Source organism: Dermacentor variabilis, chromosome 9 (genome assembly GCF_050947875.1).
Source record: "Dermacentor variabilis isolate Ectoservices chromosome 9, ASM5094787v1, whole genome shotgun sequence".
NCBI lineage: Eukaryota > Metazoa > Arthropoda > Arachnida > Ixodida > Ixodidae > Dermacentor > Dermacentor variabilis.
The window spans coordinates 48110106-48182194 of NC_134576.1; the positions used below are offsets into that span (position 1 = coordinate 48110106).

The window sequence follows — 72089 nt, forward strand, 5'->3', positions numbered from 1 at the left end:
GCTAGTAGCATAAAATTATAATTTTTGAAGCTATTGTCACTCTTACATCACTCCTGCCGTCACTCCATCGCTGCCGCCAGGCAGCGACGGTGCAGCACGCACTGCCTCACATATTTTTCTCTGAATGTACAGTTATCTCGGCCAGCTTCCTATCAACCTTCGCACAACACGTGGAAATCAAGCACTCAGTCCCGTGAACGACAGCTTCCTGCAAGCCCAGCAGGTGCCATCAGCTTCGTTGAGCACCGCTCATAACAAGTAGGACCATCACCGAGGCTTCGCTGGTGGCAGCGACGGTGCAACAAGCACTGCCTCACATATTTTTCTCTGAATGTGCAGGTTAGTTTTGTTAAATCTTGCCTAATTTTTGCGTGTGACCTGTTCGCTGTTGCTGCTGCCACAGTTACTTTTTTTTCCCTTTGTGCTCGTGTGTGAAGCTGTTTGGTTAATGCTTTGTTGCGAACCGAAAATGCCGACAAATTCAGAGCTTGCCAAGAGAATTGAAGCAATTGAGACTAAACTGGAAACTGAATGCAGCCAATTTGCTGACGACATTCTCGGTAAATTTCTGTTAAAGTTGCAGTCCACTGGGCTTGATGCTGTTGAACTAAAAAAAGCAGGTTGAAAGCCTGGAAGCAAGTATCGGTGTCTGAAATAACATTGTTGAAAAAATGCGGGAAGAAAAACTGAAGCTTACAGCTGACAACAAAAAGCTCATCTCAGAAAACAAAGCACTGTCCGAAAGGGTAGCTGAGATGGAACAATACTCTAGAATTAACAATGTTGAGGTCAGGGGCGTCCCCTGCACCCAACCGGAGGACTGCATCGCAGTCATGCAAACCACTGGCACTAAAATTGGGTGCCCGGTAACAGCTGCTGACATCGATGTTGCTCATCGGATCCCTACAAAAGTGCAAGAGAAGAAAAACATCGTGGCTAGATTCTGCTCCCGCACAAAGAAGGATGAATTTGTCAGCAAGGCACATAAGGCAAAGCTTCACCCAAGTGACATCGGGGTGAAATCTTTTGTTGACAGTGCGGTCTACGTCAATGAGCACTTGACGCCACGAAATAAAGCGCTCTTTTCAAAGGCGCTGGCTTTGAAAAAACAACACAAATGGCAATTTCTCTGGATCAGCAACTGCCAAATCAAGGCTAGAAAAGCCGAGAAAACCAGAGTGTACCGCATAGCTGATGATTAAGACCTAGTGGTCATTAACTAATCGGCATCAAGTTTGTGCCTCCCTTAACCCCTTTCTTCCATCATGGCGTCGTATTACACAACGAGCGAGTTAAATGACTTCCTTCAGAATAGTAATCGCTCTCTTATTCATTTCAATGCGTGCAGCCTCTGTAAACATCTCGATGACTTCCACAATCTGCTTTCAACACTTTCTTTCATGTTTGCAGTCTCAGAGACCTGGCTTAGCGAAGATGATAAAAACTGTTTCCCTTCTTATAAATCAGAGTATACACACAGACAGTCCAGCAACTACGGTGGTGCAGCTGTCTATATCTCGTCCGGAATCCCGTACAAAAGGAAGACTCGACCTCACGTTAAATATTCAAAACTGTGAATCAGTATGGTTGGAATTCAATCCTAACTTTCTTAACACCGATGATAGAAACTTCATCTTTGGTTGCATTTACCGTTCACCTTCCTCTTCAATTCCAGACTTTTGTATTTCTCTCGAAAAAATCATGGTAAAGTTACCCGCCGAGACAAAAAATGTTATAATTATGGGTGATATGAACATAAATTTAATGGAATCATCCCCGAGCTCCGTTGATTATTTGCCTTGTTTCCAGAGTTTTGGTTAGGAATGTCTTATTAATATCCCTACTCGTTCAGTTCTTGGGGGTTCTAATCGATCATACATTGTCTAATCTTTTGAATCCACCTGATGCAGGAGTACTTAAAAGTGACATTACTGACCATTTTCCCCTTTTTCTACGCACTACATCTGCACAGTGTTCCTATTCCAATTCTTACACCAAACTTGTTTTGGATAAAAATTGTTCTCAGCAGCTGTATCACACACTGACTGGTCTTTCGCTCTTGACACAAATGATCCACAGGTAGCCTTCTCGCAATTTATAACAAAGTTGATATCATACTATCATACCTACTCTCAGATAAGTAAATGCAGAAAGAAAGTGGCTTCACCTCAAAATTCCTGGGTCACCAATAGTTTGCTAAAGGCCATGTGCACACGAGAAAACCTGTATAAAAAAACTAAAAGACAAACATTCAATATGAACCTACATGCGTGGTACAAGAAATTTTGCAATGCACTTTCTTCACGGCTTAAAAAAGCTAAAACCAAATATTACGAAGAAAAAATACTTAGATGTGGTTCTGATGTAAAAAAAAAATGGCAAATAGTGAACTCCGTTTTGACTAGGAAACAAGGAGTGGATAGCATAACTAAAATATCCCACGATGGTAATATTTATTTCGAACCTCTTAAAATTGCAGATGCTTTCAGTAATTTCTTTTTTTGCTCATAACTCCACTCAAACTCAACACAACTTATACACATCAAAGCACCTTTCACATTCATTTTATATGTTTCCAACCACTCCTGATGAGATGGTATCAGTAATCAACAATTTAAAAATAACTAGTGCTGACTGGACAACACTTATCCTGGTCATGTTAAAATAATTTTTAAACCAATACTATTTGCACTGTCTGAAATTATTAACCTCATGTTTAAAACAGGCACTTTTCCTCGCGAGCTGAAACGTGGTAGGGTTATTCCAGTTTTTAAGAAAGGCGATCGCTCATTACTATCTAACTACAGGCCAATCTGTGTTTTACCCTTTTTTTAGCAAGGTCATTGAGAAAATAATCGAAAAACGATTGATCAAATATTTAACCAAATTTAATATTCTTTCAGCTGACCAATTTGGATTTAGATCCGGTTACTCTATTGACCAAGCACTTGCATCTTTTACTGATCAATTAAAGAAAGCCATTGATAACAGTAAATTCGCAGCATCCTTACTTGTAGACTTTTCAAAGGTATTCGACAGCACTGACCACGACATTCTTTATCTTAAACTAGGTTCAACCGGTATCACAGGTCCTCCTTTACTACTATTACGCAGCTACCAGGTTGTTAGTGTTTCTGATGCTCATTCTAAACCTAAAATGACTAATTTAGGTGTACCACAAGGATCCATATTGGGCCCGTTACTCTTTTTACTTTATATTAATGATCTACCCAACTGCCTCACATCTTCTAAATATATACTATATGCCAATGATACAACAATTACTAATTCTGATGAATGTCTGTCAACAGTAATAACCAAGCTTAATAGTGATCTTTATAACTTTTTAGAATGGTGCAAAATGAATAGACTTACCATTAATCCTACTAAAGCTAAGTTTATTTTATTCTCATCCCAAAGTAAATCATCACTGTGTATTCCGCCCATTTCCATTGGTGACCATTTATTACCAGCAAATGAAGAATGCATGTACTAAGGTGTTATTATTGACTGTAACCTAAAATTTCATCGCCATATAATGCATATTAAAAAGAAGTTATCAGATGGAATACGCATTCTCATCAGGGTGCGTCCATTTTTTTCCCGACCTGTGTTGCTCTCACTCTATTTCGCGTTTGTACACTCTCACATTAACTACTGCATAACCTCCTGGGGTAACACGTACGCTACTCACTTAAAGCCGATACAAACCATCCAAAACCAGGCAATTAGAATAATCACGTCGAATCCACACACCGCAAATGCTTAACAGTTACTACAAGCAAATAACATTCTAGACGTTACAGCCCTTGTCAAGCACAACCTTGCCACTTTTCTTTTCAAACTAATGAATGACAAAATATCATTATCGCTAATTCGTATATCATCTCTAACAAATACCAACTCAACTTGTTTTGTGCTGCATAATAACTTCATTCTGCCCAAAGTGCGCACTAATTATGGGAAACAGACAGTTCACTTTGCAGCCCTATCATCATGGAATACATTACCATTTGTCATAAAACTCCTGAAACCCCATCGATTTTGTGATGAACTGAAAAATTTTCTGTTATGCGATATGTAAGTGACACTGTGCACTGTATAATCCGATTCTGGTTTTAGACTTGCCATTCTTATGTACTCCAACATGTAACTATTTATTTTTTTCTTTAATTTCTTTCTCTTTCTTCCTCTTTTACTTTAGTTTCATCTAGATTCAAAATATTGCTTACTGCCGTTATAGTGTCTATTAATTACTTCATCTACTTAGATTTGTATCTCATTATTTATCATTACTGCAATTGTACCTATTCAGCTGTTGTTGCTTGCCAAATGAACTTTTCTGTTAACCATGAACAGGAGGTCCCAATTCAGTTTTAACTATGGGACCTCCTTCTGTATACCTCTATCTGTATATTATTTTATGTAATGATAAAAAATTGATTGATTCATTGACTCACTTTTACTATGAGATTGCACTCTTTTGTCTGCATCACTCAGTAAAATTTTTGTATTTTTGCTTGCCTTGGTTTAAAAAAAAAATCACTGACACCCGTGCACCATTGCTATCATAGAAACAAGTTCCTGCAAGGGCATGAAGTGGCTTTGCAGCCTGTCGTTAACTAGAAATCCTTGCAAACAAGGCAAATAACAATGCCCAAGTGTTTTATGCTTGCAACCAAAAAATGTGGTCTTGTGATTTATGAATGAAAGCAAAGAAGCAGCAGCAAATCAAAATCTTCTTTAAAATACGCCACAAAAAAAGAAAAGAATGAGTCACTGTACAGTACAGTGCTGCAACCCAGATAAAGTGCACAAATAGTTTTCATAGCCAGCAATGAGAGACACTGGCATTCAATATGTAGTATTACTAGCATTGGCTAACTTTGATAACTTGATGATGCTCACAAATGGTCAATGTAGCCAATCATGGTTATCTAAATAATGCAAGATCCCCTTTTCATGCTTCATGGCTGCTGCTATGTCATGCACTTTGTAAAATACATTATCAGGTCAGCACTTCAAGTATGCACTCACACGAATTAGCAAAATACTGCAAGAATACTGTTCCTTGTAGATACACACAAAACACATTCAGGACAGTTTAGTGCAAGTTTTCCTCTCTGCAACACAGTTTATATTTGTTGAGCAACAAATGTAATAACTAGAGACAAGGTTACGGACAAACACCTAGTTCATCCCAACTGTCACAGCCACACTCCTTTGGAGCATGAGCACAAATTATAGTTCAAGAAGTGGTTTAGCACTGTTTTTATAGAGCCTATACCTATTTATGTCCGTTGTGTCTGCATGCGCCTATTTTTACTTTAAGCACCTGAAAATGCTTTTTGTTTTGCAAGCACAATCTGCTTTCCACAAACCTTGCACCATTGGCAGGAGCTTGCTAAGGCTGCACTTGCAGTGGTGGAACAGCCATTTAATCTTTTGGCGCAGATTTCAGCACGGGTAAAATGCTAATCTGAACTAGCAATAAACACTTTTGGCATAGTGTTGAACGCACATCTAATCCCCCTATAGTTTCAATGTTGGTAAGAAATAGTCCACAAATCTAGTGAAACTGGCTTACGTACACCAATGCAGCATTCGGGATGAAATTACTAAACTAGTTTTCATTATTTCTGACAGTGTGGCTTTCTTTTTGCATATACTGCGGTACAATGTTGCCTCTATCGTTTAAATTTGCAAGAGTTGCTTGCACACTTGGCATGCTTCATGTGAGCAAGAAAAAAAGAATATTGCATACTAAGGACATGTAAAGAAAACTATGCCCTATAGGCCTCGTGCACTAGCATGCGAGTGTTGCCAATCTTTGCCACTGTTGCTTCGCTCTGGAGGGGCAAAAAATGAACGTCCGACCAGTAAATGACCAGTACATAGTGGAGAGGGCTCTTAGCATCCATATACATATAGGTTAGGGATCTTGAATTGATAACTGCTTCTACCTCCAGCAGCACAGCCTCTGTTCGCTGTTGAACTTGCTCTTTCCCAGCACATTGCGTAAAGATGACTTGACTGATCGGATAAGTCTCTCCCAACCAAGGCGCACTAGGCATAATAAACTTCTCTATGTGGTGTGTCAAGACCAAAGATGTAAACAGACAGCTCTTCATGGTGTTCCAAATGTCCCATAGGTCTCGCGATGCTCTCTGAAATGCAAGAGTGTTATTGGAATACAGTGTTACAGGCATGCCTCTACAAGCCAGAAACCTACGGAACACTAGCAAGAAGCAGCTTGTGGAGATTCAACTCATAATTTCAAGGTGTACCGCTTTCATGGTCGCACAGGTGAACAGCAGAATATAAGCCTTGGATGTAACCTCATCTGGCTCATGTTGCTTTCCATATAGTGGGCCTGCGAAGTCTAGTCCCACCACTTCAAACGGCCATGACGTGAAAGGCCTGTCTTCAGGAATTGGTGCACATTGCACATTGACAGGTTTCGCACCATATCTTTTGCACAGAAAGCGAGCATTAATGATTAGTTTAACTTCTTGTCGAGCATGTATAACTGAGTAACTCTGCCGAATATGCATCATAATGCTTGTCACACCACCATGTAAAGCTTGCAGTGTGCCTCTGTAACAACCAAGGTTGTGAACAGATGCCTTTGCGATAGAATAACAGGATGCTTTTCGTCATTTGTAGCGCCCATTCTTTCAAATCAGCCACCCACTTCGATCTAGGTAAGGATGGAGATCACATAGTACGGAGTGTTTCTTGACAGTGTCTCTAAGCCGAAGGTGTTCAATGTTATTCACAAATACTTCGAGCTGAACATGACCAATCTAGAACATTTCAGCCTTGTTTAGCTACTCTTTCGAAATAGTTTTACCGAGCGACGTTTGTGTACGAGGGCATTAATCTACCAATCGAAATACCCAGGTGGTGACATGCAGGAGCTTATGCAGGTTGCTAAACTTCCTTAAGTCAATCAGGGTGTTCACTTTTCTCGGTGTTTGAACTAGTATGTGTTGCGTGGCACAGTCTGGCTCTTCATTGATCTCTGTGCTCACATCTAATTTTGCAGGCTAAGTTGATCTTGGCTGGGAGGACCATTCAGGTCTGCTCCACCAGCTGCGACATGTACGTAGAGTCTTTACCGACTCAATGAATCAATGAATCTGGCTGGTTGTCTTATCATTGGCAGCAGTGCCACAGCAGTGGATCAGCAACTCCTGCGATTTCAGTCACTCTATGCTTTACAAACAGACCCAGCTTGTCATGGTCACTCCAGATCCAGCTCAGTGTGATCTTTGAGTCTGTCCACATGACGCAGAGAAAATGGGTCGAATCCCACGACTAGCGGATGTATTTTTATAATCTGGCTCCTACTACCGCGGTGTTGTGCCATACTACGAGTGCCACGTGGCGACCACGAGGCGACGGGAGCTGCTGTACTACATGCACCATGTGGTTACCATGAGGAAACAGGAGCTCCACTTCTCCGCTACGAATCAAGAATTTGACACCGAAGGAGACTTCAAGAAGCGCCCAGCCATATATGCGGCGCCCAGCCATCTCTACGATGAATCAAGAATTCGACACTGGAGGCGACTTCAAGAAGCACCCAGCCATCTCTGCGATGAATCAACAATTCGATGCGGGCGACGTCATTACCCTGCCCCGCCTGGTTCCTGCTGACGAGAACTCGCCGAAACTGGTTCATGCCAACGAGGGGTCACCGAAGGTATTTAAGGGAGAACCGGCCCATTGTGAGAAGAGAGTCGCTTCCAGCTGCCCAGTTGGTCTGATACGCTCTTACTGCTACCTGTACGCTATCATCCACTATCTGTAAACATTGTATAAAGTGTTTCGTTTCTTCTTTGTCTGCAGAAAGAGTTCGTCTTTCGTCCTCCACCCCGAAGTCACAACAGCGGCCACAATCAATCAATCAATCAATCAATCAATCAATCAATCAATCAATCAATCAATCAATCAATCAATCAATCAATCAATCAATCAATCAATCAATCAATCAATCAATCAATCAATCAATCAATCTTTATTTTTGACGAAATTAAATACAAGATGGGTATGAGTACACATTCGGAGGTACCGAAGTAACAACTGTCGGGGGGACCTCCTAACAAGACATGAAAAGGGGACAGTAGGATCGTGGCAAACAGTGAGTCATGTCACATATTATACAATTTCTACATCATCATTGGAAATAAACAGTAAGAAAGAAAAAAATCTATTAAAAATATCACAAGTATATTCGCAGTTAAAAAGAAGACAAATAATTGAAATCTTCAAAATAACATGTAAAAATTCAAACGAGGATAAATGGCACGTAAAGCTAACAACGAGGAGAAGTATCAATTATAGACAAAATTCAGTAACTCGGTAATTGAACAGTACATTGCGTAATGGTAAAGCAAACACAATCTAATTAATTCTAGGTTCGTTAAATTATACTACCTGTCAGATAGAGTGTTCATGAAATGCTCCTTCATTCTATGCTTCAATGATAATAATGTGGATGTCTTCATATCGGATGGTATTGAATTCTACACAGAAATGCCTTTAAAGGCGATGGTAAATTTCCCATAATTAGTTCTTGCTTTTGGAAGGAGAAGATTGAGTTGTGCTGAAAATCTTGTGTTGTTATAATTGAAGAGGCTAGAGCGAGTAAAACCTGGAATATTGAACTCAGTATTTATAAGACGAAACATAAGTAGTGACAGCTTGTGATTGAATAACATGCATAAAGGTAAAACATTTAGGGAACGGAATATGGGAGCAGATGCAGATGTATGCGATTGGAATGCAATTAATCGTAATGCCTGCTTTTGCAAAACTTCTAGCTGATGAAGATGTGTGGCATATGTATTACCCCAAGATGACAGGCAGTATGAGAGATGACTGTGTATATACGCGTAATATAAAGACATGAGAATGGTTTGCTGAAAAAAAGAGCGAGTTTTTATGATGATGTGAATACCAAATGAGATTTTTTGAATAAATGATTGAATATGGCACTGGAACTTTAGGTTCTCCTCTAGGACTACACCAAGAAATTTAGCAGACGCGGATCTTGCAAATACATTATTATTTAGAGGCACTACAATAGTTAATGTGCAAAGTTTTTGAAGAATGGAATACCATAAATGTTGTCTTAGATGGGTTAATGGTTAGCTTGTTTTTTACACACCATGAATGAACATTTGCTAGGTCAGCATTAAGTTTATCTTGCAATGCGATTAAATTTTTATCTGATGCAAAAATAGTGGTGTCATCAGTATAAAGAAGGCAGTGCGCATGTGTTAATATTTCTGGCAAGTCATTAATGAATATGAGAAATAGAAGTGGCCCAAGTATTGATCCCTGAGGGACGCCTGTATTTACAGTTTTTGATGAAGAGAAGACACCATTAACTTCGACTATATATTGTCGGTCAATTAGGTAGTTGCGAATTACTTGTAAAGGCGGCCCAGAAATGCCATACAATTCAAGTTTACTTAAAAGAATACAATGGTTAATTGTATCAAACGCCTTAGTGAAATCAACAAAGAGAGCACCGACTAAGAGGCCTTGATCGATAGCTAATTTAACCCTCTCAGTAAAAGTAATAAGCGGTAATTCAGTTGAAAACTTGTCACGAAAACCAAATTGATCAGGAGTTAAAAGATTAAATTTGGATAAGTATTTAATTAAGTGATTATGTATTAGTTTTTCGATGACCGTACTAAAGAAAGACAAAATGCAGATAATACGATAATTACTCATGCACTTATGGTCACCTTTTTTAAATACTGGTATTATTTTACTTGTCTTGGGGCAATTAGGAAAGATGCCATCTATAAATAATCTGTATCCTATATGGGCTAACGCAGGTGAGATTTCGTTAGACACAAGCTTAATGCTAGAGGGGCGTATCAAGTTGAGGCCCGGACCGGTTGTTTTAAGAGAATTGATAATGTTACATACTTCTAGCGATGTTGTGGGGAACAGGAAATATGAATGTGAACAACGCAGAAAACTAAGCAACGTTGAATCAGGCTGACTACCGTCTGCAATACTAAAATGGTCACTGAAAACGTTAGCTATATCTTGAGGGTCAGTAATACTAGCACAATCGTGGTTCACACACAATATGTGATTTTTAGTTGTACTGATGTTTAAGAATTCTTTAATAACCTGCCAGTTTCGTCTGGTATCACTTACATTTTTTAAAATTTTATTTTCGTAGTAATTACGCTTGACATTTTTTCAAGCTAGAGCTCAAGCTCAAGCTAAAGCTTGAGCTTCGGCAATGTTAAAGTCTGTGTAGGTGCTACTAGAGATTTCGCTACTATTAGTACTGTAGCTGAATTTCTGCCATCATCACCTCCTCTCAAATAAGCACATGCTCCGTAAGCCTTCAGGCTGCCGTTAACGAATATATGCAGTTGTGCCTTCTCGGCTGCTCCATATAGCCCATCTCTTAGGCAGTGCGGGGTATTGATGAAACCAAGCTGGATTATGTCTGCGCACCATGCTGTCCATGATGTTGTGATCTCCTCTGGGAACTCGTCATCCCAGGAATGGCCTAAAACCCACAAGCATTGAAACAAAAGCTTTGCAGTGACGGTGAAACATGACAGAATACCAAGAGGGTCAAAAATTCACGAAGCAGCCTTTAGTAGTGTACATTTTTTGTCGGGCTGAGCTGAGGCTAAATACTGGGCCACAGATTTGGAAGACAATTCGAAGTAATCAGCTTCTGTATCCTATTGCATTCCCAAAACAGTAGCTGATTCCCTTGATGCACCTTCCACTTGCTCCTCCTGGTTGTCGAAAATGTTCTGTAGTTGCTGATTATTGGTCTTCCATTTTCTGAGCTTCACTCTTACATCTCTCAACATTGCCTTCGATCGCTCATAGACACTCAGACCTTCTTTGAATGTCTCCATACCCACCAGTAAATCGTCTGCACAAAAGGCCTTCTTCAGAAGTGAGTGCTTTATCCTCACAAGCATTGTCCAAGTGGCGATGAATGGTTGCCATGAGCAAGAAAGGGCCTGATGTTGATCCAAATGGTACCCGGGTCATGCGCCATTCAACAATATTACCGTTTTAGCTGACCGGAATGGCATCAAACTAGAGAAACCAGAATGCATCTAGGTCGATCTCCTGCATCTCGATTTGTAAGAATGTCTTCTCTATATCAGAGTTGATGGTGATCGGGAACCATCAAAAGCGAAGTAGTACTTATGGAAACTCTAGATTTAGGTTGAACCCTTTATCCAGGCAGTCGTTGAGAAATGGGAAGCCTTGAGCGTGTGATGATGCATCAAACACAACCCGGAGCTGAGTGGTCAGCAATTCCTTTCTTATAACTTCTTGATGTGGCATATAATAGGTGGCCCGATCAATAGGAACATTTTTAGGTACCACTTCAGCACGACCTAGCTCAAGGTATTGCCAGATGACAGTGTTGTATCACTCCAATAATTCTTCATTCATTGATAGCCTCCTAGCCAGTTTTTGTTGACATGTGAACACAGTATCATGGTTGCTTCCAAGTAGCTGTTTCTAATCTTCCTTCCAAGGCAGAGCCACGGTGTATTGGCCATTTTTCTTGCGAATCCTCCCTTGGAAATGTGCAACGGACTCATGTGAGGGACATTCACTAGAATCTGCAATACCCATTGCTTCCAGTTGCCAGAAAGATGACTGGAGAATCTGTGAGGTTGTTTCATCCTCACAAATCGTTTCCACTCACAGAATGCAGACCGTAAGGTTAGTGTTGCAGTCAAAAAAAGCTTTGTGGAGACGGGGCCTTTGCAGTGTCCATGCAAACACCTTGTTGATTGTGACCAATCCTGGAATTTGTATGCTCCTTACAATTTCTCCCGTCATAATTTTCCAAAGATGGTCTGCTCCAATCAACAAGTTGGGGCCGTTTTCTGTTTCCGCTTCAAGAAATTTCTTTTCATCACCAAGAAATTTTCCTTCAAATCTCAACTTCTGAATGAAGTTATCAGCTTTTGGCGGGGCAATGTCGTGATAGACAACTGGAACCACTATTTCTTGAACGATATGGATGCCAGAACAGTGTTGGCTTTGCACTGGTACTTCAACAACGTTTCATACTTCAGCAGCACTTGGGGATGCATTCCCAAACGTGAATGCAATTCGGGTTCCTCCCAGTACATTCAGTCGCAGTTTTAGAGTGAGGTCTTCTGTGATGATCTCTGACTGCCTCCATCCAGAATCCCTCTGATGTATCTTGACCTGTTATTTTTAATGACAAAGGCTCGAAAAGTCTGCAGGTGCACATCTCTGCCCATCTTTGCGCAAACATTTATAGAATCTCTGTCGCATAGCACTACTGATTTCGACGAAACTATCCCTGCTGTGCTACCTGTAGCCTCTGCTAGCCGCGAAGTTTTTTGATTTAGTGTCTTTCTTTCTGTAGTTAGGGTCGCACTACTTGGACGTGTCTTTCATCACAAGCTGAGCACGCGAGTTTGACGTGGCAAGACCATGCCTGGTGGCTTTGTGATGTACATCTATAACAGCGGTTGTCCTTGGCTAGTTTCTCTATTTTAGAAACAAAAGAGAGGCTGAAATCACAGGCGCATGCGCCATGTTTCTTTGATTGACAGGAAAAATACTCGCACCAGCTGTATGACACACTGTGCAGTACAGAAGCAATGCTGCTACCTCGTTAGCACAGTCATCAACAAGTCATTGTGACGATTGGCTGCACTGTTCTCAAGTTTCTAACTCAATATGTATGAACAGGAGCAGTGTTATTAAATCTGCTTCTGATATTGCAGCTGCCAGTGCTGGCTCCGAGAGGTTTGTATCAGACCCATGTTCTCTTATACTGAATTCCAATGGCGGAGTCGGAGCAAGTTTTTGTGCTCGTTTCGGAGCAAGTTTGTTCCAATGACAGAGTGAGGGCGGCAGTGGTGTTCCAATGAGAGAGTCGGAGTGGATTCAGAGCGGGAGTCACTCTGTGGAGCAGAAAAAGATGCTCCGCCAAAATCGGCAGAGTGGACCGGAACTCAGTGTGACGTATTTCCTTTACCACGTTTGTCTGCTGGGAGGCGCCACCGGTCACGACTCGCGAGGAAGCAAAAGCTGCTGCACGTTTGGTGAGATATCCATTCCGCACTTTTAAAAAAACAATAGGTGAACGGCGCTGGAGAAACAAGTGACCGGTGCGGTGGTGCTGGGAGCAAACAGCGGAAGGAAATGACAACATGCAAGGGATCCTGGGTAACTCGGCGATAGAAGTTCCGCTTTTGCCTTGCTCCGGCGGCGCAGGTTGTGTTCCACTCGCGGATTTGGAGGCGTTCCTCTATGCCAGAGTCGAGTGCTCGCTCGCAGAGTCCGTCGGCTGCTCCGACTCCGCCATTGAAATTCAACATTAAAGTCTGGCTCCTCTTTCCTCACGTACATGCTAGAAGGATCTCATATGGTAATGCATTCAGTAGAATATCAATCAGCATTGCAGAAAAACTGAGAACAGGTACATTCAATGCAGTCAGACAGTGGATGTTTAGTTGCACAGCATCATAATGTTGCCAGAAGCCTGTATGTCGCTTCCCTACTTTCATGAGGTAGATTGCAAAGTGCTGACAAGTGGTGCTGCTCTATCCTTTTATGATCGCCAAAACATTCTTTGAGAAGTTCTACGGCCTCTGCGTAGTGAGTTTTGGAAGTCAGTAAACCGGCGATGATGGCTGCCACTTCCCCCGCAAGATAATGCCATAAACAAAAAACTTTGTTATCTTGGCAAAGCATCATTCAAATGAAGTCTGTTCGAACTGCTTCCAGAAGGCTGCCCATTTGTGAATGTCACTTCTAAATGTTGGCATATCAAGATTTGGAAGCCTTGGGCCAATAGCATCAGGAACTGTCGGGGTTGCATTCAGAGGAGCAGACTCTGCTGTACTGTCGATGCATTCCAAAGCGACGATCTTGCAGCGAATCTCAGCAAGCATGCTGATAGCTTGATCGTTATACTCTGCAGTAGTTATGTATTCTGCTTTGAGCTCATCATCGGCAATGTGCTCTTCGAGTGCATGGTTAAGCTTTGAGAGTTCATTGTTGTTAGCAAATAGATGGTAAAAAATACCTGAAAGCTTGGGCTTGTCCACGGTAGGATCTGTCAGTAGCAACCGAGCTTCCTGCAGAATCTTCGTATTCTATGCTCATCGAGCCGATCGCTTGGTCTTGAGGGAACCAATCTGTTTAGCTCTTGATATAAAGGTCTGGTCTCCGCGCTGATCATGAACAATGCGTTATCCAGTCAGTCCTCACCACCCAAAGCGCGAAGCGGTGGAGTAGAAGGTCCCTGGAGAAGTGCAATAAAAGAAACGAGTCTGCACGGAGGTTTCCGGCACCAAAATGTAGAATACTAACGAGACGCAAAGAAACCAGACAGAGAGCTATTCATCATTCCAACTTCTCTCGCAGGGCCCGCTTGCCTTCGTTTATTCCTCTTTTTCTACAGGTGCTGTGTATTAGAGATATTAGTCTTTTACAAAAGTGTTGCTTGTCTATCAGTTTCTCTATTAGACTATGTTCTACTGACCTTATACAGAGTGTTGGTCTGTTATGCAACATGCATTGTTGGATTCTGTTGCTCCTGTTTGCTGCTTGTTCAATGTGAGGGTGAAAGTTTATGAAAAATTAAGACTATATAGGGGACTGCTTGCTTGCATAGAGAGGCATTTTTAATTATTTGCTGAATCGTTAAGAATTCCGCTGAACAAATGTGCAGCACACTGCATTTGCATGTTTGTATTAGTTTCAGCGCACTAAGCTAGTGAACCTGGCATCTGTCTCTCAGCGACATACACGAAAGCGACATGCGACTGCATGGTCCTGCCAATTTTGATTCACTGACGACATTGCATAACTAGGCCTCTGTTCAGTCTCGTCATGATGAGTGTTTGAAGAAGCAGCTAGTGTTCATAGCACATCTAATACCCCCCCCCCAAAAAAGCACAACAAACAACCGGCCATAATCTGCAAGGCAGAGTCGTGGTGCTCGGTGAGCTTACGAACGACGGTGAAATAGCGGCAACATTTGTTTACCGCTGAAGTTTCGTTAGCCCCAAATCTTTTGTCAAAGTGCACATATAGTAGTGTTAAACTTGCAACCCAAATTGCTAACTTTATAATGCATATAAAAGGCCGTAATATTTACTGACACCAAAGAACAGTATCGCAGCAAAGGGAACACGGTGGGCGAGAATGCAAAACTGCGACCGTAGTAAGCTGTAGTTGCGCACAGCACGTGTGCATTGGCGGCTGCCATGTCAAGGCAAAGCGAGGCATGCATGATTTTTAGTGAATGAACGATGTGTTTTTAAAGAATCTGAGGTATTGGCACGGCACCTCTGCAATCTTATTCGTGAAGTACTATATTTTGATAGTTCCATCTATCAATGCTGTGTGACTTCAAAAGAATGGGAGGCAACTGTTTTTACCCCTTTGCTTCGCGGCTTTGTGGATTTATCTGCGTGCATCAACATGAAGAGTTTTCCCCAACATTGATTCCACCATTTGGAAGTAATTATTCTACTTATTTATGCTTCTATAGTACAGTATAAAGTTGTTTTTTTATCCTAAAGGCAGATGTACTTCAGTACAGCGTCACTGAATCGACTGTTGTGTGCATTGCAGCAATAACATGCCTGTTTCTGACAATGCTGTGCAAGATTTCTGCCTAGAGTTGTTCCTTATCTGCCTACAGCTTTGATGTAATGCACAGAATATCTTATGTTGATTTTGTGTGCTTTTAATTGTTCTGTCGTGTCAGGTTGCATCATTTCTTATTACGATAAGCATATCGAGCTAAGCATATCCCACTTTGTTTTAAAGCTAGTTTGGTAATTGTGAGGGCACATTATTCCAATTTAGAAGCATATATTCCCAGCTTAAACATTTAGTGGTAGAACTAGCAACCCTGCTTTAAAATTTTTCTATACGTATGTTTCTGCCCTCAAAAGGACGTCCTCTGGTCAAAGTGGTGAACTTAAAGCTCTGGCAATCAAGATTGCTGACCTTTAGATTGCTGATCTCGAAAGAGGAATGAATGAATGCGTGGTTTTTATTGGTGCAAGGGCCAGGTATGGCCAAAGAGCGCCATGCAAGTGTTAGTGATTTCGCAGTGGAGTGATGGGTTCTATGAAGTTGATGTGACGTGGCTCTAAAGGGGCCTAAAATATAGTCACTGTAAAGTGCGTAAAATGTAAGTGTAATAAAATTAAGGCGATGACAAATGATGTATACTATGAGCATTAAGGTGCATTTGAAAATAATGATACAATATAAAAAATGCATAAGTTTCTAAATTTCACTAGCGCACCATGGCCTCGTTAGAGCCCTTGAGACACAAGGGCCTCGAGGCATATGCTATATAAGACAACTATCACAGTGGCATCCTCTGGGAAGAGGATGCGCTATGAATTTATTGGGCTCATAACATGTAGGACAACCTCATTTAAAAAATTGAGGACTACTCTGGTGTTGAAAAATGGTTCTTTACCAAGAAACATAGCTGGGTGAAGAGGTACGCAGTAACGATATGCAAGAGGAAAATGTTTCTTTCAGATTCGGCTTTGCGGCACTACAAGAGGACGTGGAGGACGGTCAGCCTCTCACCACATCGACCACAGGTTGGCGGTTCATTTCCAGTAAGCAGAAAATTGTGAGTACCAAATGTGTGTCCTATTCTGAGGCAGCAGAATAGACATCTGTTCGCCGTGATTTTGTTGGGGAGGGCCAGAAACCTAACTCTGGCTTTATAACGTGCAGTTTATTATGTTTTTCTGCGTTCCACATGCGTTGCCAGTGTTGTCGCAATTTCTTGCGCAAGAAAAGCTTCAGATCTGTGACAGGGACAGCAGCTGTAGGAAAAGTGTTTAGTGACATGAGTGATGTGGCCATTTTATCAGCCAGTACATTACCCTCGATATCTCTATGGCCAGGTACCCAGCATATTACTAGATGTATATATGATAGATAAACACTGCATAAGAGGGAGTAAAGTTCAATGAAAACAGGATCTTTATGCTTTTGTAACGAAATTAATGCTTTCACGAGACTTAGCGAGTCTGTGTGTACAATTGCTCTGTCGAGTTTTAATTTCTGTATATGTTTTACTGCAGACAGTACAGCATAGGCTTCTGCAGTGAAGATACTTGTTTGCGGGCTCAATAAGTCAGATTTAGAGAGAGGGACCAACAGCAGCATAAGATACACCAGCATGTGATTTTGACGCGTCTGTGTAGAATTCGGAGCAGCTGTACTTCGATTGAAGTTCACGGAAATGCATAGCGATTTCGAGGTCAGGTGCATGCTTTGTGATCTCTACAAAGGATACGTCACAGTCTATCACCTGCCACTCTCAGGGCAGTAATAGCTTAGCTGGAGGCATTAGGCGATGTTCGAGAACTGGGACATCCATTTCTGTGCTAAGTTCTCTTGCACGCAGTGAGAAAGGAAGCCTCATAGAGGGTTTATTACAGAAAAGTGTTTCACACATCAAGTCAACAGTTTTGAAACGCGGATGTTCTTTATTGGAGAGCACATTGAGAAAATAGGTAAAGCTGATGTACATTCTCTGAAAATGTAGTGACCACTCGTCTGACTCAGCAACTTTCGACCGGGCTTGTTCTAAATGCGCCAGTGGCCAGGCGGATACCCAGATGATGAACGGGGTCTAACATCTTTAGTGCGCTCGGTGCAGCAGAGTGATATACTATGGCACCAAAATCTAATCGTGACCTAACTAGGCTCCTGTAAAGATTCAACAGGCACCTATTGTAGCTACCCCATGTAATGTGGGATAGAACTTTAAGTTCATGGTTTTTAAACATTTTTCTTTAAGACATTTTATGTGTCAAATGAAAGTGAGCCTGGAGTCGAGAATAACACCTAGAAATTTGTGCTCTTTGTTCAAGGGAATTTGTTGTCCACCCAGTTCTACACAGGGATCAGGTACCTGGCCTCTCTTGCAAAGAGAACACAAGAACTTTTGTGCGGGTCGATTTTAAATCCATTTGGTCTGCCCACTTGGACACCTTGTTTAGGCTCTGCTGTACCTGTCTTTCGCACACTGTAAGGTTGCAGGATTTGAAACCTATTTGTACATCGTCTATGTAGACAGAATAAAAAATGGCTGGTGGCAGTGAGAAACAAAGTGTGTTCATCTTGACGATAAAGAGAGTGCAACTGAGCACTGCTCCCTGGGGTACACCAGTTTCTTGTATAAAAGGTCGCGATAATACGTTGCCGATTTTCACGTGGAAGATACAATTTGACAAATAGCTTTCAATTGTGTTCAGCATATTTCCACGGATGCCCATTCCCGACAAGTCTCGCATGATCCTGTAACGCCATGCTGTGTCATACGCCTTCTCCATGTCGAGGAATATTGATAGCAAAAATTGTTTATGAACAAATGCAACACGGATATTTCCTTCAATGCGCAGAAGATGATCGGTTGTCGATCGTCCTTCTCTGAAGCCACACTGATTGGGATCGAGCATATTGGCGAGTTCAAGAAAATGTATGAGTCTACGATTAACCATGTTTTTGAAAAGCTTACAGAGACAATTTGTAAGAGCTATCGTATGGTAACTTGCAGCCAAGGAAGGGTCTTTACCCTGCTTAAGAACAGAAACTACAATCGCTTCTTTCCATGTGGATGGGAGGTATCCCGCAGCCCAAATAGTGTTGAAAAGTGTGAGCAGTGTAACTTGTGTGTCAGTATGTAGGTTTCTGATCATGTCATACATGACTCTTGCACGTGTTCAATGCAGCTCTCAACTCGGCGATACTGACAGGCCGGTTATAGGGTTCATTCTGTCTCGATTTTCTTATTATTGGCTTACATTCTTCTGTTTGTTTATATTTGAGAAAAGATTTTGAATAATTCGTTGAACTTGACACGCTCTCAAAATGGTCCCCAAGTGAATCTGCCTGGTTTTGCAGGGTATCACTGTGTGTGTTTACCAAAGGGAGGGAATATGTCTGTCACCCTCTAATCCTATTAAGGGGGGACGTGGTGATTAAAAGTTATCATTACTTATTTATGAACCAAACTTGATAAAAATTGACATGCTTACTTAGTTTCTTCTCCCGATTCTAAAAACGCAGTTATTTTTTCTGTAGGTTCATTATTTTGTTACATAATTAAGAAAACAATGTCTTTTACAATGTCTTTTGTTCTTACTACAATAGACAAATAACCACTGCACAAAAATAGACAACTGACATATGGTCCAATAGCAGAAAGCACAAGCTTCCGAACATAGGAAGAACTTTTATGATTGGATAATATTTCCTACTTTATAGTGCCCTGAACTTCATTGTTTTGAACATGGCCATGCATTAGTCACACAAAAGACAAATTTTAAAAACATTAAACAAAGAAACTTGATACAGGGTGTCTACCAAGTTGACATTTCCAAATTCCCTGAGTTTTCCAGGTTTTCCCTGAGTGCCTTTGCCCATTTCCCTGAGTGATGCAGAACTACGTTTTATGTCAAGACGGGCTGAAACCACATCGCCCGATGCTGTCACTCTCGAGTAGGCACATGAAAAAAATTAAAAAGCGACTTAATCCAATTTGAATACTAAGGAGTAGTGTTTATGTTATTCAAAAAGAGAATAGAAGGCAGGGGTTAGTAAAATGCACAGCAAATAAAGTGTCCTCGAAAAAATTTGCGAATAAGTCGGCCGTTCACAAATACGAATAAAAAGGGGACGCACATATAAGCAAATACATTCGAATATGAGCTATTTCTATCAACTGATAGCAAGGTCAGTGGTATGAGGCCCGAACTCTGTCACAATTGAGATTCTCTCTCAATCGCTCGTAAGTCAAATTCAACTGTCCTGACATACTCTCAGCCCGCGCACGACGCCTGAGTGTTGTGTTTCACTGCTTTAAAGAGTTTATTTTGGTTTGGATGCGGGACACCTGCATTTCGGCATCAGCCAAAACTTTGTTTTTTGAGCTCAAGCTCCTTCATAACGGTGGCAGCGAGCTTCCTTTCCCGTTTATTCCTCAATGCGTACATCATTTCTGTTCTTGTCCTCCTTCTGCCGCTCGTTCGCCCCAATGACCATTTGAAGCATCTTGGTCAGTTGCACAGTCCACGGCCGATTTTTAGAACTCCCTAGGGGTCGCGAAAACGTTCGAAAAATCGGCCAGTTGGAAAAAAATAAATGCGTGTCATTTACTGCCCTTAGGGGCTCAAACCGCCACAGGCACGTTCGAAAACGCTCTGAAGGACTGTCGGTACACATATTAGGCATGTTGGCGCTCGTACTGTGACAGGAAATACCGGGTGCACGTGTGTATAATTAAGGAATACATACTGTTTTCCGTGGCAATACCCCTTCCCACACTTGTTATGCTTCACTGCAATACTTTTGCGTATGCTTCACCATGTAACATTTCTGTGCAGAGGCGAAGCTGACTTTCGGGACCCGGCACTATGCAACGCACCGTGTTTTTTAAGTTTCTAAGCCAATCGCGAATACTACAAAAGCGGAGTCTGTACCATTGCTGACCAGCAGCTAATTCTTTCAATAAAAAACTCGGCACCCAACGGCAAGAAGCTTCATGGCGAACGTCGAAGCAGCTAGGCCTAGCGTTGCCGCAGTGGTGGCAACGGCTGCCAGCGGATCTGCGTGCGAGAGTGCCGGTGCGAGGTGGCGAAGTAATCAAAACGGCAGCGGTTGTGCCTTTGATTATTGCCGTTTCGGACCTGCGCTCACGGCAAAACGTCCGGAAAATCGGACGGCGAAGAGTTCTTGCGTCCGAAATTTCACACGTTCTGATACGCTGACTCTATGGAGTACGTGGCGGTGCCGCGAAGCCGTCCAAATTATCAGGAATCCGGAAAGTCGGTCGTTGACTGCACACTGGCAACACATCCAGCCGACGACAGGGCGTCAAAGACGATTCATTGCGATTCCTGTCTGTTGCTCGAGCCAGCATTACCGCGACTTTCGACCCGTCCAATAATATTGCCGCTAATTTTCCCTGATGGAGGCCCAAATTCCCTGAGTTTTCCCTGACCTTTTCCAGACTACTCAAAATCCCTGAGAATTCCCGGTTTTCCCGGTTTTCCCGGTTGGTAGACACCCTGTTGAAAGACTGCTTTCTATGTTTGGTGCTCCAAACATCTAGCTTCATGCTACAAATTAATATTGTATCTATGATAGCTACTGATATATCACAGTAAATGTCTTGCTGGGTGTGCAAAATTAGTATTTCGAGAAAATCAAGAAAACAAATAAATGTCACATTTAATTGTGAAGAGTCACAAATGTGTGCAGATACACATTCCCAAAACATTAGTAGGCTCTGCGGCATAGTCAGTTTGGGCATTAGAACCTCTGTGGCACTTTTTGAATAAGCACTGCACATTTTCTGCGATGCACGCTTGTGTTAAGATGTGGCTGATCGACGCCGGTCTTTTTCCTCCATGCGCTGCATACACTTTTTGCCAGTGTTCATCGAGAGTTCTTGCAAAATGCTTGCCGAGGTTCTCCTGTAGCCAGCATTGAATTTTATCACTGCTTCCGCTCCTGCAGCCTCAATGCTGAAGAGTGATGCGTGCTGCTCCTTCGGTGCGAGCGCCCATATTAGCGAGTGCAGGCTTTCATTGTTGTTTTGTGTTTTGCCTCGCTGGCAACATTCAAGCAGCATCTTGTCAGAGAGCTGTTGGTAGATTGGCAGTAACGCCTTGCTTACATGAGTAGGTAAATTGTAACGGTGCTTCGGCACAGGTTGACCTTTGGCCTTTGCAGCATTTTGCCGACACCAGGAATCGGGACGTTCTGGACAAAGGCTGTGATTTGAGATGACATCATTTGATGTTACGTGATAGTAGCTTGCCATCACGGCCTTCTCCATGGCTTCAATGTCACCAGTGTGGGACTTCAGAGCCCATCCATAATAAGAGCTCAATTTGTTGACCAAATCTCCAGTCAACCTTCCTCTTCCACCAAGTGGCTCTGAGCCAGGCCCCTTGTGTGTTGACAGGGCATTACATAGGGCTGTTCCCATCCTCTTATGGACATGGTTGACACAATCCTCTTTGTCAACTTCTATAAAGCCATATACTTTGGCCTCCTTTAGGGCCAAGAAAGTACGGCTGTCACCGTCTGTCAGCACAGTTGTGTACTTTTCCACAGGCTGTACTTTTCCAGCGATCTTTTGAATAAAATGAGGCCAGCCTCTACCTCCATTTCACCAGCCTTCTTATCCGTATTTTTCGGACACTCATGACTGGCTTTCCATTCATCGTACGAAGGGTCACCAACTTTTGGTCCACGCTGACAACCGGCACAAAAGTTGCTCAGCACAACGTGGTCCAGGACAAGTCTCGTAAAAAGTTCAATGACGGCATTGACACCGATGTGCGAACTGTGCCCGCGAGTCAACCAAGACCCGTCGTATGATACAGCAACGTTGCCCGGGTTGCCGAAGTTTAACTGGCTGTAAATCTGCGAGACTGACTTCGCGCATTCTGTTGTAAGCGTCTCAGCTGCCCGGGTCGCGGCAGGAGTCAACTTCATTTTGACGTACCCCTGCCAAGTTTTCGTATGCAGCCCGCGTTGCGATATATTCATTGTTGCAAAAATATCATTGAATGCAGTTTGCCGATTGCCGGTGCTTTGCATCGCGTGCGCAGCCAGAATATTAACGGTAAACGGATTGACTTTCTGAGTCCCATTCACATGCGGCGAGCTCCACGCTGATGCTTTGTCGCCACATTTCGAGCATGTGAGCACCAGACTTATTGCAAGGCCATATTCGCGTTCCGGCTGATTTTCGCGCTACTGCCGCATATATTACAGTTCGTATGCTCCAGCAGTGCGTTCACCGATTCCAGGCACACCACGGTGAAAACAGTATCGTCAAGCGGGCCGGCCGCTACATCACCAGCGGACAAGATCTCTGACTTATGGTTCACTGCTGCAGTTGACGTGAGCTCTTGTAGTTTCTCGTCGGATCTCCTGTCGATTAGCTCCAAATCTGAAGCCATCAGCATAACGGTGTCACGATGGACGCGGCTGGCATTTTTGTCGCACCTACTCGTCGCACCACCTAGGCCTAGCACTCGGTCGGCTCCATTAGTTTCGTCGCTTGATGCCGTTGGTGGCTCGTCCTCAACGACCTGCGACGCGGTGGGGCGTTTTTTGAAGTTGTTGAGCATGGACTTCTTCCTTTTCTTTCCATACTTATACTTAGAGTCAAACTTTTGGTGCGGAGGAGGCATCGTCGCGCGTACTCACACAATAGTCTTATCGAACATGTCGTCTCGCCTGCGCCTCTGCTGCGGCTAGCAGATAGCTCGGGAGTGCGCCCAGCCAACCACGTGGCGTTGTCTCGTCACGTGCATGCAACAGTGAATGAGAATGCACGTTTCATCTATTTTTGCTGCCGGTTTTTGTATTGAACCAGCAAGCCTAACGAAGTGGCAGCGCGCGATATTTTAAGCCGAAACCGCATTCTTTGAAATGAGACCAAGATGGCCGCACTCAAGGCACTTGTACGTGAGCGCGGCGTCATTGAATGTGTGTCGTTTTATCGTCAACACACGCAAAAAATCAGGAGCCCTATCTGTTTATAAGTTGTTCGTATGGCTGAAATGTGACCTTAGGAGACTGGAAACTTGGCAGATAGGGAGAATAATAGATGTGGATTAGAGAAATGCTATTTTCCAAAATTCATTTTTTAATGGTATTTTGGGTCTAAAGACCCGTGTCCCCCCTTAAACCTATTCCAGACTTTGGCCTCATCTGCAAATGACTTGGCAGATAAAAACTTCTGCCAACTTTCTCTTCTGGCCTGTTGGAGGGTTCTCCTGCCTTGGGACTTTACTTTCTTAAAGTTAACAAGATTCTCCGCACTGGGAGAGGTGCGTAGCAACCCCCACGCTTTGTTCTATTTTTTATGTGCGATCCTAAAATCATCGTTCCACCACGGGACATGCCGTTCGCACGCCAAGCCATTTACTTCTGATATGCATTTAGATGCAGCATCTATTATGAAGGCTGTAAAAGACTCCACTGCAGCATCAATTTCTAACGAAGACATGTCAGCCCAAGAGATACTAGTAAGAGTTCAAAATTTCTCCCAATCAGACGTCTCAATCTTCCACCTAGGAGCTTGTGGTGGATATTCGTTTTCTTTAGATGAGCTTAGCAGTAGGGGGAAGTGGTCGCTCCCGTAAGGATTGTTGATAACTTCCCATTCGAGTTCAGGCAGTATACATGGAGAAACTAGGCTAAGATCAATTGAAGAAAAGGTTCTGTTTGCAAGACAGTAATATGTGGGTGCCTTCTTATTCAGCAGATGTGCACCGGAAGAAAAAAGGAACTGTTAAACGAGACGGCCTCGCGCATCGATACGAGAGTCTCCCCACAAGCTACTGTGTGCATCGAAATCGCCAAGAACAAATATGGGTTCTGGCAATTGATCTATAAAGGACTGAAATTCATGTTTGTTTAATTGGTAATGCGGGGGTATGTAAAGTGAGCAAATGGTGATGAGTTTGCTTAGGAGAACAGCTCGAACCACCCCTGCTTCAAGGGACGTTTGTAGCTGCAAACGTTGACACGCTATGCTTTTATGAATAACAATGGCAATGCCGCCCGATGATGCGACAGGATCATTGCAATCTTTGCGAAACGTAACATACTGTAGGAGAAAGTTTGTGTGTTTCGTTTTTAAGTGTGTTTCATGTAAACACAGCACTTTTGGATTGTGTTTGTGGATAAGTTCTTGCACATTATCAAGGTTTCTAAGAAGACCTCTCACATTCCATTGAATAATTTGTGTATCCATATTTAAAGTAAATTAGTGCTGTGTGTACGAAAACGGAAGTGATGCCTTAGATTACAGAGCTCTTTCGAGGCCCTGTAATGGGGGTTTTGCCCTTTCTGAAGCGTTCGAGGGAGCCTCACCGCTCCTTAGGCACTTGGCGCGTTGAGGATAGGTGTAGTGTCCATTGCCTCTTGTGAGGTGCCGGACACGTGCTCTTGCGAGCGAGAAGTCTTCCGAGTGAGTCCTGCCTCGGAAGGCAAGACCCTTGCGCCAACCAGCCCGGAGGTCGATGGGGCTCCCTGAGGAATTTGGCTGCGCCAGCTTTTGCCAGCGCTGGAAGGGGCCAGGGAGGTTGGGGCAGCCTCGGCTGCACCCACCTTCGGTGTAGATGGCCCCGTCTGCTAGGCTGGCGTAGCAGCGCTAGCTGCAGCTGCCGGGGGGGCGGATGGCATCACTGCCGCCTCACTGGGTGTGGGTCGGACAGCCGCCGGAGACCGTTGTGGCGCTGCCCTCTGACGCGCCACATCGGCAAAGGTGTTCTTTGGCAGGAAGGATACCCACCTGCGTGCCTCTTTGAAACTTAAGTTTTCTTTTATTTTAATGGTAACTATTTCCTTTTCTTTCTTCCACGATGGGCAAGACCGTGAGTATGCAGCATGCTCCCCATCACAGTTTACACAGCGGAGAGAGTTTACACAAGATTCAGAACTGTGCTCATGAGCACTGCATTTCGTGCAAGTTTGGCGGCCTTGGCAGCTTTGTGAACTGTGACCGAAACGCTAGCATTTGAAGCATCACAGGGGATTAGGGATGTATGGCCGAACACGGAGCTTGATATACCCGGCCTCGATGGACTCAGGCAGAACACTTGTGCCAAAAGAAAGTATCAGGTGTTTTGTCTGTATTTCCTTATTGTCACGCCTCATCTTAATTTGTTTACCATTGATGACGTTCAGCTCACTGAAGCCCTCCAGGAGTTCCGCTTCAGTCAGCTCCAAGAGAACATCATCGGAGACTACACCACGGGTAGTATTCATAGTACGATGCGGAGTTACTGTCAATTTGGCATCGCCAAATGATACAAGATTGGGTAGCTTTTCATACTGCTTCTGGTTGCGGAGCTCCAACAGGAGATCACCGCGAAGCCATTCTGGATGCTTTGTAACCTGTACCAAAAGCTTGGGTGAGAGACTTAGATACGAGGAATGGTGAGATTGTTCGCACGGGTTTGTCCGGTTGTTCGGAGTGGATGACATGGAAGCGAGGGAAAGTTTCTTTTTGACGGGCAAAAAAATTCTAAGACATCATCGGTGCGGCCCCTCTTCAGGGAGCGATCAGATAGTGGGGGGAAAGGAAGTAGCCATAGGAAATTGTAATTTCGGCAGTAAAGTCAGCCACCCAGCATGGAGTCCTACAAGTGGACGCTGCAGGGCCTGTGAAACATGGCCTGCAAACGCCAGCTGTACATTACCACTATAACCAAATATGAAATAACCTAGGTCAGCTATTCACACAAGGTTAGCCCTTGCTGCCTGGAAAAATTGGAAGTAAAAGGAAGCCAGAAGAAGACAGGAATGGTGGAAAGTAAGGGAAAGACAAAGGTTGTAGGGAGAGAGAGACAGGAAAAGGCAACTACCGATGTCCCCTGGGAGGGTCAGTCCGGGGGTGCCGTCTACGTGAAGCAGAGGCCAAAGAGGTGTGTTGCCTCCGCCAGGGGGCCTTAAAGGTCCGAACATCCGGCATTGGCTCAACCTCCAGGATCCCCCTTTCCCCGGACACGGCTAAGCCATGTACGGTTAGATGCGGGAGGGTCCAACCCTCGTGTGCTCGGGTACGTGGTGCCACAAAACAGCAAATGCCTGCTGATGCAGATGTCCCTGTGGGGCTCGAAAGAGGAATCTGTAAATATACATGCTATGCTGATAAATGCTTCTGGGAATTTTAGCACCTATGCCTGTTTTTCATTCTGTATCTGGTGCATTGCAACTTTTTCTTTCACGCCAATAAACGTATTAGACCAACACACCAAAAGACTCATTTGACTAATACCCTAATAGGCCTATTGGACTAACAGACCAATACACCAACAGATCTGTTAGACTAATACACTAATAGACCTAATAGACTCTATTAGTGTCAATAAACCTCATAGGCTATTAGTTCTTTCATTAGGATTTTTGCTAGGGTATACCTGTCGTTACCATTCTTTCTTCTACAAGCATCTCACATTGCTTTCATCCACATGACATTTTTGCATCAATGTTTCAGAATGTGTATCACCGTTCTGGTGTCCGCATTTCAGCACAGCTTGTAAGCAGTGTAGTGCCTAAACAAATAGCACAAGTACTGAGAGCTGGGCAAGTTGGTAATGGTTCGTATTAACTGCGAAAAGAATATACAACACAAGAAGTGTTGTCTGTTCTTTTCTTAGTTCCTGTAATGTTGCACAGTTATTACAAACCTAAACAAATACATTGCATGAGATTAAAGTTGTGACCTGTGCAGTGCATAAACATAAACATGGCGAAATATGTTGCACTGAATAGAAGTAAACGTAAATGTATGAATCAGATTTAGTTGCATAAAAGTTAATTAGCCACTTTCCTAAAGCTTTGCTTCACTTAGATTCCAAAATGTGCATCAGATCAGCAAAATTTTCACCTTTGAAAAATCTGTGGGCAAGGCAGGACAAGACAAAACAGAAGAGAACAAGGAGACAGATTAATACCTGTGTCACACGGGCACATTTGGAAGGCCTTCCAGTCGACGGCCTTCAAAATGCCACAACTCTATCGACTCAAAGGAGTTGTCGCGCTGCTACATGGCACTTTTGAAAGGCCGTTGAGCGGTTCAGGCGTTTCTCGCAAAATTGTGTGGCGCTGCGGATCTTTATTTTCATTTTCATGTCACGAAAAGTTAAACAACATTAAAACCTCTTAAAAGCCCTATAATTTCTTCTATGTTTGTTTATACAATAAAAGAATTTGTTTATACATCGCCATACATATATGTTCAGTTTTTAAGTTGTTGAGTAACGAAAATGCGGCAACGTTTGCGCCGCTCGATGCGGCTGCCGTTTTGGTGTGTGTTCGCACATGTCAAGTGGCAAAAATACTTTATTGAATAATTAATAACACTCATATATAGTATTTTTGGAGCATTTTGGTTTGATTTGTATTTTTCTAACCGTGAGTACGAGCACGCTGTGAACGAGAGGGCATGTACGCGCTGTTTCTGCTTCCGTTGCTCAAAGGCCATCGAGATTTCGATAGAGTTGTAAGGTGCTCCGTTGACTCAATACACTATTGACTCGGCGGCCTTCGAAACGGCGCGTGTGGCAGCTCAAACTTGACCTTTGAGTCAACTGACTATCGGTTGGAAGGCCTTCCAAACGCCCGTGTGACACGGGTATAAGGCTTGCGACAGTACCCGAGTAGGGCCAAAATGCATGCTGCATTATTACTGAAGTGACAAAACAGTGTGAAGGGGAAATGCTATGCAAGAAGTTCCACATGCTTTCCTTGTAACCATTCAACACAGCCACTAAGTTATAATGGTTATTATAACAAATACTTAGGCAAATAAAAATACTTTGTAACAAATACATGTACATACTGCGAAAAGACACACTGATGATGACTTTCCATTGCAACTTATTTCAGGAATACAAGCTAATCAAGACATAAATAAAAATGAACATATATTCAGATATATTTTAATAAAGCCAAGCACCAACAATGGTGCAAAAGTAAGTCTTCCACAGTTCTCTTTTTTTTTTTTAGCTTCTATCAAAATCTGTGTGATTTCCTTTTCAAGAATAGTTAGATCATAAAGGCAAGAATCTTAAATTTAATATGCAGCACTTCAATGTAAGCACGAAAAAAAAGTGCACTGAATGCTTTTTATACTAAGTATTAATCATACATATCCTGGCTCTGTTCTTGTAGCAACCTGTATACATTTCCGGGATGCGATGCTAAACTGATAATGCATATGATTTTATGGCAATGTTAGTTAAACCTTGGGTTTATATAGCTGACCCAGATCCTTGCTTCTCCACTGAACACTGATGACACGTACCTAGGAATGGGAACATTCTTGGCCCAATTGCATGGCATTCGTGGGAATGTGCTTGCGTGTACACTGTAGCCATATTTACCAGTAATACCATTTACATTTATTTCTGGTAAAAATAGCTCTTATAGAATTTCGGCTGTTACTAAATGCTAGATGGCAATGAAATAATGCATAAGCGGACCCCCCAAGTCCAAATCGAGCATACGTGCATAGTGTCACCGGGAAAGTGCGTCCATACTTCCGTGACAGTTAGGCAAGCAAAGGCCTGCGACATTTGTGCCACGCTTAGAAATATAGTTTTCAATGTAACCGAACCACGTCGCAACGAACAGGATGAAAAGATGGTTTAGAACCCAAATATTTGTAACATTCTGTTTCGTTTTCCGTTCTTGATCCCTGAGCCCAACAAAGAGCGATGCCAACGTTATACCGGTGCCGCATGGGGCACTTTCGATCACGATCGAGGCCGATCCAGCAGATCGGTATTTCGCGATCGCGACTAGTTCTCTTCTTCCACTTGCGCAAGGAAGAAATTCATTATCGAATGGGCTCGATCGCCTTCGAGAGCGCCCGTGTGACAACGGCAACGTCCGAGCCAATGACGATATGGCAAAACGAATGAAGTAATTAAGTGTATCGTTAAAAAAATACGACCGCAAAGTTGGAAATCGTAGACCAACAGTAACGAATATTGTGTATTACAGCCAGAACACCAGTGTAGCAAATAAATACCGGGTGTTTTACAGAGAGGATCAGACCACTGTTATCGTTCAATTAGTAAACTTTCCTAACGATCTCTTGGCGCATTAATAAAGAACTTAGAAGTCAGTATATCACTCATTTACGACGAACAGCGGCAACATTACGCTCCCGAACGGTGTCTGGTGGTGTATACAACACGTCGATACACTAGCAACAGTGTTAAAAGCAGTGTTAAACACCAGAAACAACAACAAAAGGATGTTATGCGAACCTTTGCAGTAAGGTGATAATTTCAGGTTACCAAATATACGGCGTGCGCTAACTGCACATTGTCAAATCAGCCAAATACAGAAGCACCGCCGCATATCAGTTCGCCTATAACTTCGCGCAATAACAAGCTTTCGGCATTTTACTTGTTCGGCGAAGAGCTGTCTTTTCTTTTGTTACTGTTATTTAGCTTGGTCCTGTCTCTAACGAGTAGGTAGGCCATGTTGTTCCCACACTACTGAGTTCAGCAACCATACATACGAGAGAACTCCGTTTCGAGAGAGTGCATCAGTGGCACATCACCGAGGCCACGGCAATGGGATTATGTTTAGGCGCACTGACAGTGAGAAAACAATTGGAAGCGAAAGACACTTACCAATTTCCGAGAACTTCAAAGCAAAACCGCATATTTCTGAGCTGCAAGCTTGCTGTGAAATGTTTAAACTGGCACAGCAAACAAGCCACATCGTAAACAAGAAGCGTCCGTTGCCCGCGCCATTTGATGGTGCCGATGCCAGTGGCCCCACCGCGCCGCCACTATTGGGTTTCGAAGTGAACGAACCGACCTGTTGAATGCTCTTTGCTTTTGCCATTACCTTTGAATGTCTGGGTCCCCAGCAGCAATCACTACCATTTCTAATAGCTGTATTGTGCACGTACGGGTACAATCACTTTAGCAAACGCTTTGATAACATGAGGCCATTTTCATTGTTACGCGCTTTAAGTATAAACCCCATGCAAGCGATTTCTTGCGCGACAAGCTACGCGATGAAAATGGCTTTCGCATTCGCTCGTCGCCCAAGTCAAACTCCAAGCGAGCAACCGCTTCGCGCGGCGCATTTGTCGTACAAAAATCCCTCACGTGACCTGATCCTAGGTGCCTAGGGACAGCATCGTTTAGGGATTTTTGAGAAGGCGCGATGCTGGCGCCGAGCGACGCCGTGGCGTGTTCGTCCTCGGCGTGGTCGTTCTCACGACCGCGCGTTGATCAACGTTGCTGATGTGATTGTGCGTGCGTTGCTTGTGTGTTGGTTGTAGCAGTTGTAGGTTCTGTGTTACTTGGCGGAAAGCCGTGAGTAGTGGCGGTGCGGCAGGGCGGCTTTGGCCTCGGTGACCTCTGCCAGTACAGAATCTGCGTTGTGTTACCCGTGCTTTCTTGAGAAACCGACGGTGGTGACGATTGAAATATCGAAGTGGCCTAGCACCTCGGCAGTGAAGTTCTGCGAACCGCGATGTGGCGTCGCCGTGTCCGACTTTGCTTAACGGACATCGAGGGATGTGCTGCTCGCTGCTAGTCATGTGAATGCAACTACGTCGACCGCCCACTGTTCAGCGCTGAATGTGTGTTTGGTGTGCTGTGCTTGAAACGAGTGGTGCAGCCGTGCAGCGGGGGTGGCAGGGGAGCAGAGTGGCTTAGGGCTCCGTTTGCGCGTTCACAGACGTGCTCCCGTCTTGGTCTCATTAGCGGCTGTCGCGGGATTGTGGTGTGCTAGCTCCTTGCCTAGTATGAAGTTTACAACGCTAACACACAGCATGTTCACGTTTTTCCGCGCTATATGCCATTTGCATGACGGCCGAGTTGAAAACGAGACGTGTGTCTGTGTTCTTTCCGTTTGTGTGTTGTAAATTACTTTCTATTATGGAAGTTCTGGGAGTCTTATTACGCAAGGACATAAACGCACGTGTGTCTGAAATTTTGAGTTACCCATGATACCCTTTATGACTAATAAGTGGGCTACACGGCCTGTGTGAATCAGCTACCGTATGTTGCGACGCTCTTCCGTGTGGTAGACTGATGCATGGTGCGCGTTTATTTCTGTACTGTTGTAAAAACTATTAGTTTATTCACTCAATACAAATGTACGGCTTCTTCGCCGCAGTACATTTTAGTTACGCGGTGAAGCATACTAAAAATGGGAGGGGGCGCTACCAGCCAGCATGGTATGTCCACGTAGGCGACCTGAGAGGCGGCGGGTGCGCGAGTGTATAATTAAAGAACTCTTATTATGTCCAGTGACAGTGACCCCTTTTCACTTTTAGTATGCTTCACCGCGAAATATTAGTGTATTGCGAGAAAGACAATCTTAAAAATCCCAATTATGCAGCGTTTCTTTTGTAGCTTGCTACACCGCAATACAGTGGTGTATATAAATATCGTGCAGTAAAGCATACTAAGAGTGGAAAGGGCACATAGGTTTACACTGCGCTCATTATTTTCAATTGGGACATAATTTGCAAGTGCATCTGTGCTCGTGGTAAGCTTCATTGACAATTCTTTGTACATTTCAATTTCATGTTGCAGGGAAGCTTACTAAAGCGCATTCGCCATTATGGTACGTGTTGTTCACCTTCCATGCAGGAGCACAATGCGGATTCTTGCCCCTGCTTCTGGCTGGACTGCACATGCTCTTTGAGAATTGATTCATTGTTCATAAGTGCACTGGTACTTTACTCTAAACTGGAGGGCTCAAGTTGATATGGAAGCACAATTTTTATTAAGGGGACAAGATGTTGCCGAGATGGTTGCAGCACAGCTTTTTTTTTCTTCCAGGCACCTTTTCTACTTGAAGCTTCCATTGCAGGGTTTCGAGACTCTTTGAACCAGCACATAGCGTATATAAAAAATTGGACACTGATTGGGAACATCACCTAAGTTGATGCCTATCTATAGTAAAAAGACGTAGCATGACCACACAAAATAAAAGAAGGGGGTGGGCTGCAGCAATACTAACCCCCGTATGCCGAAATGCAACTTAAGTCGAAGCCCATGCTTGACTTGATTTAGATGACGCGTCGCGTTAACGTGCCCAAAGACGCCCACTGCGTTTCCTTCCTCGCGTTCCCGATAGGCGTCACTCAGATCAAGTCAAGCATGGGCTTCAACTTAAGTTGCATTTCTGAATACGGGAGTAAGTGTTAAGTGGTGCTTTAGCCTTTCCCTTGAGTTTTCTGTTTTTGTGCTCTTTATAGATCCTTCGCAGTAACCACGCGAGTACCAAACTTGAGCTTGTTGGTTTCAAGTCTCATGGTTGTTACTAAATGAACAGTGTGATAAACGAACAAGGGCTTGGAGGCATCCGTTCACCTTGCTTGCCTCATGGTGCTGCTTCATAAGCACCGTGAGCATCCAGGCCAACTAGGAAGGGAGGTTTGTTGCAGTCGCTTCTGAACTGTATTGCCATCAAACCAACAGTGCTCTCAATGACTGCTTTTGGACAGTAGAACGCTTGCACTCAGCAAAGTTGTAAGAAGGAAGCATTCAGGATGTGCAAAGTGGGCTTTTGAAGCTGGCAGCATTACTGAAGGGGCTTTGCCCATCTGCCCTCTTTATGGGTACAGAAAGATGATTTCCTCTTTAAGAGGGATTGATTCAGAGGTTGTTACATGGCAACAGTGTTGGGTGTTTAGTAGCTTGTCTTTGCCCACTGTCAATAATCTGTTCCTTCTCCAGTGCCCCCGTGAAGTGCCTACTTTTTGGACACAATGTGCTCTCCATGCATGCATGCATCTTTAGCTTGTCTATTACCGACGTCTAAGACGTCTATTACCCCTTGCCTCAAGCTGGTCCTTGCTGATGTCACCCAAAAAAGCATTGGGGAGTATGGAAATGTACACTTAGAAAACACTGTTGATACCAGTGAAACCAAATTAATGGAGCTGCTGTTCTTTTTTTTGTCCACTCCATCCTGGTTACAATGAGCAATGTCCGAACAGAAGGCATATGTAGTTGGTCGTGCATAGCCTGCGCACTAAGACTTGTTGGCATGTTATGACCTTAGCACCGTGTTTATATGTAAAATCCGTCTCATGTGTTGATGACTGCCTTCTCTTTATCATACTTTGCCTGATGGAGCCAGCAAGTGGGTCAACCAGATGTTCAGCAGGCTTCCCACTAGTTTTGCTGCTGAACCTATAGCATGCGATCAAAAATGTGCTATACATCAGGTTGCTCCAAACTCGTGACATGTGCTACAAGGCCTTGAGGAACACCCTCATTTATTTACGCCCTCATACTGTACGAAGCTTCGCATGATAAGTGCGACAATTAACATCTGCTGGTTTTTCAGTGTTATTCCTGTCCAGCTTGCTGAAAGCTATCCTGAGTTTCAAAAGCAAACGACCGCTGCTGGACAAGAAGTGCTTAAAACAAGGGTCGCTAAAGCCACGTATGTCACACGAAATGAAGAAGGCCACTGAGTATACAGGCGGTTTACTTCGTATCCAACAAGCTTGGTTCTCCCTTTGCTAGGCAGAAGAAGAAGCGGAGCAGTGCGGACGTTCGTCGCATGGGCTCCGTAGATTCCGACCCTCACCGACTATCTCGACCCACCGGGCCGCCAACTTTTGGGTTGGATCTGAGAGAGCTCACAAGCTGGATCACCCGGACACCGATTTCAAGACGGTAGGACCATTTTTTGGCAAATTACCAGACTGACGGGAAACGCTCGCCGCTAAGCCTACCGAGGTTTAGCGCGACTACGGGCGTTTGCGGGCAGCCAGGCCCGCTCAGCGATAGCGATGCAGCCTGGACCTGACTCCCGCTCCACGAAATATGCGAATTTTGAGCCATCGACGAGTAGACTAGCCTAGAATTTGCGAGAAGCACAACAGATGGATGACGACCACCTCGGTGCCTCCGACTCCGAGAATTCGGCGGACGGGGAGATCGAGGACTCCGCCATGCAGGAGCAGCAAGACACTCACAAAGAAGACGAAGCAAATTGGGAATTGGTTATGACCAAACGCCAAAAGAATCGACAGAGGAAGAACGGATGGAACGCCGCCAGCGCCGGGAATTCCCCGGCCCCACCGCCGACAACTGGCGCGCCAGCTTCCGGCGCGCTGAAAAAAGACGGGAAAGGAGCGCAGCGGCAGCCTAGGCAGAGGCTGCCCCCGCTCCCCAGAGACGACTTCAAGATTATTTTGCGACCGAAGGGACTCGTAGTCAAGTCGCTCCAGCAATTTCAAGTGGCCCGGGCCGTAGCCGCGGCATGCAGCAACAAGTTTGAGGGAAGAGACCTGATCACGAGACTCCGCATAGGGTCCAACATAATAGTCGTGAGCACGCCGAACGAGGAGGCCGCCCAGCTCGCGAGGCGCATCACTAGCCTCACTATCGAGGGACGCTCATATGACGTGAAGGCTTACGTGGCCGCACCGGAAAACACCCGGCGTGGCGTGATACACGGAGTGGACCCCGGAGCGACACCGGAGGAACTGAAAACCGACTTGTGGACGCGCATACAGGGTGTCACCATCCACAGCGCCCGAAGACTAGGCAAGACCAAGACGGCCGTCATCACCTTTGATGGACCCATCACACCGAAACACGTCATCTACTGCGGAGCCGAGTACAAGTGCTACCCGTACCGGCCCACAAGACAAATCTGCTACGTTTGCTGCCAACAAGGTCACCGCTCCGACGTGTGCCACACACCGGACGCCCAGGCTTGCAAACAGTGCGGGATGCAGAACCCGCCAAAGGATCACCAGTGTACCCCGAGATGCCTGATCTGCGGAGGCAACCACGCTACCGGATCGCGGGAGTGCCAAGACCGACAAAAGAAAGCCAGGGACCTGCGAGGCAAGACCAACGGTGGCAACAACGGCGGTGGACGCGAGAGCAGACGTCGCAGCCGGGACGACCGCGGCAAGAAGCCGAGATGGTTCAGCTCGGAGAGGGAGACTTCGCGGAGCCGTTCGAGATCTCGGGCGTCGCGGAGCCGTTCACGGAGCCGGTCACGGTCCTTCCCGCCCCTGCCGTCCCTGGCCATTAAGGGAGGGAGCCAGCTGCAGCAGCAGCAGCAGAAGAAGAAGACGAAGAACGAGCCTACCCGAAAGAGCGGCGGCGTCAAGGTGAGCTGGGGAGCCGAAAACCCTTGGTTTGCTCCGCACTCGGGTGGGGCAGCTAACGAAAAGAACAACACAAACAGCAACCGCGAACAGCCTAGACAGGAGGACGCAGAGAAAATAGCGCTGAGACGCGAATTAGAGCTATCACGCTCTAGGCAGAAAGAGCTAGAACGCCAAATAGCAGAGCTAACGAAGGCAGTGCGAGACCTTAGGTCGAACAGCTCTCCGCAGCCACAGACCGTACAAACCCAAGCCCCATGGCAAGCAGGCAACGAGGATTTCGCCACGTTTAAAGCAGAGATTCAGCAAATGATGCAGCAGATGATGCAGCAACAGCAGCAACAAATGCAGCAAGTGCAATTACAAGTCACAGAGCTCCGGAGCAGCATCCGCAAGTAGAAGTTTACCGAGAACATTAGAGAGAAGGCCTACCACCGCCCCGCGCTGGCATCCCTCGCCGACACATCCGCAAACAACACCGAGGCTTAAACATGGCCAGTACAACTTCAAGCAAGCAAGAAACCTTAGATATATGACAATGGAACTGCAGAGGCTACCGTAAGAAGCAGGGCCTCCTCCAACAATACATTCACACACAACAAACACCGCCCGACATCATATCGCTTCAAGAGACGGGCACGACACCAACACTCGCAGGATACACGTGTTACGAGACTCAAGAGAAAGGAAGAACGGCAACCCTAGTCAGCAAGGCACTCATCGCCATAAGCCACGACAGGATAGCCGACACCGACGTAGAGCACGTGATTGTAGAAATTATACCAAAGAAGAAAAGAAAGAGGGGCAGTATATTTATTGTAAATGCATACAGCCCCCCGAAACAGAGGAAGGCAAAATTCTACGAGCTTTTCCATGGCGCACGCAAACTAGCGAAAGACAGCACGCTAATCATCCTAGGAGACTTTAACGCCATGGACAAAAGTTGGGGATACCAAACAGCAAACCCAAAAGGCAAAACGCTAGCGGAGGCAGCAGAGAACACCGACTGCAACCTCCTCACAGACCCAGACACTCCAACCAGAATCGGAAACAGCGTTAGTACCGACACCTGCCCCGACCTCACGTTCATACGAGGAGCGGAACAAGCAGTGTGGGAGAACCTGTTAGAGAACCTGGGTAGTGACCACTACATACTCAAGACGCAAGTAACTTCGGACAGGCTAAGGCGTCAGCTGGGATCGGCAAAAATTACGGACTGGAGCGCTTTTCGAGAGGCATGTGATAGGAATGTCGCCGAGAACGGGATCCAATCGATAGAAGAGTGGGGGAAAATGCTCATTGAAAAACAGCGCAAATACGCCAAAGAAATCGCGCGAACGACGCAGACGCCCGAGGTAGACGCCAGACTGCTCAAGCTGTGGGAAGCTAGACGCGGGCTCACCAAGAGGTGGAAGAAACAAAAATACAACAGGAAGCTAAAGATAAAGATCGCAGAAGTCACAGCGAAAGCAGAGGAGTACGCGGCGCAATTGGCAAGCCAAAATTGGCAGCAATTCAGCGACTCCCTCAACGGAACTTTGAACACAGCGAAGACGTGGCATATCCTCAAGGCTCTCATAGATCCGACCAAGACCAAGGCAGAAAACAACAAAACCATCTACCGGTTCATCCACCAGTTCGAGGGACCAGACTCGGAACTCCTGGAGAAGGTACGCGTTAAATGCTTCGGGGACACAAACCAAGCAGCTTACGCAGAGCGCTACCGCGGAAGAGAAAACGTTAACCTGGACAGACCCATCACGCGAGAAGAGGTCTACGCAGCGATTCGAAACACAACCAGAAACACAGCCGCGGGTGCAGACAAGATAAATAACGCACTCATCCGCAACCTCAGTGAAGAGTTAGTCGCAGAATTAACCTACTTTCTCAACAAACACTGGGAAGCTGAGACCGTTCCCGAGGAGTGGAAGCATGCGGAGGTAGTGATGATTCCTAAACCGGGCAAGAAACTGCAAATTGAGAACCTCAGACCGATCGCGCTCACATCGTGCCTGGGAAAACTGTACGAACGAGTGGTGACGCTGAGACTACAACAGTACATGGAGGACAACGAACTGTATCCCCACAGCATGTTTGGATTCAGAGCAAAATTATCGACCCAAGACGTACTGCTTCAAATCAAAGAAGTACTCGGGAACGTCCCCAGGAGCGGGGAGAATATAATAATGGCATTGGATATCAAGGGGGCTCTTGACAATGTAAGCCACGAAGCTATCCTCACGGGCATGAACGACCTGAACTGCGGGAGGAGAGTCTACGGCTACGTCAAAGCCTTCCTTTCAAACAGAACGGCAACGATTGGCCTCGGAGGGCTCCGATCAGAGAAGTTCCTTACTCCAAACAAAGGGACGCCTCAAGGGTCGGTCATCTCCCCCACGCTTTTCAACATAGCAATGACCCAGGTAGCACAAAAGAGATACGTAACGTTTTCGTAGCGTTTATCCAAGACGATAAAAACGGGTTGAAGAAGACACGAATGAGAGAACTTCGGCGGGAAAACGTCGTATATCTCTGCTAATGTCCGGCTTAATTACTTTCTTGAGACGACCTAGAACAGGTCTGCAAGACGTATTCGAAAAGCTGGTCTTGAAATAGGATTGGGAAAGACATAAGTAATCCCTTTGCCAAAACTTTTCGTAACCAATTTCTAAACGTTTTTAGGACGTTATCAAAAAGCTGGTCTAGAAGCGGTCTTGAAAGGTTTACGATCATCTGAAGCTAATTTTCGCGGGTGACAGGCGCGATCAGACATCGTTGTTCAAAACACGCGTTTAGTTTTGCCTCCCGCGACTGGCCTATGCCGCGCAGACGTCGTCAGCCGCACCCGTTGGCACGGCCTAGGCCAATCGTAAGAGGTGAAACTGATCGGGCGTTTCGAACAACGATCTCCAATCGCGCCCCACATGAGTAGAAGCGTCGGTGTTGACTGTAAGAGCCATGGCGCAGTGCCAAGCACTGTTCCCCGCATGGCCGGCGCATCCTCCACGAAGTCGCACGAAAATGAGCCTGTTGGGAATAATAAATCCTTAATACCGCCTTTAGTAAGCTACGATGCTTACAAACACAGTGGGAATGACATCCTGCAAAGAACAAATGGACACGTCTTGCCAGGTGGCCAGACCAAGCCCTTCATGCCAAGAGTGCATGAAATGAGAACATTGTGACAAAGCAAAAACACTTTATTAAAATGTAATGCTTATGCAAGGTTCGAACAAACTGTGTGAGAAATGCAAATAGAAGTAAAGGTACATCAACAATGACAAAAGTCGCAGAAAGGATTCGTAATGAACTCGAAAGTGAACATTCACTAGCACATAAACAAAATTCCAAGTACACATACAAAAATGAACAGAAAAACCTGGAGTGTACTAAAGTGTCTAATTTATCATAGTAAAGTGCACGTGCTATTAGATGGACCAGAATTATGCAGAAGTGACATTGGAGCGAATGGAAGAAGTAGACTGAAAAATGCAAGAGTATGAATGGGATGGTAACTGCCTCCAAGCAATGTTACCAATCAGCTAGAAGCTTGAAAAGAGCACAAAAAGAAATACCACCGCATACCATCATAAAACAATCCTGTGACAGAAATAAAAAAAAGTGGGAACAATGCAAAATTGGAAATATTGCCTTTAGTATATATCAAAGAAGGTAATGGCGAGAAAAAATAACCATACAACAAACAAGCAAAAAGTGAAATTAGTACAGAATACTTAAACGGGGGATTCAGTGTAACAAGTGAACACTACTGTAGTACAGCGAACGATGAGACAGTAATGCTGCATCTTGCCACTCCAGAACGTGAGAAATGAATATGCAAGCCTCATATTAGAAACTTACATAAACATGGAAATAAATTGGAATGCACTAGAAGCTGCATTTGTGTAACAAGGGAAGCAATGGTCATAATAAATAGTATGTGCTTTATCTAAAAAGCCCTTTACAACAGGCAAAGTTGTACCTCTCTGGCAAAAACAAAGTTGCAACGAATAATTTGCAAACCAGCAAATACATTAATTAGCACACTGACATGTCACACTTTGCGCACATCTCCAGTCTCCTAAAGTAAAAAAAAAGCACTCTGAATGAGAAAAACGTTTAACACATGTAGCCCAGAGTAAATTCTTTGCCAGTTCACTCACACTTTCACATCCAAAAACATTTGCCACAAAGTCCAGGCACAGTTCCACTGATGTTTACCAATTCACCCCCACTTTCACGTCCAAAAATATTTGGCACACAGTCCAGGCAGAGCTTCATAGATAAACACCTTGAGAGCACCCTACTGATTATTGTGCAGTCCCGCTGCTGGAAATAGAACTGCCGCACATGCTGGTAGTGGCTTCAATGTAGACACACTTGCTGCCCTGGACAGCTATGCTCAGATAATTGCACTGGTGCTCCATTTTGTCGAAGTAGACACATTGACGCACTACGCTGGTAATTGAAATGTTTTGAATGCACAGGTATTGGCTTCACCAGAGAGACTTGCCCACATACCACCACTGGCATATATATGCACTTGCTCTTCACTCAGTAGCATTGAACTTAAAGTGTTCCCTATGTGGAAGCCATGTGTAAAACCGGTGTCGCACGACCACTCTCGATCGCGATCACGCCCGATCCGGATCGAAATTATCGATGCGACTGGCTCACTCTCGTAGCTTGCGCAGAGGAGCCAATCACGACCGAGAAATTCGATTTGTAACGGACTGGATAGCGGCTAAAAGAGCCCCGTGTAAAACCGGTATCAAATAATGCACAGACGTAAGCTAGGAAAATGTGTTGCACAAGGACAAAGAACTGCGACATGCCCTGTTGTGCGAAGCGCGCGAACAGAACACATGTATATATATATAAAAAAAAACTGCGAGAGCGCTTCGTGAACTCTATGCGCACACATGGCACCCGCACGAACTCAGCAGGCCGCCGTAAAGCGCGAAGGGCGCACAACGTACATTCCGACACATTTCCCAAACTGCAAACAATCGTACTACCTAAAGCATACAAGTTATTTTATAACAAGGGTATACTCGACTCACGTATGCAGTATACACAAGCGAGTTATGCAGCGTACATGCTGTATCCATTCGCCAAATAGTAAAATTGATAACAAGCGCAAAGCTACAAGGGACTCAATACATTACTACCATTTGAGGCGTCAAATAAAATCGAATTTGGCCGTTTCATATATTGGACACAATATATGGACACATGTGGTACCCGGTAATACCATGAAATACCCATCACGTGGGTAAAGAGGGCGAAAACACAATCGAGAACCTGAAGCGCAAACGATAAAAGCACGGTATGGTGCACGCAAAATTCTGTCAGTGCGCTGTAGCGCGAGGGAAGAAAATAGGGCGAGCACTTGACCTCACCTTTTGGGATACCGCACTAGTACTGAATCATTTTAAAAAAAGCCTGTTTGAACTAGTTCCCTTGTCTGCAACACTCTTGCTAAACGGGAGACTAAAATACCACGATGACGGCTCTATTGCGGAGATCGGCAAGGTGCGCATTGACAGAAATTTTGCCGCCGTTCTTCGCATTCTGCAAAATGCTTTCTTGTTAGGATCACGCATAGCGGCCGATTCCGACGCTAGGGACACACAGGCACGATTTCGTCCCTCTAACTTTCGTCCTTATACTGCCTTAACGCCTTAATTACAGCGTCAGTGAAAAGGCGCCTCACATAACATGACAATGAACTTGAAGAGCTGATTAGTGCCCTCCACTCCGCGCCCTCCAATTGAAAACACTACTGATTTCCAAATTAAACTACACAAACAGATCGCACAACCCAAACTAATCACAGAACGTCGTTTTCTTGACGGCAAAACCCTGCAACACTTACATGACAAAGGGCAGCGGCAGCACATTCAGAACAGCCGCTATCATACCACAGCGCAATGCAAGTGCGATAACGCTATTATGCCCGGCTCAAATAGATCGCACAACCCAAACTAATCACAGGATGCTGTTTTCTTGACAGCAAAGCACTGCAACACTTACATGACAAAGGGCAGCGGCAGCACATTCGGAACAGTCGCAAACAGACCATAGTGCCGTGCGAGTGCGATAACGCAACTATGCCCGGCTTCACGAATAACATGGCCGCCTTGGTCACATAACAATTGAAAACGCTACTGATTTCCAAATTAAAACCACACAAACATATCGCACAACCCAAACTGATCACAGAATATTGTTTTCTTGACAGCAAAACACTGCAACACTTACATAGCAAAGGGCAGCGGCAGCACATTCAGAACAGTCGCAAACACACCACAGCGCAATGCGAGCGCGGTGACGCGACGACGCCATGACGACGCGACTATGCCCGGCTCGCCCGGCTGCCCGGCATCCCGAATCACGTGGCCACCTTGGTCACATGATTTGACGACGGTATCGCCACCTTGCGCAAGGTTAGATCGCGTTGGTGGGTTGTTGAATATTGTTGAAGCCGCTAAAGAGGCTGACGCGCCGTGGCGTGGCGTTGGCGCCTTGAGTCGTTTTCAAAACGTATTCACCCCTCGTTTTTAAGCTATCTTGTTTGGAACGTCTTTGATGCGTCGATTTTGGTCAAAAATCCGTTTCAGACGTTGAATCCCTTAACACGACGTTTTCAAGACTTTGTGTGCTACCTGGGGATTGGCTTGGCACAACAGTTAAATGAAATCGACGGCATACACCATGCCATGTATGCCGACGACATCACCATCTGGGTTAACACAGGCTCGCTCAGACAGAAAGAAGAGAAGTTACAAGAGGCAGCCACCTGCGTAGAGGACTACGTCAGAGCAAGAGGGCTAGCCTGCTCCACTGAGAAGTCCGAGCTGCTGAGAGTTTGGAGAGGAAAGCAAAACCGCACAGTCCCCACCAGCGACGAGTTAAAGCTCAACGTCTGCCTCGAGGGGAAGCCGATACCGGAAAAGACGCTCATCAGAATCCTGGGGATGTGGATACAGTCAAACCAACGCTGCACCCACACCCTCGCCCTACTCAAGGCATCCACCCTACAAGTGGCCCGCATGATCACACGCATCTCACACAGACGCCACGGCATGCGAGAGGAGGACACACTCAAGCTGGTCAGAAGCTTGGTCGTCAGCCGAGTGGCATACACCCTTCCATACTACAATCCCATCAAGAGTGAGGTACAACAGGCGGACGCGATTCTACGCAAAGCCTACAAAACCGCACTCCACCTTCCCCACAACACCTCAACCGAAAAGCTCCTAGCCTTAGGACTACACAACACGATCAGGAGAAAACACAGACACACAAATATCAGGGCCCACAGAAGAAGAAAGATAGTTCAGCACAATGCGTTGGCGGGCTAGATGGTGCCTTGTCCTGTCGTCTTTCTTGTGTCTGTCTTTTTGCGCTTAACAAAGTATTCATGGACTACACAACACCTTCGACGAATTGAAAGAGGCGCAACTAGTCTCCGAACAACTCAGACTACAGCAGACCCCATCTGGCAGGGAGCTCCTGAAGAAACTAGGCTGCGCCGATCAACTTCAAGAGATACAGAGGACCGAAACAATTCCGGACGAGTATCGCAACACACTAAGAGTAGCACCCATACCCCGGAACATGGATCCCAACCTACACAAAGCACGCAGAGAAGCGAGGGCTGAATACCTACAAAAGACACTAGCACCCCAAGAAACGACAGTATGCGTGGACGCAGCCACGTACGCCAGAGCAGCGGGGCAGAGCAACAGCAACGCGGTAGCAACGGTGATTGATTCGAACCTACGCGAGATCACCAGCGCATCACTACAAGGCTGTACGATAGTCGAGGCTGAAGAAGCGGCCGTCGCTCTAGCGGCAGCGGAGGGATATCGGTCTAAACGGTCTCTAACAATCCTTACAGACTCGCAAACAGCGGGCCGCAACTACCTACGCGGCAGAATAGGGCACGGAGCGCTCCGCATACTCCGCTCCGGAGACACCATAACAGAACGACAAACAAAAGAAGAACCAATTAGACATACGATAGTATGGACGCCGGGACACACGGGAGTGGCAGCGAACCAAGAGGCGGACAGGATAGCTCGAGGGTACACTTATTACCGAGCATCCAACATAGGCGACCTCGAGGAGACCGAACCTGTACCCCAAGACTATTCGGCGATACTAAATTACTACAAAGGCTGCAGAAAGCGGTATCCACCACCGCACAACTCCCGTAGCAGAGAGGACTCTGTCGCGTGGAGGCAGCTACAAACGGGCTCGTACCCGAACCTAAACGTACTCAGCAAAATTTATCCCACACAATACAATGACAAATGCCCCTGGTGCCACGAAACACCCACGCTGTATCACATAACGTGGGCATGCCAGAAGATAGATGGTGGTACCCGTTATACCAAACCCGAGTGCGGAGCAATGGGAGGGAGTGCTCTCCAGCGATCGCCAGGTCGACCAAGAAGGTCTGATTCGGCGAGCACAACTGGCAGCAGCATCCAGCGGAGCCCTGGACTAAGGGCAACCGACCGTTGTGCTAGAAGATGGACGATTCCATCTGAAGACCGCAGAAGACCAGCGAATCTAGAGCTGATAAAGTTTTTCACTCACTCCCTTTGCTAGTGAGTAAACTCAACTTGCCCCGAATACATGGCCTGTGACAAACTATGTGCCAGATACTGTGTCCCCTGCAAAGCTGAAGATGTGTATGAGATCCTGACACCCTGCAGCGGCTTCTACACTGGGCAAATAGGCTACTATAAACACGACTGCCTTTACTAATATGCTATTAACATGAAAACGGGCAGAAATTTGGCTATTCATTGGACCCAACTGCAGGTGCAAGCCACTCTTCCACCAGATATGTGTTGTTCACAGAAACTGGAGCTATACAAATGCAGATAAAAACAATGATGTTTGAAAGTAGTAGAGTTTAACTATATTCTGCACAAGCAGTGCTACCTGCAGCGCTTGTACCTTATAGCCACAACTCATGGCTGCACCACCATGAAAAGGCACTATTTTGAATTATTAACTTCTTTTATATTTATGGTGGCTATATATTGCAATTACATATCCATATTGTGTGCAATATGGTTAAATGTCAATTATGATAGTCATTCCTAATCTGAAATGCAAAAAAAGAGCAAATATAGGCAACAAATTGCAATTCAGAGACAAAAGACAGCCAGTGCACAGAATAAGTGACAAACTTCCTTTTATTGAAAAAGAAATGTCACAAGTTCGAAGTGGCCCCTGTGCCCCGAAACGTCCATCCCGTCCATAACGAGGGCAGGCGCAAGGCCAGAGCAGCAGCCATCCTCCAACAGATCAAGCAACGAGACATTAGAGCAGGCTTTGTCGACGCCGCGGAGTACAGCGATGGGAAGACCTTTGCCATCGTTGTGGTCGACTCCAGCGGCAAGATTTCCAACTGCGCCTCCATTCGCACTTCAGACCCCGGTGTCGCCGAGCAAGCCGCCATCGCCCTCGCCCTGCTAGACGGTCGTGGATCCGAGACATATAGCGATTCCAAAACAGCAGTTAGGGCTTTTCAGAAGGGTTGCATCGCCAAGCAAGCTGCTCGTCTTCTTAGCAGCTCGAGTCGAGATGCTCTCACGCATCATTCAATCCACTGGTTTCCAGCTCACGTAGGGTCGGTCGAGGGTGCTCCCCCGAACCTCAATGAGTCTGCTCACGAGGCTGCGCGTGACCTCACCGACCGCGCTTCCTCTACAAGAAGCACCGACTCCCCTCCTCCCTACGGCCACAGGGACGCTTCCGCTACTCACAACGAGCTTATTGAATTCTTCTACATGTCTAGAAGGGTCTTTCCACCCCCTCACCCCAAGTTGAATAGGGCGCAAGCCGTTTCGCTTAGGCTTCTGCAGACCAGTACGTATCCGTGTCTGTCGGTTCTCCACGAGGCTTACCCGGACGTGTATCGCGACGACGCCTGCCCCTCCTGCGGCCAGACCTCCACTCTAGCGCACATGCTGTGGGAGTGTGGGTCGACATACCCCAAGTTCATCAAGGAGGAGTGGGACTCGCTTTTGCGTAGCCCCGCTCTAGAAAAGCAAATCCTGGCCGTCCAGCATGCCCGCGACCGGGCCCGTGGGCTAGACCTGCCGGTCCCGACGTGGGACTAGCCGGGTGCGCGACGAGTTCGCGTCCTCGCCGGACCTACAATAAAGTTTATTCACTCACTCACTCACTCACGTGTCATGCCACCAGCAGTGGGTAGCAATCTTTCAAGCTTGGGTGACAGAGGCAAAACATGGTAAAATGCCACAATCACGCTGTATGACAGCCTTGGACACAAAAAATCGACATCATATTGTACAGAATGAAAGGGTAAGACTCCATCTAAGAACAGTCTATGGCACCACATACTCGAGATGGTGTAAAAAATGTTGACATGCCCCAGGTAGCACACAAAGTCTTGAAAACGTCGTATTAAGGGATTCAACGTCTGAAAAGGATTTTTGACCAAAATCGACGCATCAAAGACGTTCCAAACAAGATAGCTTAAAAACGAGGGGTGAATACGTTTTGCAAACGACTCAAAACGCCACGGCGCGTCAGCCTCTTTAGCGGCTTCTACAATATTCAACAACCCATCAACGCGATCCAACCTTGCGCAAGGTGGCGATACCGTCGTCAAATCATGTGACCAAGGTGGCCACGTGATTCGTGATGCCGGGCAGCCGGGCGAGCCGGGGCATAGTCGCGTCGTCATGGCGTCGTCACGTCACCGCACTCGCATTGCGCTGTGGTGTGTTTGCGGCTGTTCTGAACGTGCTGCCGTTGCCCTTTGCTATGTAAGTGTTGCAGTGTTTTGCTGTCAAGAAAACGATATTCTGTGATCAGTTTGGGTTGTGCGATATGTTTGTGTGGTTTTAATTTGGAAATCAGTAGTGTTTTCAATTGTTATTTGATCACGGCGGCCACGTTATTCGTGAAGCCGGGCATAGTTACGTTATCGCACTCGCATGGCACTATGGTCTGTTTGCGACTGTTCTGAATGTGCTGCCGCTGCCCTTTGTCATGTAAGTATTGCAGGGTTTTGCCGTCAAGAAAACGACGTTCTGTGATTAGTTTGGGTTGTGCGATCTGTTTGTGTAGATTAATTTGGAAATCAGTGGTGTTTTCAATTGGAGGGCGCGGAGTGGAGGGCACTAATCAGCTCTTCAAGTTCACTGTCATGTTATGTGAGGCGCCTTTTCACTGACGCTGTAATTAAGGCGTTAAGGGCAGTATAAGGACGAAAGTTAGAGGGACGAAATCGTGCCTGTGTGTCCCTAGCGTCGGGGTCGGCCGCTATGCGTGATCCTAACAAGAAAGCATTTTGCAGAATGCGAAGAAAGGCGGCAAAATTTCTGTCTGTGCGCACCTTGCCGATCTCCGCAATAGAGCCATCATCGTGGTATTTTAGTCTCCCGTTTAGCAAGAGTGTTGCAGACAAGGGAACTGGTTCAAACAGGCTTTTTTTTAATGATTCACTACTAGTGCGGTATCCCAAAAGGTGAGGTCAAGTGCTCACCCTATTTTCTTCCCTCGCGCTACAGCGCACTGTCAGAATTTTGCATGCACCATACCGTGCTTTTATCGTTTGCGCTTCAGGTTCTCGATTGTGTTTTCGCCCCCTTTACCCACGTGATGGGTATTTCATGGTATTACCGGGTACCACATGTGTCCATATATTGTGTCCAATATATGAAACGGCCAAATTCGATTTTATTTGACGCCTCAAATGGTAGTAATGTATTGAGTCCCTTGTAGCTTTGTGCTTGTTATCAATTTTACTATTTGGCGAATGGATACAGCATGTACGCTGCATAACTCGCTTGTGGATACTGCATACGTGAGTCGAGTATGCCCTTGGTATAAAATTAATTGTATGCGATAGGTAGTACGATTGTTTGCAGTTTGGGACATGTGTCGGAATGTACGCTGTGCGCCCTTCGCGCTTTACGGCGGCCTGCCGAGTTCGTGCGGGTGCCATGTGTGCGCATGGAGTTCGCGAAGCGCTCTCGCAGTTTTTTTTAATATATATATACATGTGTTATGTTCGCGCGCTTCGCACAACAGGGCATGTCGCAGTTCTTTGTCCTTGTGCAACACATTTTCCTAGCGTACGTCTGTGCATTATTTGGTACCGGGGCTCTTTTAGCCGCTATCCAGTCCGTTACAAATCGAATTTCTCGGTCGTGATGGCTCCTCTGCGCAAGCTACGAGGGTGAGCCAGTCGCATCGATAATTTCGATCCGGATCGGGCTTGATCGCGATCGAGAGTGGTCGTGTGACACCGGTTTTACACATGGCTCCCACATAGGGAACACTTTAAGTTCAATGCTACTGAGAGAAGAGCAAGTGCATATATATGCCAGTGGTGGTATGTGGGCAAGTGTTTCTGGTGAAGCCAATACTTGTGCATTCAAAACATTTCAATTACCAGCGTAGTGCATCAATGTGTCTACTTCGACAAAATAGAGCACCAGTGCAGATATCTGAACATACCTGTCCAGGGCAGCAAGTGTGTCTAGATTGAAACCACTACCAGCATGTGCGGCAGTTCTATTTCCAGCAGCGGGACTGCACAATAATCAGTAGGGTGCTCTCAAGCTGTTTATCTATGAAGCTCTGCCTGGACTGTGTGCCAAATATTTTTGGGCGTGATAGTGGGGGTGAATTGGTAAACATCAGTGGAACTGTGCCTGGACTTTGTGGCAAATGTTTTTGGATCTGAAAGTGTGAGTCAACTGGCAAAGAATTTGCTCTGGGCTACATGTGTTAAACGTTTTTCTCATTCAGAGTGCTTTTTTTTACTTTAGGAGACTGGAGATGTGCGCAAAGTGGGACATGTCAGTGTGCTAATTATTGTATTTGCTGGCTTGCACATTATTCGTTGCAACTTTGTTTTTGCCAGAGAGGTACAACTTTGCCTCTTGTAAAGGGCTTTTTAGATAAAACACTTACTATTTATTATGACCATTGCTTCCTTTGTTACACAAATGCAGCTTCCAGTGCATTCCAGTTTATTTCCATGTTTATGTAAGTTTCTAATATGAGGCTTGCATATTCATTTCTCACGTTCTGGAGTGGCAAGATGCAGCATTACTGTCTCATCGTTCGCTGTACTACAGTAGTGTTCACTTAATTGTTACACTGAATCCCCCGTTTAAGTATTCTGTACTAATTTCACTTGATTGCTTTTTTGTTGTATGGTTATTTTTTTCTCGCCATTACCTTCTTTGATATATCCTAAAGGCAGTATTTCCAATTTTGCATTGTTCCCATTTTTTTTTATTTCTGTCACAGGATTGTTTTATGATGGTATGCGGTGGTATTTCTTTTTGTGCTCTTTTCAAGCTTCTAGATGATTGGTAACATTGCTTGGAGGCAGTTACCATCCAATGCATACTCTTGCATTTTTCAGTCTACTTCTTCCATTCGCTCCGATGTCACTTCTGCATAACTCTAGTCCATCTAATAGCACGCGCACTTTACTATGATAAATTAGACACTTTAGTACACTCCAGGTTTTTCTGTTCATTTTTGTATGTGTACTTGGAATTTTGTTTATGTGCTAGTGAATGTTCACTTTCGAGTTCATTACGAATCCTTTCTGCGACTTTTGTCATTGTTGATGTACTTTTATTTCTATTTGCATTTCTCACACAGTTTGTTCGAACCTTGCATAAGCATTACATTTTAATAAAGTGTTCTTGCTTTGTCACAATGTTCTCATTTCATGCACTCTTGGCATGAAGGGCTTGGTCTGGCCACCTGCCAAGACGTGGCCATTTGTTCTTTGCAGGATGTCATTCCCATTGTGGTTGTAAGCATCGTAGCTTACTAAAGGCGGTATTAAGGATTTATTATTCCTAACAGGCTCATTTTCGTGCCACTTGGTAGACGATGCGCCGGCCATGCGGGGAACACTGCTTGGCACTGCGCCATGGCTCTTACAGTCAACACGGACGCTTCTACTCATCTGGGGCGCGATTGGAGATCGTTGTTCGAAACACCCGATCAGTTTCACCTAACGCAATTGGCCTAGGCCGTGCCAACGGGTGCGGCTGACGACATCTGCGCGGCATAGGCCAGTCGCGTGAGGCGAAACTAAACGCGTGTTTTGAACAACGATGTCTCATCGCGCCCGTCACCCGCGAAAATTAGCTTCAGATGATCGTAAACCTTTCAAGACCGCTTCTAGACCAGCTTTTTGATAACGTCCTAAAAACGTTTAGAAATTGGTTACGAATAGTTTTGGCAAAGGGATTACTTGTGTCTTTCCCAATCCTATTTCTAGACCAGCTTTTCGAATACGTCTTGCAGACCTGTTCTAGATCGTCTCAAGAAAGCAATTAAGCCGGACATTAGCAGAGATATTCGACGTTTTCCCGCCGAAGTTCTCTCATTCGTGTCTTCTTTAACCCGTTTTTATCGTCTTGGATAAACGCTACGAAAACGTTACGTATCTCTTTTGTGCTACCTGGGGCCCTACCCATAAAGAAAAAGCAACTAACACAGAAAACACGCCTTAAAATGCAATGTGCAGAGTCCGAAACCAAGAAAAAACAACCCGAGAAAGGTTTCGTTAAGTCTTTCAACGTTTAAAATTGTCAAACTGTCTCCTCACTTCTTAATGATCCTGGACAGCTCAAAAGGAAGGAAGGAAAGCCCAAGAGCAGGGCTGCAGAAAATGTCGCCGTATAAGTATACTTTGCTTACCAACGATACCTCTGGTTTGGTTGTGGTCTGACTTTGCACACTGATTGTGTATAAACTTTTCCTGTTTAGAATCGTTTAGTGGATGGGGAAAAATGACCATAAGAGCACCAGGTATATGCATAGTCTACGCACAAAAAGCCACTGCTTTCTTACTTTTATTATTTTTTCTCTACTGCTATTCATGAGTATTTAAGTGCCTTAATAGCACTGCTAACATCTTACTGCAAAACACAAAATTGAACAAGTTGTGGAATAAAGAAAATTGCAGTTTCATTCATAATATGAAACAATGATGCAGTAGCTGGTGAAATATGTAGAGGAGGCGTGTTCATGCAGTGTTTGTTGAACACTTGCCAATGCAAGTTGGTAATCTCCTTTAAAAAGTCAAATATGTAAGAGTCATATTTATTTGTGGGAGTTGTGCCTCCCAGTGTTGAAGTGGAAAGACGGCTTTTCTTCCTCCTCTTTCATATCCGGACTTGGCCACTGGTCTACACCAAAACAACCCTTTAGCTTCTTACTGCTGAATTTGTTTTGCTTTTCTTCAAATCTATATTTGGGCTACCCATTCCTAGGTCTCGCGCTTAATCAAAGAATGAACAAATGAAATGAATCGATTCTCAAAGAGCATGTGCAGTCCAGCCAAAAGCAGGGGCAAGAATCTGCATTGTGCTCCTGCATTGAAGGTGAATAACGCGTACCATAATGGCGAATGTGCTTAAGTAAGCTTCCCTGCAATATGAATTTGTAATGTACAAAGAATTGTCAATGAAGCTTACCACGAGCACAGATGCACTTGCAAATTATGTCCCAATTGAAAATAATGAGCGCAGTGTAAACCTATGTGCCCTTTCCACTCTTAGTATGCTTTACTGCACGATATTTATATACACCACTGTATTGCGGTGTAGTAAGCTACAAAAGAAACGCTGCATAATTGGGATATTTAAGATTATCTTTCTCGCAATACACTAATATTTCGCGGTGAAGCATACTAAAAGTGAAAAGGGGTCACTGTCACTGGACATAATAAGAGTTCCTTAATTATACACTCGCGCACCCGCCGCCTCTCAGGTCGCCTACCTGGACATACCACGCTGGCTGGTAGCGGCCCCCTCCCATTTTTAGTATGCTTCACCGCGTAACTAAAATGTACTGCGGCGAAGAAGCCGTACATTTGTATTGAGTGAATAAACTAATGGTTTTTACAGCAGTGCAGAAATAAACGCGCACCATGCATCAATCTACCACACGGAAGAGCGTCGCGACATACGGTAGCTGATTCAAACCGGCCGTGTAGCCCACTTATCAGTCATAAAAGGTATTATGGGTAATTCAATATTTCAGACACACATGTGTGTTTATGCTTACGTTCGCACTCATTGCGTAATAAGACTCCCAGAACTTCCACAACAGAAAGTAATTTGCAACACACAAACGCAAAGGACACAGACATACGTCTCGTTTTAACTCGGCCGTCATGCAAATGACATATAGCGCGGAAAAACGTGAACATGCTGTGTGTTAGCGTCGTAAACTTGAAATTGAAATATCGAAGTGGCTTAGCGCCCTGGCAGCGAAGGCAGCGAACCGCGATGTGGCGTCGCCGTGTCCGACTTTGCTTAGCGGACATCGAGGAATGTGCTGCTCGCTGCAAGTCATGTAAATGCAACTGCGTCGACCGCCGACTGTTCAGCGCTGAATGTGTGTTTGGTGTGCTGCGCTTGAAACGAGTGGTGCAGCCGTGCAGATGGGGTGGCGAAGGAGCAGAGTGGCTTAGGGGCTCCGTTTGCGTGTTCACAGGCATGTGCTCCGGTCCTCGTCTCATTAGTGGCTGTCGCGGGATTGTGGTGTGCTAGCTCCTTGCCTAGTAGGAAGTTTATGACGCCAACACACAGCATGTTCGCGTTTTTCCGCGCTATATGTCATTTGCATGACGGCCGAGTTGAAAACAAGACATATGTCGGTGTTCTTCGCGTTAGTGTGTTGTAAATTACTTTCTATTGTGGAAGTTCTGGGAGTCTTATTACGCGAGGAGTGCGAACGTAAACATAAACACATATGTGTGTCTGGAATTTTGAATTACCCATAATACCCTTTGCGACTGATAAGTGGGCTACACGGCCTGTGTGAATCAGCTACCGTATGTTGCGGAGCTCTTCCGTGTGGTAGACTGATGCATGGTGCGCGTCTATTGCTGTAAAACCATTTGTTTATTCACTCAATACAAATTCTCAGCTTCTTCGCCGCAGTGCATTTTAGTTACGCGGTGAAGCATAAGAAGTGGGAGGTGTCCGCTACCAGCCAGCATGGTATGTCCACTGAGGCGACCTGAGAGGCGGCGGGTTCGCGAGTGTATGATAAAAGAACTCTTATTATGTCCAGTTACAGTGGCCCCTTTTCATTTTTAGTATGCTTAACCGCAGTACATTGCTTAGGCTTCACCGCGAAATATTAGTGTATTGCGAGAAAGATAACCCTAAAAAGCATAATTATGCAAAATTTCTTTTGTAGCTTGCTACACCACAATACAGGGGTGTAAATAAGCATCGTCCAGTAAAGCATACTGAGAGTGGAAAGGGCACATAGGTTTACACTGCGCTCAATATTTTCAATTGTGACATAATTTGCAAGTGCATCTGTGCTCGTGGTAAGCTTCATTGACAATTCTTCGTACATTACAAATTCATATTGCAGGGAAGCTTACTAAAGCACATTCGCCGTTATGGTACGTGTTATTCACCTTCAATGCAGGAGCACAATGCAGATTCTTGCCCCTGCTTTTGGGTGGACTGCACATGCTATTTGAGAATTGATTCATTTCATTGATTCATTCTTTGATTAAGCGCGAGAACTAGCAATGGGTAGCCGAAATATAGATTTGAGAAAACCAAAAGTAATTCAGCAGTAATAAGCTAAAGGGTTGTTTTGGTGTAGGCAAGTGGCCAAGTCCTGATATGAAAGAGGAGGAAGAAAAGCCGAGTCTTTCCACTTCAACACTGGGAGGGAGGCACAACTCCCACGAATAAATACGACTCTTACTTATTTGACTTTTTTTAAGGAGATTACCAACTTGCATTGGCAAGTGTTCACTTCAACAAACACTGCATGAAGTAAGCTTCCTGCGCATATTTCACCAGCTACTGCATCATTGTTTCACATTATGAGTGAAACTGTAATTTTCTTTATCCCACAACTTGCCCAATTTTGTGTTCTGTAGTAGCATGTTAGCAGTGCTTTTAAGGCACTTAAATACTCATGAATAGTAGTAGAGAAAAAATATAAAAGTAAGAAAGTGGCTTTCTGTGTGTAGACTATGCATACACCTGGTGCTCTTATGGTCACTTTTTCCTTATCCGCTAAACCATTCTAAACGGGAGAAGTTTATACACAGACCATAAATAAACCACAGGTATCTTTAGTAAGCAAAGTATATTTATTCAGTGACATCTTCTGCAGCCCTGCTATTGGGCGTTCCTTCCTTCCTTTTCAGCTGTGCAGGTTCATTAAGAAGTGATGAGACAGTTTGGCAGTTTTAATTGTTGAAAGACTTAGCGAAATCTTTCTAGGGTTGCTTTTTCTTGGTTTCAGACTCTGCCTATTGCATTTTAAGGCGTGTTTTCTGTGTTTGTTGCTTTTTCTTTAAGGGTAGGGCATGTCAACATTTTTTACACCATGTCAAGTATGTGGTGCCATAGACTGTTCTTAGATGGAATCTTGCCCTTTCATGCTGTAAAATATGAAGTCGGTTTTTGTGTCCAAGGCCATTTTGCAGCGTGATTGTAGTGTTTTCCTAAGTTTTTGCTCTGTCACCCAAGCTTGAAAGATTGCTACCCGCTGCTGGTGGCATGACACATGTGACATTTCTTTTTCAATAAAAGGACGTTTGTCACTTATCCTGTGCACTGGTTGTCTTTTGTCTGTCTGAATTGCAATTTGTTGCCTATATTTGCTCTTTCGTTGCAGTTCAGATTAGGAATTGCTATCATAATTGACCTTTAACCTCATTGCACACAATGCGGATGATATGTAATTGCAATATATGGCCACCATAAATACAATAGAAGTTAATAATTCAAGAATAGTGCCTTTGCATGGTGGTGCAGCCATGAATTTTGGCTATAAGGTACCACGCTGCAGGTAGCACTGCTTGTGCAGAATATAGTTCAACTCTACTACTTTCAAACATCATAGTTTTACATGCATTTGTACAGCTCCAGTTTCTGTGAACAACACACATATGGTGGAAGAGTGGCTTGCACCTGCAGCTGGGTCCAATGAATAGCCAAATTTCAGCCCGTTTTCATGCTATTCGCATATTAGTAAAGGCAGTCGTTCTTATAGTAGCCTGTTTGCCCAGTGTAGAAGCCGCTGCAGGGTGTCAGGATCTCATACACATCTTCAGCTTTGCAGGGGACACAGCATCTGGCACATAGCTTGTCACAGGCCATGTATTCGGGGCAAGTTGAGTTCACTCACTAGCAAAGGGAGAACCAAGCTTGTTGGATATGACGTAAACCGCCTGTATATTCAGTGGCCTTCTTCATTTCGTGTGACATACATGGTTATAGCGACCCTTGTTTTAAGCACTTCTTGTCCAGCAGCAGTCGTTTGCTTTTGAAACACAGGATAGCTTTCAGCAAGCTGGACAGGAATAACACTGAAAAACCAGCGGATGTTAATTGTCGCACTTATCATGCGAAGCTTCGTACAGTATTATGAGGGCGTAAATAAATGAGGGTGTTCCTCAAGGCGTTGTAGCACATGTCACGAGTTTGGAGCAACATGATGTATAGCACTTTTTTGATCGCATGCTATAGGTTCAGCAGGTGTGGCCATGGTTGAAGTGCAGTGCAAGGTCAAGAATACAGATATCTATGAGCAGAACCCTGGTAAAGGAGACCAGGGGAAAACTAGTGGGAAGCCTGCTGAACATCTGGTTGACCCACTTGCTGGCTCCATCAGGCAAAGTATGATAAAGAGAAGGCAGTCATCAACACATGAGACGGATTTTACATATAAACACGGTGCTAAGGTCATAACATGCCAACAAGTCTTAGTGCGCAGGCTATGCACGACCAACTACATATGCCTTCTGTTCGGACATTGCTCATTGTAACCAGGATGGAGTGGACAAAAAAAGAGAACAGCAGCTCCATTAATTTGGTTTCACTGGTATCAACAGTGTTTTCTAAGTGTACATTTCCATACTCCCCAATGCTTTCTTGGGTGACATCAGCAAGGACCAGCTTGAGGCAAGGGGTAATAGACGTCTTAGACGTCGGTAATAGACAAGCTAAAGATGCATGCATGCATGGAGAGCACATTGTGTCCAAAAAGTAGGCACTTCACGGGGGCACTGGAGAAGGAACAGATTATTGACAGTGGGCAAAGACAAGCTACTGAACACCCAACACTGTTGCCATGTAACAACCTCTGAATCAATCCCTCTTAAAGAGGAAATCATCTTTCTGTACCCATAAAGAGGGCAGATGGGCAAAGCCCCTTCAGTAATGCTGCCAGCTTCAAAAGCCCACTTTGCACATCCTGAATGCTTCCTTCTTACAACTTTGCTGAGTGCAAGCGTTCTACTGTCCAAAAGCAGTCATTGAGAGCACTGTTGGTTTGATGGCAATACAGTTCAGAAGTGACTGCAACAAACCTCCCTTCCTAATTGGCCTGGATGCTCACGGTGCCTATGAAGCAGCACCATGAGGCAAGCAAGGTGAACGGATGCCTCCAAGCCCTTGTTCGTTTATCACACTGTTCATTTAGTAACAACCATGAGACTTGAAACCAACAAGCTCAAGTTTGGTACTCGCGTGGTTACGTGCTGAAAGCTATCCTGAGTTTCAAAAGCAAACGACCGCTGCTGGACAAGAAGTGCTTAAAACAAGGGTCGCTATAACCATGTATGTCACACGAAATGAAGAAGGCCACTGAATATACAGGCGGTTTACGTCATATCCAACAAGCTTGGTTCTCCCTTTGCTAGTGAGTGAACTCAACTTGCCCCGAATACATGGCCTGTGACAAACTATGTGCCAGATGCTGTGTCCCCTGCAAAGCTGAAGATGTGTATGAAATCCTGACGGCCTGCAGCGGCTTCTACACTGGGCAAACAGGCTACTATAAGAACGACTGCCTTTACTAATATGCGAATAGCATGAAAACGGGCTGAAATTTGGCTATTCATTGGACCCAGCTGCAGGTGCAAGCCACTCTTCCACCATATGTGTGTTGTTCACAGAAACTGGAGCTGTACAAATGCATGTAAAACTATGGTGTTTGAAAGTAGCAGAGTTGAGCTATATTCTGCACAAGCAGTGCTACCTGCAGCGTGGTACCTTATAGCCACAATTCATGGCTGCACCACCATGCAAAGGCACTATTCTTGAATCATTAACTTATATTGTATTTATGGTGGCTATATATTGCAATTACATATCATGCGCATTGTGTGCAATATGGTTAAAGGTCAATTTTGATAGCAATTCCTAATCTGAACTGCAACGAAAGAGCAAATATAGGCAACAAATTGCAATTCAGACAGACTAAAGACAACCAGCGCACAGGATAAGTGACAAACGTCCTTTTATTGAAAAAGAAATGTCACATGTGTCATGTCACCAGCAATGGGTAGGAATCTTTCAAGCTTGGGTGACAGAGCGAAAACTTAGGAAAATACTACAATCACGCTGCAAAATGGCCTTGGACACAAAAACCGACTTCATATTTTACAGAATGAAAGGGCAAGATTCCATCAAAGAACAGTCTATGGCACCACATACTTGACATGGTGTAAAAAATGTTGACATGCCCTACCCTTAAAGAAAAAGCAACAAACACAGAAAACGCGCCTTAAAATGCAATGAGCAGAGTCTGAAACCAAGAAAAAACAACCCTAGAAAGGTTTCGCTAAGTCTTTCAACAATTAAAACTGCCAAACTGTCTCATCACTTCTTAATGAACCTGCACAGCTGAAAAGGAAGGAAGGAACGCCCAATAGCAGGGCTGCAGAAGATGTCACTGAATAAATATACTTTGCTTACTAAAGATAGCTGTGGTTTATTTGTGGTCTGTGTATAAACTTTTCCCGTTTAGAATGGTTTAGCGGATAAGGAAAGAGTGACCATAAGAGCACCAGGTGTATGCATAGTCTACACACAGAAAGCCACTTTCTTACTTTTTTTTTTTCTCTACTACTATTCATGAGTATTTAAGTGCCTTAATAGCACTGCTAACATGCTACTGCAGAACACAAAATTGGGCAAGTTGTGGCATAAAGAAAATTTCAGTTTCACTCATAATGTGAAACAATGATGCAGTAGCTGGTGAAATATGCGCAGGAAGCTTACTTCATGCAGTGTTTGTTGAAGTGAACACTTGCGAATGCAAGTCGGTAATCTCCTTAAAAAGTAAAATAAGAGTCGTATTTATTTGTCGGATTTGGGCCTGCCTGTGTTGAGGATGATTTAGGCGTTTACCCAGTCATGGGGATTGGCCAAGATTCGGGAAGACATTGCACGACTCTTGTGTTGAAGTGGAAAGACTCAGGTTTCTTCCTCCTCTTTCATATCCGGACTTGGCCACTGGTCTACACCAAAACAACCCTTTAGCTTCTTACTGCTGAATTCGTTTTGGTTTTCTCAAATCTATATTTGGGCTTCCCATTGCTAGGTCTCGTGCTTAATCAAAGAACGAATCAATGAAATGAATCAATTCTCAAAGAACATGTGCAGACCAGCCAAAAGCAGGGGCAAGAATACCCATTGTGCTCCTGCATTGAAGGTGAATAACACGTACCATAACGGCGAATGTGCTTTAGTAAGCTTCCCTGCAATATGAATTTGTAATGTACGAAGAATTGTCAATGAAGCTTACCACGAGCACAGATGCACTTGCAAATTATGTCACAATTGAAAATATCGAGCGCAGTGTAAACCTACGTGCCCTTTCCACTCTCAGTATGCTTTACTGGACGATGCTTATTTACACCCCTGTATTGTGGTGTAGCAAGCTACAAAAGAAATCTTGCATAATTATGCTTTTTAGGGTTTTTTTTGCCTCGGCAGAACTTCACTGCCGAGGCGCCAGGCCACTTCGATATTTCAATTGTTACCACCGCCGGGTTCTCAAGAAAGCACGGGTCACACAACGCAGATTCTGTACTGCCAGAGCTCACCGAGGCCAAAGCCGCAGTTCATCACCGCTACTACTCATGGCTCTCCGCCAAGTAACACAGAACCTACAACCAACACACAAGCAACGCACGTCCACAATTACATGAGCAATGTTGAACAACGCGCGGTCCAGAGAACGATCACGACGAGGACAAACACACCACGGCGTCGCTCGGCGCCAGCATCGCGCCTTCTAAAAAATTCCTAAACAATGCTGTCGCTAGGCGCCTAGGATCAGGTCACGTGAGGGATTTTTGTACGAAAAATAGACGCACGCATCGGAGCGCCGGAGAGGCAGCATTTTTTCAGAGAAGCGTCTCCCCGCAGGTCGGCTGTACCCGGTTTGGAGGCAAACCGGATGTGACGTGAGGCAGTGGCGTACTCCCTGCCCCCAGATAGGTACTTGTACGCCTAGGGAAAGACGCTGCTAGGTGCTGCTAAATCCCTGTGGTTTCTGCCGGCTCACGTAGGTATGTTCGCGTGGTCTGGTTACGCCTCGCTGGATCGTGTTCAGTCATGCCGTCCTTGCGCGGCGTCATTGTCGGCGAGTCAGGTTAAATTCTTAAATAGGTCGCGCCTGCGCCTAATTGAGTCTAATAAAGACTGCACATTCAGTTTTGCTGGCTACAATGCAGTGCGGCTGGCGTGAGCTGTCTCCACGATGCGCTCCGAGCGTGTCGATTTCGCCGTTCTTTACGTTGGCGGAAATGACCTTGAAAGCAACATGGATCCACAAGAAATATGCGACAACATTAAGGTAAGTCTACTGAAATCACAAAATTCGAAACTTTAAGCGCTGATAGTTGTGTTTTCTTTTAAATTTTAGGCCTTGATTGTTCAAGGAGACGTGGCCCCCGTCGTGCTGGTTTTCAAGGTGCTCCCTCACTGCCTAGAAGATGCTGATGCGGAACAGAAAATGCCAAAACGTCGCTTGCTCAATCAACCGCAAATTGATGGCTACGCTGAAGCGCATGCCGTGTCTGCGGAATTTGAACCTCGAGGTATGGACCCCCTTTTTCCAGCGGCATGCCGTTACATACCGTCCGGAACGCGCTTGGCTTAGTTTTGACTCGGTAAAAAAAAAATGTTTCACTTTTTCTCGCTGCGGAAGAAATGCAGACCGTATGTCGTTGTTGTGTCTCCATTACAGGGTGGCATTACTGCGGTGAACAAAGCAAGTGTTGCCGTACATACTGTGCGCACTTCACCCTTTGTTGGACGGTCAGAAAATATTGGTCCCACTTTTCAGGGCAACTTCGCTACTCTGTAGCGGTGAAGTGTAATTTTTCCAATTGAACATTCCTGTGTAGATATATGTTTCTGAATCACGTTAAGCACATTTTTTCGTCCATTCCTTTGTCAAACAATGCGATAGAGCGATTGCGCAGATTGTTTACTTCCCTTTCTACAATGTTTAGTTTATTCTATCGCCTTCCTTCAAACCATCACAGCGGCAAATGGACTCTTTTGATCGAAATTCCGCGTTTTCATAATAGCTGAATTTTGGTGCGCTTAGGTGTCTAAATTTCTCGTGCCCACAGCTACTAAAACAGGTGATCAAATTATTAGCACCGCGAACAAATCGCATTCCTACGTATGCGAGCTGCTACATATGAGCCCTCAGGAATTTTCAAGAAGCATCTTTTTTCTAAGAACCCTTGTGATATTGGAAAGCCCTGATTGAGGATTCTCAAAGCATGCTCAGTAAGTATAATGAAAACGTGCACAAACAATGTATACTGTACTGGGTACTCTGGCTGCTTTTAATCACATTACAGGTGACCACGAGTAGGTAGAAACGGGCCTTGAGGCTGTATAGTGGGATGTAATATTCCCACTTTTTGCTATTACAGAATCGTAGTCAGCTTTGAGATTTTACGTTATGTGAAAAATGCTTCATAAAAAGAAAAGCACTTGTAATGTCTCGGACACAAAGCGGTCTGTTCTCTGCTTGCGTCTATGAAGTGTTAAGATGCACACACTATTCAAAGGTAAAACCATGTACATAGTTTTTAGAACGAAATCCTCTTTGCCTGTTCCTTACTCAGTGGGTGGTGGCTGCTGCAGTCCTGCCAATACTAGTCACTGTGTATGGCACTGGATATGTGCTGCTTGGCATGTGTCCAAATAGCAACTTGGATTACCGGTTAAGTGCGGCTCAACATGTACCACTGGGTTGACAAGTAGAACAAGAGGCAAGAAATTAAGTATACAACAGGAAATTTAAGAAGTCAGCCACCGAGAAGTCGGAAAGCCAGCATCGAAAGCAACCGAGTATGGACAAAATTGAACTAAAGGAGACCAGGTCATGCATTGTGTGTAGAGTTATAGAAGTGAACGAGTGGTTGCATTTTACTGAACATTACAAAGGCTTCACTTATAACCGATTGTCACATATGCATGGAATCTGTTTACTTTCCTGTGCAAAACTCTACGGGAAAGGATATGTTGCATCCATCGGTGTTAATATATTTTCTAGCATATTTTCTTGTTTTCAGCCAACATACACATCCCCGTTAAATCATATAGATCACTGTAGATGGTTGCCACAAGCATATTACAAGAACTGTGAATTGGGAGCTGTTAGCTACCTGTGGCACGAAGTCATGCAAGGGCACATGTAGTCTTTGTGTGCACATTGACTTCATGTTTTACTAATTTGACTGGCTCCTATTGCACGCCGGCTAAATAGCAATAACACACAGGCCACTTTACGTTCGAGCTACTTGAAAGCTGAAGGTACATTCATAAAAATTCATAAGTCCAAGGCATTAGTGAAAAAAATTAAAACCTTTTCTCGTACAGCCGTACGTTGTCGGAAGTGCCTCAATGCATTGCACTGATTGAACAGGCACATATTGGCTGTACCACTTGGATTTCAGCGTGCATGCGTTGGCTGGATAAAAAATTCTACCATATTTTACCTCCAAACTTTTGCTCACGAGTGGAAAGCGCCGTTTCTGTTGTAAATAGATGTGGCTTGCGCACAAGGCATGTGCATGCTAAGTATCTTGGTAAAGGAAAGGTACGCTGCATGAACAGAAGGTGCTGCAGCTACATAACCTGACCTTTGATCTTCATTATGCTCACAGATTGAAGGGATGGAACTAAGTGCGTGTCTTTTAAATGCTTGATTTCAGCCAATTAAATTTCCCAACACGGGGATTCAAACCACTGGTGTCCATCTGCTGTTGGGCTGGACTCTCAATTTAGTGAGAATACTAACTACTGCGTTCATTGGTGCTGACAGATATCAAGTCAGTTGTAGCTCGGCATTACTGTATTCCGTTTGTCACCAAAATTCTAGAGAACCACTTGAGATCCTTCGATGTCAGCATCCTCATAATCAGTGGGCACCCCATAAGAAAACTAAGTCAATTTTGGATGGTATCCTTGTAAGTGTGAGAAGGCTAGGCCACAAACTCGAGTTTCTGATTTGTGCACTATTCAGCCACGTTAAAATGTGAGGAGCCTAGACATCCAAAAGACGAGGAGCAAGCAAATTGAATGCACCTACCAAGCAAGAAATGTGGAAGTGTAAGCTGTTGATTTTTTACTCTAAAGGCACGTTCACACCGAAGACGGAGCGGCTAAACCGGGCAGAGCTCTTGGCCAGGCGGATAAAAGCAGGCGTTAAACGAGGCGGCAAGCCCGATCCCTCGCGGATCACTTTTTTCCCGCCCGCCAGAGCTGTCCGCTTTGCCGCAGCCAATCAGAACACCAGACGACGGTGGCGTGATGACGACGGTGGCGTGTGCGCGATAAGGATGGACGACCGGTGCCACGAGACGGCGACAAGTGCGCCACAAAAACGTTTGATTCTCCGCCTCGGCGGTGCGGGCAGCCAGGCAACTTTCAGCTAACTTGTGCCGAGGCTTTAAAAGAGAAAGACCGAAAGAAACTAGGTCTGCAGTACTCAAATGCAATCAATTCAGTAAACTACCCATTTGAGCAACTTTAATACTTACGGCTCATTGAGAAACATCTGCTTTATTTTTTCAGGACAAAAGAAAGTGCACAAACTCGAAAAAAGTACCATGCAACTATGCACTTTTGAGCAGAGACGAACAAATGAACAATGCGGCATGCAGACAGGATGTAAAAAATATGCAGATCCGACACACTGGGAAAATTATGTAAGCAGCTTTCTTTGCTGCTTCTGTTCATTGATGGCATTTGGCAGTGTTATGTTAAATGTTACTTTGCATGCACCACTTGTGTTTGTAGTACACAGAGCTCACAGGCAGACGTGCGCTCCGATGCTCAAGGTGGTGTTGCGCACAATCCATATCCTGTGAGAGTAGTGGCACTGTCATTCCCTCACACGGCGCATCGCATGGCGGGTGAGGTAGAGAAATCCGTTTATTGAATCCTTAGGAGAAATAGTTGCCGCCACGTCCTGTGCCCGACAGAGCAGCGCCTGCTAACCACCCAGGCTTCTGTCACGCACCATGGCCTCCCAGTGTGGCAGTGTAGGGACATTGAAGTTTTGATGCTGGACCACCACCTGCATACTGTCATTTTGACGCCGTGGTGCTGTATTGCAGCTTTGCATCTGCACATCCTGTGTCAATTGTTGGCATGGACACACTTGCCGTGTTTATTTTTTTCAGAAATAGCATAAACATGCCATACCACACCTTGAACTATCATTATCATATTTTTAGTTTGCCCACAACTGTCACCATGTCTAGTTGTAGTGTTTTTCTTTAAAGAGGCTCCATACGAAGGATGCTTTCTGACGGCATCTTTACCTTCTCATGTGATCATTCAGCGAGCACAAAGTGCTGCAGCTTCTGCAATGCTTTTGTCTATTTCTTCCAGGCATGCTACTCTCAATAGCGCTGAAATAGAATACCGCCCGTTGCTCAAAGCAGCTTCAATATAGATTCCAATCGGAACAATAGGCATACATGTGGCAGTATACGACTTTCTATAGCCATAAAAGGCAAGCTAGCATAGTGGGGCATCTCAATGCTCGTAAAAGCATTCAACTGCATGTATCTCCAAATAACTAAGCCCAAGCAGACACTGTCAAAATCCGTGCTTGTCACGGTGAGTTGGTGCGGGAACTTCAAGGTGTCGCTTTTCCTTCATTTTTGTGTCTCTTATGTTTATGCTAAGGCTCTTGCCACAGCAAAGTTGCTCTTGTGGTATTTTAGAAGGGTAATTTACTAATCACCTAGGCGATGTCATTTCCTTCATTTGCTTGCACTGTGTGCATCAGTGCAATAAATGGGTCAAACGGCTTAATACGAAATGTTGCCAGGCCTTTTTGGCACCACACTCGTGGATAACATTTTGGTGCGGCTTGGGCGAGACCGAAATAGAGTAATTGACACATACAAGCACAAAGGCCAGGCACTGTTCCCTTGTGGCCTGCACAACCACTAGAATAGCAGCTAGTCTTATCAATTCATACTGAGTATCAAAGTGGAACATTGCAAAAACTGTAGCTTGGTTGGTGAGACAAGGCACTTACAGCTGTAGCTGAAACATGTGGTGTGATCAACAAGTAAGAGGTTACAATACTCTTCACCCTTTTTGTATTTCAGACTTTTTAAACTTTGCCCACAATCTGATTACAGCTTTTGAGAGTTCCTTGGATGATCCCCCCATGCACCTGCCATGTACATTGCCCCTCCTCCTCGATGTGGCGTGCAAGATGGCAGCAGCAGCTGTGGAACAGTTGAAGAGGCGAAGAAAGGTTCACTTTATAATAGGTTGTATGTAAATAAAACTGATCGAACACAACCGATTCGGCTTCCACTTTTGTCAAGACAATTGTCAGCAAAGAAATGGAGCAATTTCAGTAGGGCGATACTAATAAATAGTGCGTAGAAATACTTGGAAGCCCCGTCAGCTTTCTTGCTGTTAACAGGCTGTGTTGGTGAGGTGGTTTAGGCAGGGAATGCTAATTCATGAGGCATGGTCATGGCCACCATGTTCAATGTATGTGCAGCATTAATCAGTTCTCTAGACTGAGTGCACTAATGTCACGGCAGGCCAGCACTTCGTCGCATGATACATTTTCAAACCTCGCATGCTTTCTTTGGGGCTCTGAGAAAATTAATGAAGCATGAAACTAAAATCGGCATATTGCAAGTTTCAATGCAACCATCACTGCATTTGTCCATTCTTGAAACAAATTTTATTGTACTAAATGCATACAGAATGAATATGTGGAATATCCGAAGTACATTTTGCTTGTTTTGGTCAAGCAGCTGGCAGAACAAAACCACAAAGTTCCAAACCAGAAAGGTAACACTTCTTTTGAAGTACACAACGAGTGCAAAACTTGCCGCCGATTAAAAAAGGAAGGGAGCTGCTACACACAATTTCTTGGTTCCATGACCATTTATTTTTTCTTTTGTGGCTGATGTTTAAAAATCCTTGCTATAGCAAATGCAAAGACATCAAAAAATCAACACACGACAGATATTGGTGCTACGGTGTAAAGTAATGAAGATATAATTTTGCATGCACATTGTTTAGTCTGAAATAGAGGGATCCATCACAAACGTTACTCTTCAATCCCAATAAAAAATATGGAACTCGTGGGCTACAAGAGGGCTACGGATGAATCTTGAGGGCCTCAGATTCTGTAATCTGCAGCTATACTTAAGTACACAAGCATTTTTGGATTCTGCCTCTACCTGGGTGCAGCTTTGTGACCTGGAATGAAAAGCCACAGCCATCGAGCTGCTGCAGTGGCGACATCACAGTAAAGGTAATAGCGAAAAATTAAAACAATAATATGGCTATGCAACTTGCACGTCGGATAGGTCACCTGAAGCTTCTGTTTCCAATTTTTCTGGTGTTGCATAGAAGGACAAAAATTTTGAAAAGTGATAGTATACGATTTTCATTTATTAACAATTATGCATATCTAGTTTTTTTTTAACCATGCAGATATTTAGCAAAAAGTTTTGAGCACGGAGAGCCTGGCGTTTTTGCAAAGCAGTTTCTAGGTGAGGTGGACACACTTTGCTGCTAATGCGAGTTTCAGAATTTCAGAAAATTAATTTTGAAAAATTCAGTCACTTTTTTATTAGTAACTTGGCGGCAGCCTTCTAAATGGCATATTTGGAGGCAGTCGCATGTGAACGCACACCCTTTCTTTTTCTAAATCTCGAAAATTGCACTTATTTTGAAATATTCATTATCGCGCTCAATTGAGTTCAATCAAAACTTGGTGCATCCTCCTCCACATCAGGCGGCAGTGCCCTGTCAGGGAGTGTGGGACAAAGCTTAAATGATAGCCTGACACGGCACACTGACGCACATGCTTGCCAGGCAAAGTCTGTCGTATCAGCAGCTACAATGACTGGCCAAGATGTTGTTTCAGACTTTCTCGAGCCTGTTGTCGGGGGTGTTTCCATCTGATGAGATAGCGGGACCTTCTTTTCTGCGCTCCCGGCACACTCGGTTCCAATATTGCCTCGATTTATCAGTGAAATTCAATGATGAATATCTTGAATTAGGTGCAACTTTCAAGATTTGTAAGAAATGAGAGTGCATTAAAATGTGACTGCCTCCAAATTTGTGGAGTTCCAAAATAGAGGAATTCCTCTGCAAGAATGCCACATCTGCCGCGCTCATAACTTTAAAACAAGAAAACCTGTAGGGTAATAAAAGACACCCTGTACGTATACAGTGTGCTTTGGAGCATTTCATGCAACCAATATTCAAGCACCTTCTCTCTACAAAGAATTCATAAAGCAAATTTATGCATTAAGACTGGAATCAGTTACGAGCACTGGAAATGCAAACACTGTTACGAACCCTGGTCACATGCCAGGCATTGTGTTGCTGCTCTCTGCGTAGGGCCTATGAATAAAAACCATCTTCAACATCGCACAGTAAGCTACCAATTGCTATGTGTAGGAAGACTTACAGTTCTTCAAATGCAATTATGACCTACACATTCTAAAGCTTTTCTAATAATCTACTTTTAGTGAAGAAGTCCCCCAAACTTGAACAACTCTGAAGCTATAATGCCATTATTATCTGAAAGATGCACTACACATTTTTTTAATGCAGTAAGGAAACATTCATAATCGACAATGCCACCATTGACATGAGAGTCATATAATATTGCACTGCGTGTAGCAAGGATAGCACAATCTTGCAAAAAAAATTAGTCTCTCCCGCAGCGTTGAGGCCCCGTTTATTATGTCTCGCTTATGATGCCGTGACATGGTACAAAACCATGATGATGTAACTTATGATCGTGAGTTACTCTTGAATGAAAGCTTGCGCACACATGCATATTCCTGCATTGTAACTCTGGAGTGCACTTACAGTAAGGACACTGTGAAAAGAAGAAAAATAAGGCCAACAGCAAGAACCAGGCAGCGCAGTGCTATTTGCACCTTCTCGGCTGTTGTCGGTTTAAGTCACCTTCGCTGCAGCAGAGTCGTGTTATGTGGTGAAGCACATTTAGCATCATGCAGTGAAGCATATCTGAAGGTAAAGGGGACACTGTCACGGGGCCCCTGCGGGTGCTTATGGTTACCCGACACTATCTGCTTAAGTACCCATACTGTGACCTCTTCATGCATTTGGAAAACACCAATCGCCATGTGAAAACCTCTGTGTTCACTGCTAATCTCTCTAAGAGCCTAAATTGTTTCCAAACTACAAATTTCACCAAGTGGCAAACTTGGCAATGCTTCTGGAACCTCATTATAAAGTAGTTTAATACTACCACGATGCTTCAATGTCAAACTGGATTAAAAACCTGGGATGAGATTGCGCAAGCTTCTAGCTTTCTGAATGTTTGCTTCACCTCCTACATCAGTGAGTAGGCAGTGTTCAATTGGCGCCCCCGCTTTACCAAACAGACGACCGCTGACGAAAGCACGGTGAAGGCGAATAATGAGAGCGCAAGCAAACATTCAGAATTCCAGATCTCGCCCTTGGATTTAGAGAAAGGAAGGATAATTTCAACACCAAGGAACCCAAGTATGCATTCAACAACAAAAGCTTCTGAAGGGGCCGCTTCCACATCAGCACTGCGGAAAGACTCTGATGAGCTTATCAACCAGCAGAAATTTTCACTCGTGGCAGAAATTTTCACTGCCACAATCGCAGGTTCAAAGATATTTGCATGATGATATTTTGGGCCAAAAAGAAGATCCGTTTGAGCGATGGTGTAAGCGTGGTGCCCACTGTTGGCTCGGCTTGCGAAGAGCGACCTGCTGATACCAGACACTCTAAGCAGCTCTTTTCGATGTCTGAATCGATGGTGACATGCACTAGGTGTCACTGCTCTTCGAACGTGTTGAGCTGTTGTCCTTGCTTCATGAAACATTAAGTAACTACAGTTATGACATTGTCAAACAAAAGTGTTGTATTAGAGAATTTTGTTAACCATGAAGCATAATATCCCTCTACATTATTCGCTATGCAGTAAACTATGCTGCACCTCTGGTTGGTGAAAAAAATGGATTTTTGCAATACCAGTAGTATTCATATAACTACGGTTATGACATTGTCAAACAAAAGTGTTGTATTAGAGAATTTTGTTTACCACGAAGCATATAATCCCTGTACATTATTTGCTATGCAGTAAACTATTTTGCACCTCTGGTTGGTGAAAAAAAATAAATTTTTGCAATACCAATAGTATTCGTATTCGAAAAATATTCGCTTCGCACTTAGGTTTCATTATTTGAATTAGCTTTGAAATTGAAAAATTGATATTTCCACACCCATAGTTTTTACTCAAATACCTGGAGCATAAGTTATTTGAGAACGTAACTTCAGGAATAGCAACAGTATGCCACCAAAGAATCAACACAGTTCAAATTTTTTTACATTCTTTTACAACTGTTTCCTAATGTACATTCATTAAAACCATCTTAAGCCTCAATAATTGACAAAACTAAGCCTTGATAAAAGCTGCATGCTTGGATCGAACGGTGCATGTTCCGGCCACTCTAGGGTAGCAGTTTAGGGGAAAAAATATCCGTTACTTAGAAATGCCACTTGGTGACCTTGTGCAGAGAAACCCCGGCTGGACTTTACTATCTGAAGCTGCTGCACAATGGCTATCACTGGCTTTTTTGATGTTCTCGATGGCATCCGCTTGCTTGAGAAGCTCGACCTCAATGACGTCTGACCACTGGCAGCACTTATTTCTCTTTATCACAGATGAAAATTGCCTATGAGCTCTTATTTCGCCCAAAACACAGACTTTTGCCACATTTAAGAAAGTGGCACTCTCCAAGTCCGTGTGGTCAGCATGTCTGGCATGCACTTTCATCTCCTGCGTCAGAGTGGAGTTACTATCCCAGATTAATGTGCTACAGAGATGACAGAGAGGTTGGCGAATAAGTTACGTGCCCAGACAGAAAGAATGATAATATTTATGTCTATTGAAATTCAAAGCCATCTATTTGAGCACCTTGCACCACCAGAGAAATCCTAATGACTTCCTTTTCTTTCATCTCATAATGTGGGTGGTAACACCCCATGAAATGGTCCCTAAGATGGTTTTTGTCCACCCTGAGGAAATCTCTCACAGAAAACTTGTAGACAGTCTTGATAAGTGTTGTCAGATTACTTTTCAATGTGTTCTTTATCATCACTGTGGTCATCGTAATTTCAATTCATGTGCAGCACTCACACAGTGTGCACTCCTTGCAGACATCTGTAACTAGTGGCAATTCACCAGCATACTTGAAGGGAGGAAAAAAGAGCATGGCCACACCAACCGCATCACAGCATGTGCATGCATCAGATGACATTGTGGAACCTAATTCTATGTCAGCAGAAAATGCATGGCTGCTGTCGCTATTTCGAGTGCAAATATTTGTCCCACGGGTACAGAGAAGTCATTATGGCAACCACATAATCCAGGTAGCTTAGCGCTGGGCCACTGCAATATTTATGAAGCAGCACACTGCATTCAAAGCCAGGCACTGTCACACTTGTCTGGGGAAATCGGTGCTTACACAGGGGCTGGACCATTTCAAACCACAGTCACAGTGGAACTCTGTCCACTCTCGTAGGGTGCATTTTCTGTGTAGTCACTGCCACTGCAGGCATAATTTTCTTCCAACTGCACAAACAGAAAATTGCAGCACTGTGCTCTGCAGTGCTTGGTGCAAAGCCAGAACAGCCATGAGCCTTCTCCCATCCACAATTCAGAAATCCGCCAATACATAGATGGCTTACAGTGGCATCCCTACAGGCAGCACACACCACGTATATGCCGCTACTTTGATTGTAACACACTGAGGGTCTCCATGCCTTTATGTAAATGCTCAAATATACTACAGGACAGGATCTTTAGGGAATAAAGGCTGTTTCGCGGTCCTCACATCTATACTACGACAAAGCCAACTCCAACTGCACAGGTAGAAATTGCTGTGGAAAATTAAATTTTACAGTTCCATGTACCATGTTTTCCATACGTACTATAGTCTGCAGGATCTAATTTGGGCTGAAAAAGCCCCTCTGATTAAGCACCATGGCAAATTTTAGTTATAGGTACATTGGAAGTTGTAAGATGCCGTCAAGGGAGCATTTTCTCAAACAAATATTTCTAATTAGTTCATTATTAAAGGAAATGGAAGAAATTGAAATGTTGCATTTTCACGCTGCCAGGAGGCGAGTGCTAAAAGCAACGGCACTCAACCCCTTTGCCTCCAAGTGATCTTCTTTCTTCATCTTCCCCCATGATGGAGCCAAGGGTTCACGTCACACTCGCATGACGAGCCCTGTCTTTTCGTTCCTTTTTTTCTTCTCTTCCTTTTTTGCTGTGGGGCACACATCCAGGGATGGCATTTAACATTGGTTGGCTTACGAAAGTCACGTGCCATGGTTGGTGATATTGCAGGCAGCATGTTTTACATAGAGACATTTGTGCATGTAACCTTGACTCTGGCTGAAGCAGGGCTTCGTTGAGACCATGATGGCTTGATGACCATGATGAAATACTGAAATAGCGGGCCGACCCGCGGTGGAGGTGAAGCGGACGTTAAGCACTACCCATACGGCGGCCGATCCTGAAGATAGTGCGATGCCGGGCCTACCCGCGGCGGAGGTGGAGTGGGCGTTAAGCACTCCTCATGCGTGGGTCGATCCCGAAGTTAGCGCAATGCCGAGCCGACCGGCGGCAGGGGTAAAACGGCCGTTAAGCCCTGCCCATACGTGGGTCGATCCCGAAGATAGTGCAATGCCGGGCCCACCCATGTCGGATGTGAAGCAGGCGTTAAGCACTACGCATACGGGGCCGATCTAGAAGATAGTGCGATGCCGGGCCCACCGGCGGCGGTGGTGGAGCGGGCGTTGGCACTCCCCATACTTAGGCCGAGCCTTAAGAGGGTGCAATACCGTTCCGACCAGCGACGGTGGTGAAGCACGCGTTAAGCACTCGCCATACGTGGCTGATCGCGAAGATAGTGCAATGCCACGCCGACCCGCAGCGGAGGTGGAGCGGGCGTGAAGCTCTCTTACGGGGTCCTATCCCGAAGATTTACGTAACGCCACGCCAACCGCTCCAGTGCTGAAACGGGCGTTAAGTACTCCCCATACGTGGGTCGATCCTGAAGATCGTTCAATACCGGGCCGAACCACGGCGGATGTGAAGCAGGCGTTAGGCACTCCCCACACGCAGGCCGATCCCTAAGAGGGTGCAATACCGTTCTGACCAGCGACGGTGGCGAAGCAGGTTGTAATCATTCCCAATACGTGGGCCGATCCCGAAGATGGCGCATTACAATGGGACCCGCATACAGCTTCGCTGGTCATCCTATTTCACTGAGTGGAAGGGCACTTAGTTTTTTGTATTCAGGAACCCCTATGGGCTTCCTTCGAAGCAATCGCTACGTTTGGGTGAATGTCTCATTTCCCAGTGGTAATTACTTCTCTGAACATTGCGGGTTTTCGCTGAATTATTGCGCCATGCATTCGCGTAATTGGTTTCTTGTTTAGGTGTTATTATCTTACATCTCGAAGCTTTCTTCACGACGTGCGATATGCTGGTTGACGATAAGAAATGAGTCATTTTCTCGTCGTTTCTCAGTTGCTTAGCCACTGCGAATAGCGAGACGACGGCACGTGATAACGGAACAAGCTCAATGTATATGCACCAGATGTTGCCCGATCCACCGTAGTTTATGGAACCGTTGTCGCCGTCGGTAACCAAACACTTGTTCTTCGCAGTGTTGCAAAGGTCGAGGTGCGATAAGTGCTCGGCACTGTAGGCGATAGTGGTTGCAGTTTTCCAGGGTCAGCAGATAAGTCACGCATTTATTTGCTTGAATTCGGCCGGCCGTCGTTCATAGCCTACTTATCAAATGCCGAGCGCCACCGTGCAAAATCTCACAACGAGCAATTACGCAGCAGCCATCAGGATGAGGGAAAATTTCCCGCAAGTATTTCAGAACATCGCCTTTACTGGTCGGCTGCGTTATTCAACTTTCGAAGCATCATCG

The 72089-nt window shown here is 44.8% G+C and overlaps 1 long non-coding RNA gene across 1 annotated transcript; it reads right to left on the reverse strand.

Annotated features, from left to right (window-relative positions):
• Positions 1-5830: 5830 nt before the first annotated feature.
• LOC142592663 (uncharacterized) lies at positions 5831-30358 on the reverse strand. The gene is made up of 3 exons (XR_012830764.1): positions 30246-30358; positions 14096-14314; positions 5831-6167 (listed from the first exon to the last, which is right to left on the reverse strand). It is a non-coding gene; the product is annotated as an uncharacterized LOC142592663 (long non-coding RNA).
• Between the last annotated feature and the right edge of the window lie 41731 nt (positions 30359-72089).